This window comes from Panthera onca, chromosome D1, assembly GCF_046562875.1.
Source record: "Panthera onca isolate mPanOnc1 chromosome D1, mPanOnc1 haplotype 2, whole genome shotgun sequence".
NCBI classification, from domain to species: domain Eukaryota; kingdom Metazoa; phylum Chordata; class Mammalia; order Carnivora; family Felidae; genus Panthera; species Panthera onca.
The window spans coordinates 27,375,300-27,447,115 of NC_138348.1; the positions used below are offsets into that span (position 1 = coordinate 27,375,300).

Consider the following 71,816-nt stretch of genomic DNA (forward strand, 5'->3'; position numbering starts at 1 on the left):
ATGCCAGAGTCAGTAACAAACGTCTGAATTGCTCGTGATCGTGGCTCGGGTGTGATACATTTGGCCAACAGGTTGTCACGTTGAATCGTAACACTATTCCATTGAAAGGAAACCTGAACCTGTCATTATTCCATCACTACCTAGAACTGCCTCTCTATCCCCTGGCCCCACACTGAGCCCTTTACTCAGGCTGGTTTTCTGCCAGGCACACGTGCTCTCCTCACAGGGTTGGTGAGGAGAACCAGCCTTGACTGGCTGTTAATCCCTACTCAGGCCTTAGTAGCCCTGTGACCTGGAACAAATTTCTTAGCCTTTCCGTGACTCAGTTTTCTCATCCATAAAGTTGTGATCACACTACTTACTTCATTAGGGTGCTCTAAGGGGAAAACAAAACCCACCCCCCGCCCTACGTAAAACTCATAGTGTAAACCTGACACAAAAGTATTCACTCAAGGGGCGACTAAATTTCCACTTTCCCCAAAAAGCCTTCCATACCTGTTCCCAATCTAATTTCTCTTTAATCCAATCTGATTGCATTTCTGGTCAACCCCTTGCTGTTAATCATGTATTGGTTCTCCATCATATAGGTATTATTCATTTTGATTTCCCAAATAAAACATAAAGGTCCATGAAGGAAGGGACTACATTTCCTACTGACTTGCTGGGTCATCTTGCCCTTAATTATTTTGGGATCTTTTTTTAATTTTCTTTTTTGTTTTTTAAAATTTACATCCAAATTAGTTAGCCTATAGTGCAACAATGATTTCAGGAGTAGATTCCTTAATGCCACTTACCCGTTTAGCCCATCCCCCCCGCCCGCAACCCGTCCAACAACCCTCAGTTTGTTCTCCATATTTATGAGTCTCTTCTGTTTTGTCCCCTCTCTGTTTTTATATTATTTTTGTTTCCCTTCCCTTGAGTTTCTTTCTCTGGGATGGCAAATACATGGCATGCATGTCAACCTTTCCATATCCCATAGCCTTGGGAGATACTAGGAGGCAATAATGATTCTCTTCCCCGGGAACCTGGCTCCAGACTTGGAATCCTTCTTAACATAATTCACTATTTATTATTATGTTATGTTAGTAGACATATTTATTTTGTCTACTAACTTATTCAATAAATATGGATTGGGTACTACCTCTCTTTAGTAGTTTGGAGATAAAGCTTGGAGGGAGGTACTACCCTCTCTTTAGTAGTTTGGAGATTAAACTTTGAGCACCTTGTCCCTGAACTTAAGGAACTTGTCACTCAGTGGAGAAAAAAGACAAGAAGCAAATACAGACGTAAGAAAATGTCAGGTAGTGATAAGTACAATGATGAAAGAAAAAAAAAATAGTGGTGTGTTAGTGCCTGGGGAGCAGTCTACTTTCGATTGGTGTCCAGAGAGATACTCTCTGAGGACCCTGGAGATTTTGATCTGGTAGGTGTGGTGTGGGCCTAAGGACAGGCGTGATTAACAAGCAAATGCAGGAAATTTGGGAAACACTGACATGGCGAGTAGAGCGAGGGTATGGAGTCAGAAGACGTAGGTTCAAATCCCATTTCCTACACTTACGTAGTTGTGTGACCCTGAGCAAGTTATCAAACTTCTCTGACCTTCTGTTTCCTTATCTATAAAATGGGATAATACTATTGACCTCAGAAGGTTGTTAATAGGGTTAAATAAGATAAAACGTATGAAGTGCCTGGCCCACAATACGTGCTCAAGGAGAGGTAGCTATCATTTGAACAATAGACCCATCTATCCCTAACTGTAATCTTTTGTCTGAATTACTCAAAAGACAAATCCCAGAAAGGCCACTTACTATGTACTTAATATGGCCACTGAGTAGATTTTTTTGCCTAATGAAACACTTCCTCTTGAAAAATAAATTCTCCAAAGACCTTCTCATGAGCAAGAATGCCAGAGTTCAATGAATAAGTGTCCTAGGGCTCTCTAGTTTAAGCAGGATTAAGATTTGGAAAGGCTTGGCCTCATTTCCTCCCCTATCAAATGGGAGCCTGGCTACTTGCCCTTTCTAAGTCGGGGGTGGGGGGAGGATTTCTGTGACCGAAAGTGATATGAGATTTTCAAAGTGTGAGACACAAGGGGAACACTTGCCATGTCAGACTTGAAAGGCCATGACAGGACAGCCTCGGCAAGGACAGCTCCTGATGCACCAGCCTCCCCCCACCCCCACCTCACCCCACACATTGGGAGAAGCTGGCCACTCCTTCCCATTTATAGGCTGAGCTGGTACATAACGGAGAAAAACAAAGTTGGGCAGGAAGCAGCCTTTTCAACCAGTGAAGAAACCGTTAAAATCCATCCCTTTGCCCCGATGCCAAAGTTCCGCCTGCCCCACCCAGCCACACTATCAAGGACACACAGCCATCAGAGGGCCCTAGGGGCATTTGTCCCTACTTTATCAAGGACCCATGGAAACATTTCTCTAACTGAAGATAAAGACCTCTCCCCCCCTCCCTCCCTCCATTCTGTTTCTAGCTACCTACCAGAGGGTTCCTGTCATTTTCTCTCAGTAACAACAGTTCTGAAAAGGAGGTATTTTTCAACCAGGACTTGAAGTAACTGGCAGAGAGGCAGGTAAGATGAGTTTCATTCGTTCATTTGCTCATGCATTCATTTTTTCAATAAATATTTATTGGATACTTACTACCTGCTAGATTCTAAGCTAGGCTCTTGGATTCGATTCTGAGCAAAAGGCGCTTGCAGTCTCTGGGGGAGCCAGACACGCTTTAACCATCACAAAACGTAGGACTACAAATTGTGATCCAGACTGGGAGTGACATTAGACAATGGTGGGTCCTGATCTAGTCACGGAGGGTGGGAGTGGGGATTCCTCGAAGAAGTAACACTTGAGCTGAGAGAGAGTGTGTATAATAATTTTCTAGATTTTGCTCTTGCCCTCCAAGTGGGTGTTTTCAGGGTTAAAAAGATACCTCTGGGCCCAAAAGACTTGCTGCCATTCTCTGCCAGTCCTGTTTCTGATACCAAGTCACGATTACTCGGCCCTTGTGAAGGTTAGGATGGAAATGACTTATTGGAATAATAGAGAAGCCAGCATAAACCTGCCAGGACCTCCTTCAAGATTCAGTTCACTTTGCAAAAGTTGCCAGATAAAAGATATTTCCAGATGGAGGGCCACGCAGGAAATACAAATGGAATATTTTTTAATAGCTCTTCCTTTGCAAGATATGACCCAAGGCGGCCTTCTGTAATATGATGGGAAGCACTGTAGCCTGAAAGTTTGAGAGGAGCTGAGCCGGCCCACAAGCAGCCCCCAGGGCCTTTGGAAAGGGGCTGTGGCCTGAAGGAACATTAAAGATGCTCTACTTACAGGAGACCCCCGTTCCTGCCACTGCCCCCCAAAGTGGAGCCTGTGACTGGTGCCTTCTAACTGACAGATTCTCAGAGGAGAGGGCAGATAGATATCTATGCAAGCGCTGAGTTCCTTTAAGGATGTGGCTTTACAAAATAACACACTGCACCCTTTTCCCCTTTCCTTGGAGCCGAGTGGCCTCTTGCAAAGAAAGTCATCTGGAAATTCAGGGCCCACCACCACGGACAGAGACCTAAGTGGGTAGGGATTGCCACAGGGGCACCTGAAGAATGTCTCAGGACGTACAGGACTAGCTTCCCCATAACTTTGGGGTTAAATGGGTCCACAGATGAATCTGAGAAGGTTGTGAGCTTCCTGAAACAGTAGGCAAAACCTTGCATGTTGGCCCAGATGTGCACCTAGATGGCCTTTAACTTTGACCAATGTTTCTGGTGGTCAGATATGCATAACATAAAATTTACCATTGTAACCATTCCCGAGAGCACACTTCGGTGGCATTAAGTACATCCACATTGCTGTACAGCCAGCACCACCATCCGCCTCCAGAACTATTTTTATCTCTCCAAACTGAAGCAATGTACCCATTGAAAAATAATTCTTTCTTCCCCTCAGTCCCTGGCAACCACTATTCTACCTTCTGTCTCTATGAATCTGACTACTCTAGGTACCTCATATGCGTGAGATCATGTAGTCTTTGACCTTTTGTGGCTGGTTTCCTTTATTTAGCATAGTGCCTTCAAGGTTCATTGATGTTGTGCATGGGTCAGAATTTTCTTTTTTGAGGTAGACTAATATTTCATGCACACACCGTTTTTTAAAAACCCATTCATCTGTTGATGGACACGTGGCTTTCTTCCATCTTTTGTCTATTGTGAAAAATGCTGCTATGAACACAGACATATAAATATCTGCTTGAGTTCCTGATTTCAATGGGGGGGGGGGGGTGTATATGCCCAAAAGTGGAATTGCTGAGTCATTTGGTAATTCTATTTTTAATTTTTGAGGAACCTACATATTGTATCCTATAGGAGCTGCACCAGTACCTATAGGAGCCTTCCCGCAAGCAGTGCCCAAGGGTTCCAGTTTCTCCACATCCTTACCAACACTTTCTGGGTTATTTTCTGGGTTTTGGTGAGAGCTATCCCAATGGATGTGAAGTGGTATCTCATTGTGGTTTCGATCTGTATTTCTCCAATGATTAGGGAGGTTGAACAGCTTTCCGTGTGCTTACTGGCCATTTGTAGATCTTCTTTGAAGAAACGTCTATTCAAATCCTTTGCCTATTTTTTAATTGGTTATTTGGGTAATTTTTTGTTGAACTATAGGAAATCTTTTTATATACTGAATATTAACCTCCCATCAGCTATATGGTTTGCAAATATTTTCTCCCATTCCATGGATTGCCTTTTTACTCTGTTGATAGTGTCTTTGAGGTACAAGTCTTTAGCTTTCACATAGCCCAACGTATCTGTTTTTAATTTAACATTAAATTAAATATAATTTAACAATTAAACTAAATGTAAATAAAATATGACACCTGTGCTTTTGGTTAAAAACTCACTGGCATATCCAATGTCATGTAGATTTCCCCCTAGGTTTTCTTCTAAGTTTTACAACTTTAGTTCCCAGAGGGGTTACCCCCCCCCCTTTTTTAAGCTTACTTTTATTTATTTTGATAGAGATATAGAGAGCAAGCAAGGGAGGGGTGGAGAGAGAGGGAGACAGAATCCCAAGCAGGCTCCGCACTATCAGCACAAAGCCCAATGCGGGGCTTGAACTCACCAATGTGAGATCATGACCTGAGTCAAAATCAAGTCAGACACTTAACCGACTGATCCACCTAGGTGCCCCAGTCCCCAGGTTTTTAAGAGGTCTGTGACTGATAATGCATGGGCCATCCTTAATATTGATTCTAGGGACACCTTTGTTTCCAATGTAAAGACCCTCAGGCCTTCCTGAATGTCGATGTGAATCCAGGAATTTGGGATATTGATAACATGGATGTGGTATTTAAAGCCTTTAATTCAAAAGGAATTATTGAGTATCTCCAAATTTATATCAGTACCCTGGAAGCTGGTGAAAATGAAAATCATGGCCTCTCTTCTCCCAGAACATAAGGCACTTCTGAGGTGGCAAGATTGGGCACACACATGAAATCACCGTACTGCCGGGCAGAGTCTAATGAGCACTTCACCAGGCCCTAGAGCTAAGAGCCGTGAGAACTCAGGGAGGGATCAGCTACCTTGAGCTTCCAGGGACAGAGAAAACTCCAGGGTGAAGATGTGACTTGAGCTGGGTCCAGGCTGATGGACAAAACTGGAGGAGGCAGAGAGGACTGGGGACTTAGTAATGATGCACTAATGATTGCCATTTACTGAACACTTACTCTGTGCCATGCACAGGGTTCTGTCTGCTGCACACATTATCTCAGTTACTTCTTCGAACCCTATATTTAGCATTGTCTCTGTTTTATCATTGCAAGCACTGAAGCTCAGAGATTTGCCTAAGATTAATTACCCAGATAGTAAGTTATGAAGCAGAGGCTGGAAACGAGGTTTATTTATCTCCAAAGCCTTTATTCTTAACCACTCTACTATTCAAGCACCAAAGTTTTGAAACACAGACAAAGCAGACATCCCAGAGAGAACAGGATAAGACAGTGCATAAAAATGGGCACAAACAGGGTGTTTGAGATCAAAGAGGAGAAGCCTGGCTGAGTAGGAAAGTTTAGGCACTAGGGTGTGGAATATAAAATTGAACCCATGGAGTGGGGAGGATCACAGAGCCTTAATGGAAGCATGGAAAGCTTGGTCCTGACCTGCTAGAGGGACAGAATTGCAGCTCAACCTTCTTCCTTCTATAAAAACAAGAGCACTGGGGTCCCCAAAGTTTAGGCCTTTTGCCAATGGTTACAGGCTATATAGGGAGCCATTGCAAATTCTTGAGCAGGGTGGTGGCAGTGAAGAAAACAGGATTCCAGATGGGTCAGCCTGAGGTTCCGGGGTTAGTCTGATGCATGTGGGACAGCTAAAGGGAGGCAGAGAAAACTGGCAGAAAAGAGCAAGCAGCTCTTTTCATACCTCCTTCAGCAATGGGTATTTCTAGAGAGCATTATCGACAAGACTCCTTTCAACCGAGGTCTGAAGCTTAGGAAAGCAAACATCATCAGGAAGTAGAATCGCCTCCCCCTGCCAGACTCAGTGTCCTTGGCTAGACTTGAGCGCCAGAAAACACAGCTGCCCCAGAAGCAGCCTAGCTCCTCCATCCAATGGAAATCCTGTCTAGATGCAGTGCCTCAAACCAGAGACCTCCAACTCTGAAGAGCCAGTGGCCAAGGCAGGTTCCTCATGCCATCTCTGTATGCTGTTTTCCTGCACATGAGGTTGAGCCAGGCGTCTGTAAGTCCAGCCCATCTGTCCCATGGGGGTTACCAGAGCAGGTAAGGAGGTAAGGCAAGAGTTCCCCAGGCAAGGAGGCTGCCTCCACCCTCCTGGACTGAGCCCTTACTGTAGCAGGATCCCGCCTGTGTTCAGCCATGAAAACCCTGCCCTGGTTGACTATCCTCCTCTGAGGTTCTCTCTGCTTAATTAATTCTAAGAATAGCTGCCATCCATTGAGCACTATGCTAAGCATTTGACATGTGTGATCTCATTTTATCCCTACAACCTCGTGATGAAGATATAATTATCCCCATTTTATACGTGACAGAACTGAGTCTCAGCGCTGTCAAATAATTTGCCTAAAACCATGTAGCTAAAAAAGCCAGGACTAAAAGGCAAGCCAGTCTATCTCCAAAGTCTGTGTCTTTGCTCATATCATTGGCTGCATTCTACACTGGTTCGCTGTAGCCACATCTCCTTGTGGGCAGCTGGGGGGGGGGGGGGGGGTGCGGGGGCTGCAGTAGAGAATCCAGCTTCAAAGCATTGGCCTTGCTTCCTGACACCACCCATATCTGAGTGTTCCCAGAAGCCAGGAGCCTGATCTCTTTCACAAACCAATTTTTGGGCCTGAATCTGAATGGCATCCGAGACCTTATCTTCTCCTAAAAGTGATGCTCAAGGAAGACAAGATTTTCAAGTTCCTTCTCAACATTTACCCAGAGACCACAGCGCACGCTTTGGCCAAGGGAAGCAGGGCTTCTATTTGTACTTTCATTCATTCAATGAATATTTATCGAGGGCCGCAGGAAAGAGTTTGGATTTCAAATGTGCTGAGTCCCAGGCACTGCCATGTGTCATTCAGGCGAGGCTGTCTCTTTGCAGTTAAAGAGAGGGGACAGCTTGTATGGACAAAGAACACAAGGATAGCTCAGTAAGTCAGCTCACCCAGCTCTCTAACTCCCCACTTGAACTCCGAGCAGCAAACAAGTTCAGGGTCCAGCACCCAAGGTGGGGAAGAGTTTGTTGATGGCTGTGGTGAAAGAAAGAGCTGTCGATTCTATGTCTCATTTGCCTTGCCCTTCAAAGGGTCTGAATTATCAATGGGTGTTCAAAGATTTTAAAGCTGGAATGTCTCTGTGTAAGGAGAATCTTCCTCGGAAACTTACTAGGTCCTTTCCAAGTACCTTATGTGTTTCATTTCACAGGGTTACTGTAACGGCCCCTTGAGACAGGAACTCTGACTATGCCCACTTCACAGATGCCAAAACCAAAGTCCAGAGAGGTCAGACAGTATGTCAAAGGTCAACAAGTATAGCACTGCTGCGGTTGGAACAGACACAGGTGAAGCCCCCTAGGGAGGTGCCTCAGAACCCCTTCTGCTTCAAAGAACAAGCCAAGAAGTCACATTTTTGAGGTTCCTTCCACTAGGACATGCTAGGAGCTTAATTCTGCTAAGACCCTGCTGTGGAACTGTGATATCTGGGAGCAATGATTGACCACCTGATCCCGCCTCTTGTCTTAGTTGTAAAAGTGGGTCTAGAAGTTGTTGGAAAGGGGAAAATCAGACAGCTAAAGTCAAGGATGTAGCTGAAGCAGACAACATAGTAGAGAAGCAATGAAGTGTCAGCAGCTTGCCCAGAACGTAAATGGGTACAATCCTGCATTTCTGGCTGACAAACGTGGGCCCCCCAAGCCTGGGGCTGGTTGATGTCTTACATACACTTCAGCTCTTCCTGTAGCTTTGACTAGCTGGGAGACTAGCTAGTTGTTTCCTGATACAGTGGTGATAACTTCTGAAAGATGAGGTAATAACAACAACTATCATTTATTATTTTTTTTTAATGTTTATTTATTTTTGAGATAATGCGAGAGATAGAGTGCAGGCAGCTGAGGGGCAGACAGAGGGAGACACAGAATCCAAAGCAGGCTCCAGGCTCTGAGCTGTCAGCCCAGAGCCCGACGCAGGGTTCGAACCCATGAACCTCGAAATCATGACCTGAGCCGAAGTCGAACACTTAACCAACTGAGCCACTCAGGTGCCCCAACAACTCTCATTTCTATGTATTTACTATGCACCATTAGTGTGCAAAGCATTTTCACACACATCATGCTAAAACTCTTAGCACATCCTCTTAAAACTCCTGTGAGGCGATCGCAGTGGCCTCACCCTAGTCCCAACCCTGCTAAGCATTACGACTGCCTCCATTTAAGATATAGAAACTGAGGTTCAGAGAGGTAAAGTAACTTCCTTCAAATCACACAGCTAGTAACCAGCCGAGTTGTGTCTGTCTAACATCTATGCTCATTCTCCTGAGCCTCAGTTGAAATGGATTTTTAAAGACTTTTTGGGGGTCTATTCAACTGTACAGGAAACCTGATTTATTTATTACTAAGATTACTAATAGGTCTAACATTCTGTGAAAACATATCCACCAACTGAAATGTCCTGGGATGAGTTTGGGAGCCAGATGCCTATGACAATTGAGTAGTTTAAAGAATTTTGCATGGGAACTGGAGCCATATTAAAACAAATCTTTATTTTTGTTTCTATACGTGAATGTCACAGCTCACAGGCATGTGATACAACTAAGCTTCTAACGATTGGGAAAAAAAATAAAAGAAGTAAATTTTCACTCTTGGCATTTTCCCAATGACATTTGCATTTTCATTTCTATTAGAAGTCCATTTTAGCAAAGAAATGCAGCCTTAGTCACTTGAAACCGCTCTTCCCTAGAAAACAATTGTAAATGTAATAAGCAAAAAGAATAGAAAATGCCAACAGGAAGAAAGCAATCACCTGAGGTCAGATTCATCATGCCGACTGATTCAGTCTTCCTCTGACATTCACATTCAATTTTAATTTAGAAGTTAAAATTTCTAAATTTTAAGGTGTTCAAGATTAGCAAGGAGAAGGGGCTGGGGTGGGGAAGAATTAAATTGCAATCCCACTGGGTAGGTATAAGTACAGATTTCCCCAACTCTCAAGAACTGTTTTGCATGTTTGAATTGCCTCATAGTTACTGAGTCCCTCTTCTGCATAAGGCATAAGGTTTGCTATAGAAAGATACAGTAAGGTCACAATTGCTTTAAAATTATTCATAATAAAAACACATTTTGAGACTTGATTCTAAATGTTAAGCTTAAATTTGAGCAATTTAATTGCCCGTTGAATAGAAATGAAATCCCACTGGTAGGCAGTTATTTCTTACAACCACTGTGTGTGAAATTGAAATCTTAAGATACCATTTCAAATATTCACTTTCTCTAAGGAAGTTCTCCCCAAAGACTTGTGAAAGATAAGAAACTGACCCAAAGTCATAGGCAGTAATCTCTCTTTCTTCACACACTGGGGTCAAAACAGAAGCCTATTATTAAGAGGGAACTTGATGCCCAAAAGTTGGTGGTTCAGAGGTTGCCTTGAGGATATATTTATTTTAACAGCTAACTTGAGCCTCCATACAAACCTGTAACAAGGAAGGTAGCAACTTAACTGATTTAATAGAAGCAAGCAGATGCAAACATATCATCTAGTCACCCAGACAGTGAACACTGAAATGGAAAATGCTTGTATGTTCAGGCAATAGGAAGCGAAGTGATGGGACTCTGCTCCGTTTGCTTTTTAAAAACAGGGAATCGTGGGGCGCCTGGGTGGCGCAGTCGGTTAAGCGTCCGACTTCAGCCAGGTCACGATCTTGCGGTCCGTGAGTTCGAGCCCCGCGTCAGGCTCTGGGCTGATGGCTCGGAGCCTGGAGCCTGTTTCCGATTCTGTGTCTCCCTCTCTCTCTGCCCCTCCCCCGTTCATGCTCTGTCTCTCTCTGTCCCAAAAATAAATAAAAAACGTTGAAAAAAAAAAATTTAAAAAAAAAATAAAAACAGGGAATCGTTTATAAATATGGTGAGAAATTCTTACTTTAAGCCCCCATTTCACCTTTAAATTTAATTCCAAGCTCTCCCTATTGATTTTTGAATTTTTAATTTATCTTTTATTGAGGTATAATTGACATACAACATTATATATGTTTCAGGTGTGCAATATAATGATCCAGTATTTGCATATATTGCAAAAGATCACCACAATAAGTCTAGTTAACATCCATCACCACGGTTACATAGGTTTTTTTCTTGTGATGAGAACTTTTAAGATTTGCTCTCTCAGCAACTTTCAAACATGCAACACAGTATTATTATTAATTAGAGTCACCATGCTGTACATTATATCCCCAGGAGCTATTTATTTTATAGCTGAAAGTTTGTACTTTTTGACCACCTATACCCATTTCACCTGCCCCTTTCCCTCACCTCTGGCAACCACCAATCTGTTCTGTATCTAAGAGCTTGTTTTCCTGTTTTTTAGATTCTGCCTATAAGTGAGTTCCTATGGAATTTGTCATTCTCTGATTTACTTCTCACTTAGCATAATGCCCTCAGGGCTCATCCATGTTGTTGCAAATGACAAGATTTCATTCTTTTTAATGGCTAGATAATATTCCATTATGTGTATATGTATACACACACACACACACATTTTCTTTATCCATTCATCCGTACAAGGACAGGTTGCTTCCATATCTTGGCTATTGTAAGACATAAGACTGCAATGAACGTGCAGATGCATATATCTTTTCAAGTTAGTTTTTTCATTTTCTTTGGATAAATACCCAGAGGAATTGCTGAATTCAAGCTCTTTTTAAACTCTCCCAATGATGTGTTTTGCTATAACATAGCAGCTGCCTTTTATGTGCACTTAATGTACATTGAGTGCTCTCCATGCATTTAATCTCCTGTCATCACCCCCACCCCATTATAAGCTCATGTGCCACATTTTGCATGCATTTACTCTTTTAATCGTCACAACAACTGATGCAATGGGTTCCAGCATCCCCATTTTACAGTTGAGGGTATTGGGAGTTTAAATTCTTGCTTTTAGCCCAGGTTCACACAGGTGGGAAACTGGGTTAGAATGTTGACAGTCTGACTCCAGAGCCACTATCCAATTCTTTCTCTTCAGATGAAGTAACTTTCCTAGGCCATGCTAGCTGATAAGGGCCTAAGTGAAACCCAGGTAGCTCTGGCATTTAACCACCACACTGCCTGGCTATAAGTAGGTAAACTGCTAACCACGAACTATAGGTTTATTTTCATTTCTGATTGTAGAGTGGTAAGTTACATATTTATCACATAATTTGGACTTGCCTAAAATGTCTAGAGAGTTTCTTTTTTCTTCTTTCTTTCTTTCTTTCTTTCTTTTTTTTTCTTTTCTTTTCTTTTCTTTTTTTCTTTTTTTTTTTTTTTGTTAAAAGCAAGGGTCTGATCAGGACAATATGTTTTTATATACTGAAGACCTTGACTGGGACCCAAAGCTGCTCTTCGGGCTTCTTTCATCACACACACACACACACACACACGCACACGCACGCGCGCGCGCGCGCACACACACACACACACACACACACACAGCACACAGTGTTAATTATACCCATTAGGGACCCCCACCTTGCACATGGAGACAAGAACATGACAAAACCATGCACACAATGGTAAATTCTGGTTTATACTCGTGCAAAGTCAGTGAGGATCGGCTCTGAACAGGGAAAATGAAGTAATCAGGAACTCAATTCTGACTTCAACCACCAACCTTTCAAGGTAATCTCATCCAAGTCCTTCAACGTCATCTTTAAAATGGGAATAAAATGTCTATGACCATGATCCAGACTGTTTATATAAAACTATGAGTTCTGAAAGTATTTGGTAATTTCCTCTTTACAAGACTGGTGACTGGGATCATGCACAAATAGACCTTTAATAATCATTTCTGAAAAATAATAATTTCTGAGTATAATAATTTGCAAAGAACTCTGATAAGGCCCAAAGTTTTTCCGTACAGAAGGACAAACTATTAGCCTCCTCCTCTTCCTAGACTTTGCCTTTGTGGTTGGAAGGGAAACCAGAACTCCAAAAGTCTGGCTTCTTTCTCTTTCCCTGATCCACGGCAAAATAGTACTGCTCCCAAGTACTGTGCTTGATCATTGGAAAGGCACTTTCTCTGTGCAGAGTATTACTGGCACTTTCCATGGGGGCACTTTCACCGCAGGAGTCAGATTTTTGAAAGATGCTGAGGGATGGAATTCTGCCGCCAGCAGATGGAGAGGAGACTCAGACCAGCGTGGTCCCTCCCAACCACCCACCCCCCCCTCCCCCACCTCCGGGATTAGCTGCCCCTGGCACTGCTCAGGCGTACCCAGCCCGTGCGGTCCCTGCTCGCACAGCACCAGGCTCCTCTCTGGAGCGCGGACGCAGTCACAAACCCGCAGCCAGCAAGCAGAGCCGCGCTGTCCGGGGCAGCCCCGCGCACGGTGTCTGAGGACCTGGGACCTCGAACCCCGGACGGGCGCGAAAGCCACTCGGGACGCTGGCATTTCTGTATGTGCTTATCTCACGTTCTTGTCTTTTCTTTCTTCCTTGAGCGGCCTGCTGGTTACTTTCAGTCTTAGTTAACCAAAAGGGAAACGCCGAAGGGGGGAAGCCCTGAAGAACGATTTAGAGGCAACCCAGCCTCCTCTCTAAGGAGAGGTGTTCACTGAGCGACTCTGCCTGTCCCCGACGCTGGCCCCTTTAAGAAGCAAGTCAGTCCTGATGCTGCTGCTGTTTGTATTGCTAATCCCCAGGAGCCCCGTTAAAAAAAAGGGGGGGGGGGGGGACCGGGCAGCTGTCTCTTTAAATGTGATTTCCTTCTATTGTATTTGAATCGTGATCAGGAAAAAGGAAATGAAACCAGAGACAGAGGGAAGCTGAGCGAAAATAGACCTTCCCGAGAGAGGAGGGAGCCCGGGGAGAGAGGCACGGTCCCCTCCCCGCCCCCAGGCCGCCGCCCCCTCCCTGCCCTCGGCGGCGAGCCGCGCGCCGCGACCCGGGCCATAGGTGCGAGGGACTCGGGGCGGCCGGGCGGGCGCGCACGATCCCCGCGGGCGGCGCGGAGCCGGCGACAGCGCGCAAGCCGAGCCGGACCTGGTGGTGGCGGTGGCGGTGGCGGTGGCGGCGGCGGCGGCGGCGGCGGTGGCGGTGGCAGCGGCGGGACCGGGATGGAAGGTTAAGTCCTGAGCAGCAGCAGCTGCAGCCGCTGAGGCCAGGCTGCGCGCCCCGGTCCCCGCCTCGGCCGCGGCGCGCCGGCAGCCCGGTGATTCGCTCTCTCTCTTTGGCGTTTGAAGGGAGCGCGGTGACTGTCCTTGAGCGCGGAGGGGCGAGCTCGCCGCCGGAGCGCCGGAGCAAGAGGAGGTGCAGGAGCGGCGGCGGCAGCGGCGGCGCCCGAGCACCCGAGGGGGTCCGAGCCCCGGCAGCCGGCCAGCCCCGCGCCACAAAGGGAGCGCCCCCGCCGCTTGGCACGCCACCTCCCTCCCCAATGTCCTCAGCCATCGAGAGGAAGAGCCTGGACCCGTCTGAGTAAGTGTGGCTCCCCTGCCCCTGCCACCCACGGTGACCACGGCCTCGCGCCCCAGGGCTGCAGGGTGGCGCGGGCGGCGGGCGAGAAGGTTTCAGGTGCGCGCCCGCAGCGTGCCCTTGGCTCCCTTCGCCTGGAGCAGGGCTCCCCCTTCCTCGCGGGTGGCTCGGGGGGCACTGGGAGAGGGGCTGGGCCACCAGCGGCAGGGAGAGGGGGTCGGCCTGGCACCTCTGCGGGCCCTTCTCGGCTACCCGGGACGCACCTCAAAGCCACAGCGGGCCAGAAAGTTTACACCGGAGCAGGCACAAGGGGAGATTGGAGGTGCGCAGGTGCAGTCCCGAGAGCGTGCTGGGCTTGGTTCTACTTCCTTCTCCCCCCTCGCTTTCTCGGTCCCCATTCTCTTTGTCCATTTGATCCTGGAAAGGGGGACATTCCAAGCGGAGGCCTCCCGAGTCCCCGACGGCCCCCTTTGCGGTGCGCAGGTGGGGCGGCTGCCAGTAGCGCCAGGGACCCGCGGGCGAGGAGGTCCGAACGTCCACCTAGCAGCTCTCTCCGGCCACCAGAGACTTTCGAGCCCCTAAATCCGGAGTTAATTGGAGTACATGTATTTCCCTCTCCCTTGGGGTCCACTGATGGGGCGGCCTGTGAACCTCAAAAGTTAGTGCACCATTTTGTGTATAGGTGAACTCTGGGGAGCGGTGTCTCATAGCATTTTTCACGGGCTCCAAAGGGTTTGGGGTCAGGGAGCCAGAGCTCCAATGAGCATTTGCCACATTTGTTTTCAGAGCCTCGTCCTGGTTTGGAACGTTCCCCTATTCCCAACCTATACCTCCAAACCATTATTAAGCGTTAACAAGGGGAGAAAGGGTTGTTTGAGATATCATTTTCCCGTCAGCGCAAATGCCCTTTTAAGATTCATTAGCTGTCTGGTATTGAGAATTTTTATTCCTTTGAAGTCCCCATCTAATCCTTTGAAGGGATTTGTTACACAGACCAAAGGAGCTGGTTAATGACTTGTCCATTTGTGCTTTTAAGACGCATTTGTCTTCTCTTTTCTTTTCTTTTCCTGCTTTAAAGGAACTGTGCTTTCCTGATTGAAGTTTCCCCCTCCCCCAGTTTCAGCCGGCTATGGTGTTTATGTACGTGGGTTTTATCCTCGTTACCAGCATAAACACTCAGCATGCTCTTATAAAATACAGGAAGTACCATGATCCAGTGAGAATATAAACATCACTGTTGAGTCTTGAAGGCTCTCACACCAGTTCTACAAGGGGCTAGGATGGTTTTAAGGAAAACACAGCTTCCATAAATAAGTTCTTGGGAGAAAAATAACATTCATTTTTAAAAGAACCTATCTATGCAGATGCAGGGTTTACAGGGTGGTCTGTACCACCCCCCCCCCTTTTTTTAATCAATCTGGAATGACAACTTAGCCCTGAGTTTTCAGAGTCTGAGCAAGACCACAGTAATACAATAAGAGTGAATGGGATGAATTGGTGCCTAATGCCTTTTCGATCAACAGAATTTAGCCACTAATCCTTTTATTGGAAGATAAATCTGGAAGTTTCATTTCCCTGAAGGTTTGCCCTTTTCAAAGTTTGTGCTTTTTCACTGTGATTACTTACTCAAAGCCAACGTGGGCCTTGACTATCAGCATCTCCAATTTACAGATAGAAGCTTGCCTAGGCATTTGCAAATGAAACATTTAGACAGAAAGCCAGCCAGGATTCACCAATGGATAGATTTCCTCTACCAGGCATTGGGTGGCCCCTACCGCTTACCTGTGAGTAACAACAGCAGATCATTTTAATTCCAGGCAACTTTGCACCAGAAAGGTGAAAGTTCTCCTCTTTCACAGTTGGTTGGCAGCATCAGCATCAGGGCATCCAGCGTGGTCGAGGTTCCACGAGTGTTTCTGGAAGCCCGAGTAAGACCATGGGCGGTGGGAAGAGAGGACATGTGCTTCTGAGCTGACACATGTGAAATGCTGGGGATATTATCTTTCAGAAGGGAGAATGGCAGTCCTTATGTATAACCTGTGGAAACAAAGAAAAGCAAGTCAAGCTTCAGTGAATTTTTACAACTCTTTAAAGTCTTGAGTTTAAGAAAAAAACTGACTTGGGTTTCACATTTTCTTATTCTAAGAAGGGATCATCTTATGAAGGACCCTTACACTTGGTCTATAAGGCATGGACTTGGTTTCAGTATTCCTAAATATTCACAGGGAGGTGACCACTTTAAAGAGGCACCTGCGGGTTGTCAGCGTGCGGGCGTTACAACACTGATCACCTGAGTCTCATCGTCCCTAAGTATAATTGGTGCTGAGCTCTATGGGCACAGACCAATCAGGGCACAAGGTTACCTGGCAAATTAGTGTCAGCTAGAAATAGGGGAAAGATTTATACCCTCAAGGTATGGAGGAGGAAACTCCCTTTGGGAATTGCACAATCGGAAGCCAGTCCATTTTTTAAAGCATAATAGATTAAAAAAAAAAAAAAAAAAGATTTGCATTTGAGTAAGGTTCAAAAGAGCGCTTGTTAATTGTTACAAATCAACAGGTATTAGGTTTTTCCTGTATCCCATTCGGTGCTGGAAATGTTTCTTTCCACTCTTATTTTCTTTTGGCAAATAAAATTATTTATTTTAAAATGTAAAACTGGAGTATTCAGATTCCAGGGAAGCAAAGTGAACTGGAGACACTGTCTCACCTTTTAAGGAGGGAACACGTATCACAGGCTCACTGTTAGCAAGCCTGGATGGAGATTTCAGAATCTGTTTAATTGCCGTCTACTCCTGAAAATAATCATTGCCCCTTCCTCATTTTCTTTCCTAAATCAGCTTTATCCAAATCAGTTTTGCTGTTGTAAAAATTTTCACATGCAGAAAGGTCTATTTAATGGCCTTTATAAGTCTAACAATGGCCTTAATACCTGGGATTTTTCTCCAAGGGTTCATTCAGTAATAAAGATGAGATGTGGAATTTCTGTAAAATATGTATATACATATATGTATATATATATTTTAATGATAATGAGAATTCCTATTATATCCTGATGGCATTTTTATTTGGGAAACAAAACAACCTAAGATAATTTTTTTATCACTTTCTTTTTTCTTCCTCACTTCTGCTCTTTGTGCGGTTGGGAAGGGCTTGGGTTAGGATGGCAGGTCCATTCGACAGGGAATTTGTAAAGCTTTGGCCCTCTGGGTAGTGGGCTGTCCCTGAAGCAAGTAACTCTTTTAGCCTGGAGTGCCTCCCCTGAGGTTTGGCAGTGCCCTTGAGTCTAGGCATGGGAGGAGGAAAAGAAGGAGAAATGCCAAGATACAGGGGAGAGTAGGAGGGGAGAGTGGAAAGAAGAAAAAGATGGCAGAGAGGCCCAGAAAGTGCTGGGCGGCAGGCAGGGGCCACAACCCGGCCCCCCCTCCCCCGCGGGGTGTACCTCTTGGTGCCCTGCATTTACTTCTATAGCATGGAGGGAGAGAGACCTAGCTCCCTCCAGGCCTGACTCAGGCTAACGGGGCCTCTCGGCAGTTCAGCCCCAGGATGTGGAGCCCCGTCCTTTCTCCTGATGTCACCAACAGGCACCTAACTGTCCAGTTCAGCCCATAGCGGTTCCTGAACCCCGGTGCTTGGCATGTGGTTGTCCCTAATGCTTGGTCTTCTCTCCAGGGAGCCAGTGGATGAAGTGCTGCAGATCCCCCCGTCCCTGCTGACATGCGGCGGCTGCCAGCAGAACATTGGGGACCGCTACTTCCTGAAGGCCATCGACCAGTACTGGCACGAGGACTGTCTGAGCTGCGACCTCTGCGGATGCCGGCTGGGCGAGGTGGGGAGGCGCCTCTACTACAAGCTGGGCCGGAAGCTCTGCCGGAGGGACTATCTCAGGTACGCTATGTCCACGCCTGGGGCCCTGAGCAGGGAGGGGACAGTCCACAGACCATCTGAGTGTAGGTCCACCTCTTCCACTCAGGCCAGAGGCTGAGCCTAGCTGCCCTGTGCAGAGAAGTAGTTGGCATCTCCTCCTGCTGGAGGAGCATATTCTCAGGGACGCATTCCTCTGTGCTAAAATACTAGTTTTTTAAAGGTGAGAGAATGATAAACATGAAATGCTGAATAGAAGTCCCCTGGGGGGGCATGGTGGGGCACAAGGACTGGTGAGGGGTACGCATGTCGGGCCGGAGGATCCAGGAGTGCTGGAGTTGACCAGTTTGAGGGTAGGTTCTTAGGTGCTCATTGAATGCTTCAAAACATATATCTAGGTTGTAAATAATTTTTTGTAGGACCCCAATATTATATGATGAGACATTTCAAAGCTCCAAGCTTTTTTTTTTTTTTTTAAGTTTATTTATTTTGAGAGAAAGAGAGGGAGACAGAGAATCCCAAGCAGGCTCTACACTGTCAGCACAGAGCCCCACGTGGGGCTCCAACCCACCAACCGTGAGATCATGACCTGAGCTGAAATTAAAGAGTCGGACGCTTAACTGAGCCACCCAGGTGCCCGGGAAAGCTCCAAGCTTTTGACTGTGACAGGGCAAAAGCTCTGAAGTCAGCTGTAGGTGTGAGTCCCAACAACACAGCGTTCTAGCTGTGTGAACTCGGGCAAGCTACTTACCCTTCCCCAGCCTTGATCTCCTCATCTACAGAAATGGGGATAATAGCCACACCTACTTCCAAGGACGCGGCGAGGATTAGATGGGGTCATACGTGTAAAGTTCTTGGCCTGGTGCGTGAACGTCAAACAGATGTTAGCTGCTCTTGCAACCAACCCTCATGACAGGATCATCGAGTCTTTTCCTACCTAATGAACAAGAGATGGGAGAACGGAAGGAAAAATAGGAACTCTAGGACACCCACTGAGACAGGAGCTAAGGACACCTCTGATGCTCCGGGTCACGCTGTTGGCCATGTGAGTTTCCCAGCACTCAACGAGTGCCTTGGTTCGGAATGTTCTAGCATTTCCAGTTTCATATTAGCTGCCGTGCAGGTAACTCTGTGCCCTCTACTGTCAGATCTGTTCAACTGTATAGCTGTCAGTTTTTTGCCATCTTCCTGGGGCACAGGGTCTGTGGAGCATGCAGCCGCAATACATTAGGACCACCCAACCCAGGGAAGCTTGTTTAGACTCCAGTGCCCTTGGCGCCAGGCTACCTCTGCCTCCCAAACCTGCCCTCAGAGCATTTTTACATTAAAAAAAAAAAAATGCAGGCAATTCCACGGTGAAGGAAGCTTATCTGTTTACCCAGACTGATAGAGTAAGTGCCTTTTTCCCCCCTAAATTCTCCAATAAAGTCCTTGCAAACTTGGTGGTTCAGAGAAAATAAGTAGAGTTTTCAATGATCCTGATTATAATTGTGGTCCATTTTTTATTAAGTTACAAGAAAATGGAACTAGGATAAACAGAGACCTGATTTTGCTGGCTACCAGTTTGCCAAAAGTCAGTGCAGAAAGCAGACGGGTAAATGATCCCCATTGGGCCCCCTGACTACATCCCTGTCAAATCATTTGAATCTTATTAAATAGTGCAGATAGAGTAAGGTCAAAAGAGCCCCAGCTTCTCCCTATCTCTGTGGTTTTATATAACATTCAAGAATAAACCCAGTGCTGCCTGGGCTTGTTAATCTTTTGCATTTTTAAAAAGAAGAGGGAAAAAAAATTGTCTGGGAGAACCCAATGTTAATTAACTTGTGTCTTGGTGACACGAAATAATTCTTCTCCCTGCTACATTCCTAGGCAACATGTTAATTAACTCTGTGTTAGTGCAGGCGGTTCCAGCCATCCTTTAATATTTATATTATTGTTATTAAAATGGGCAGGAGAAAGCTTAAGACATTGACACCTCTTGACAGAGGAGAAAAACCATCTTTGGCTTCAGGAATGGTCCTTTAGCCATGGACTTGCTTACTTGCACTCTTAACATATCTGGCAGTCTTTTAAAGAGGCAAGTTGGGGTGGGGTGACTCTCTGGGGGTTCCGTGATGGGGTTCAGTCTTCTTCCCGCCCCCCCACCCCGCCCAGGAGAACTGCTCCTCTTGAGGATTTCCCACAGCTGACTCGTCTGTTACAGTCCTTTTCAGACATTTAGCTTCAAATATTTATGAGATCTCCAGTGCCGACCTAAACCCTGATGCTGCTGTGTTATGTTGCTGGGAGGGAACCTAATCGTAGCTGTTAATGTCAGTGCCGGGCCCAGATTCCCTCGGATCCCTTTCTACCAACTTTTGTGTGCAGTGCACCCCACTCCACAGTGATTTCACTTGCAACAGCCAACAGTACCTCTGTTAGAGCCAGAAGTGTGCCCACTGCCCCCCAGACCCCCAGCGGACTTTGACGTTAACCAGTGACTGGCAGGAGCACCAGGTGCAGGAGCACCAAAGCCTTGCAGCCTTGCCTGGAGCCGGCAGACCTGGAGACATACCCCAGAGTCCCCGTGCCATTGGCCCAGAGCCCCCCCCCCGCCCCCCCCCCCGGGGCCTTTGCTGGAGATTACAACTTTGCTTGTCTGCCTCCCCTTCTATCTGGCTTCCCTTGCTGCCTTACCAGTTTCCCCTGAGAATACATCCTTAATAATTCCCCTCCTCGGGGTCTGCTTCAGGGATATCCAGCCTAAGGCACCAGTTCTTGAGGTGAATGCTCAAATTAGATGTCAAGTCCTGGTTTATTTTTCCTATTAGTGGAATCTCAGAATACCAGAGCTGGAAGGGGCTGCAGAAACCTTTTCTTCCAGTTCCCTTGCTTTTACAGCTTGAGACACAGAAGCCAGAAGAGAGGATGTCATTTGCTCCAGGGCACCTGGCTAGGTAGACCTGAGCTTGCCTCCCAAATATTAGTCCTTTGTCCTTCCCCTCATTAACTGCCTGATGTGTATTGTAATTTACCCCCAACTTCCCTTTAATAAATGCTCTCCTTCCTTAAGGGTCACACACCCCAGGCGTTGGCTTCATTCCACAGACACTGTTTTGTGAGTCGTCTATCTCTGCTCAGTCCCAAACTCAACTTACTGAATAGTCAGAAAACCAGAACTGTCTTTCCACTCTGTGACCTCCAAGGTGGCAGTTTCCTACAGCTCCGCCATCTGCTACGTTGGGATAAAATGTTCTTCCCCCTATAATGAGTTTGCTCCCACGTGGTGCCTTGAAAACACTTAGAGAACCTCAAATGCAAAGCAGGATTCAGGTGGAAACTAGCCGGGCCCTGGCTCTAACTCTCAGCCCTTTACCCACAGACCCGCGTCTTCTTGATTCCGTTAATTCTATCCAAATGTTTCAAAATTTGTCAATTGCTCCTGTCTCCCCCATAGCCTCTCAAAATGCACTAATTGATTCTCTGCTATTCTGAAGTTAATAAGAACTTCCAGTAAGAAGCATTTGCCTAAAACTGTCCAAAACGTTTTATGTGGAAAGGACCCGCTAACATGCCATGTTAGCAGGCACACGTGAAAATGACCTCCTGTAGCAGGACTGCGCCATTGGGAATACACCTGACGTGTTAAAACATAACCAATATTGGCTTAGCCTTTGATCGTTGGTGCTTTGACAATGCTCAGTTTGATCCTTCTCATAATGAGGTGGATGCTGTGGTCACTGCCATTTCAGAAGCTCAGGGAGTCTGAGGTCCCACTGAGGCCACTCAGTGCTCTGCACTGTAGTCTTGGACTGAATCTGGGTCTTCTGATTCCAGTACTTGCGCTGTCCCACTCTCACAGGCTGATTGCAAAACCTCAGCCTGCATCAGAATCACCTGGAAGTGCTCCGTAACCAGACTGCTAGGCCTCATCCCCAGAGTGTCTCAATCAGGAGGCTTGAGAATGTGCATTTGTAGCAAGTTCCCGTTTCTAGCAAATGCCGCTGGCCCCAGGACCACAGCTTAAGAACCACTGCACTGAGCTCCACCATGTTGCCTCTCCCACCTTGACATTGAATATTGCTCGAAATAAGTGATTGATTGAGACTTAGGGGAGTCTTGATTTCAGCGTCGGAAGAAAAGTTTCTCCACAGATTCACACCAATGGAGCAGCGAGGACCCTGAAGTAAGCTCTGCCATTCAATGTGGAAAGATGCTGCTTATCTCCCAGATTGTTGAGGCACGGTTAACTGTGCTGAGTGTCTTCTATCCAGCTCTCACTGTCTCCCAGAAGCCGGGGCCCCAACGAACAGTCATGCAGAGGTGGCCATTTTAGCTTATGGAGGAGTTTGAGACCAGCCCTCCCCATGGGTGGAATCAGTGGCTGTTGACATGAGAGAATCTGAGAGCCTCAGAAAGATGCCCATTTCATTGCATTCCTGGTCAGTTCCCTCTCAAAAGGTCCCCAGGGGTTTACTCCAGCTCTTCTTCTAAAATGAAAGTTCCCCTGGGAAGGGACACACAGTACTGCCTAACATCTTAACTTAAATCACTTCAGCTAGGCACTTCTCCACAGAAGAGGGGCCTGGGGCAGCCTGGACCGGTGGCCACAGAGAGGGAGAGCTCAGAGAAGGGGCAGGTTATGCCAAACACAAATGCCATGGGTTGCAGCCTCATGCCATAGTCCCTCCTTCCCTCTAGGAAAGGCTCTGTGAGCCTCCCTGGACCCACCTTGTCCCTTCTTCCTGACCTGTTGGAAATTGAGCCTCCTGTATGGAACCCATCCTCAAACCCTTTCTTCCAATATTGTCTCTGCCATCGTCTTAGCTTTTCTTTCTGTTTTTTCCCCTAGGCTTTTTGGCCAAGATGGTCTCTGTGCATCCTGTGACAAGCGGATCCGTGCCTATGAGATGACGATGCGAGTGAAAGACAAAGTGTATCACCTGGAATGTTTCAAATGCGCCGCCTGTCAGAAGCACTTCTGTGTGGGTGACAGATACCTCCTCATCAACTCCGACATAGTGTGTGAACAGGACATCTACGAATGGACTAAGATCAATGGAATGATCTAGGCTCGAGTCCCCCAGCATTTCTGAGGGGTGTTTCACTGAAGTCACTGTCTCCGTAGGGTCTTCACTCTTGGGCACTCTGGGGATTGGAGGGTGGGATGAGGCATTTCTTAGGGGATGGTGGACCCTCTCTGGGCACCAAGCCACAGCATCCAAGTGACATAATACAAGGGACAAGACTTAACTATGACAGGATGATCAGCCTTTAGGGAGAGCTTATGGACAGTGGCCACCGCCTATGCATAGTCACTGATAAGATTAGTAAAGGAAAGGAGTGTTGGGCAGGCAGGCGCGTGCCATCATCCTAGAACTTCACACTTACGGAGAGGGACGTGTGCAAAGGACCTTGACCCTTGACAATTAGAGATGTGCAATTGATTTCTTTTCTTCCTGGCTTTTATGACAGCCCTGCTCCAATCACTGTCCTCCACACAAGGGAAGGACAGAGAGGAGAGTGGCCATCCTTTCTTCTTGGCCACCTTCCCAAGGCCTTAAGCTTTGGACCCAAGGGAAACTGTGTGGAGACACATTTCAGTTGAGAATGGAAACTGCAACTTTTAACCAAACAATTATTTAAAGCAATGCTAATGAATCACCGTTTTTAGACACCCTGGTTTTGAGGTGAGGAGTTCCACAGATTGTTTCTATACGAATGTAAATCTAAAAACAAAAGTTGTTCAACTATTTTATTATCTTAGATTATATCAAAGTATTTGCTGTGTGTAGTTAAAAAAAAAACAACTCTGCAGACAATAAAAATGACAGACTAAAATGAAGTGTTGTTTACTTGATTATGACTTAGAATATGGGTTGGCAGGAAAATGACTTTTTATACTGTAAAGGAGAAGTAAATAAGCAATTTACTTTTAGGTCAGATAAAAACTTCCCATTTATTGCTAGGGTTTATATGAGGCAGGCACGTTTCTGTATTACTAGCAATTATATAACAGGTCATCATGTAGCTCAGAGGGATGTAGAATAATTAAATTGTTATTGTAAAATGAGCATTTCACTTCAGCATTGTATAGAATGAACGGAAGGCAAGATCATTGCCTTTGGGAAACTTGTAACCTAGAAAGGACACAAATACATAAAACAGATTCCCTTTGGGAGAGAAGGTAATTACCTAGCTTGAAATGTGGCAAAGATGCTGAGCTTGACACTTCGATTTTCCAAGACGTGTGTCTCAGGGTATTTTATGACAAGTGGTTAAGAGGACCCTTACTTTGAGGATTTAAAGCAGGCCATCTTGCCTTCTGCCTTTGCCTTCCACCCTCCGCAGGCCGCCACGAACTGACTCAGAGCGCCACCTGCTGGCCATCACCTCTCTGCTCGCTAGTTCAAATCCATCCTAGTGAGAGACAAACCTAGGTGGATATACTTCTCGGTTGTTTCATAAAAATATTGGCAAGCACCAAGAAGTCTTAATGTGTTTAATTATCAAGACATCAGAAATCTGCATCTAATGCTATAGTTAATTAACTGTGGCATTCCTGTTAAGGTTTGTTTGTTTTTTCTTGTAGAGGAGAAATAAGTAATGGCTCTTGGTATATAAAATGCTAAAGCAGTTGGGAAATTTGACTGCTTTAAGGTGGCCTATTTAAAGGAAGTCTAATTAGGGGCGTCTGGGTGGCCCAGTCGGTTAAGTAGCCAACTTTGGCTCAGGTCATGATCTCACAGTTTGGGGTTCGAGTCCCACATCAGGCTCTGTGCTGATAGCTCAGAGGCTGGAGCCTGCTTCTGTTTCCTGTGTCTCCCTCCCTCTCCGCCCCTTCCCTGCTCACACACTCTCTTTTTCTCTCAAAAATAAACATTAAAAAAATTTTTTTAATAAAAAAAGGAAGTCTGATTATATTGCATTGCAACTCAGGTGGGGATAACTTGCTGCCAGTGAAGGGAATGTTTGTTCTAAATCAATAGAAGGAACGTGGTTCTTGAATTGTGGTCCCTGAACCAGCAGTATCAGCATCGCTTGAAATGAAGTGATTTACTAAAAAATTTTTTAATTAAAAGATTAAACTTCACTAAAAGTTATTTATTAAAAATGGAGGTTCATGGGTTCTACCCCAGACAGAGTGAATCAGAAACTCGAAATGGGATTAAGCAATCTATGCTTTAACAAGCCCTGAAGATGATTTTGACTCACGCTCAGGTTTGAAATGACTGTTCTCAAACATTCCAGAGTTAGGCAGCTCATGTGCTCTTAGGTTGTTAATAGTTAATATTTGACATAAAGGTTAAACAGTAGCTTTCCCACATGTGGACAAGCACTGTCTACTCATGGCCCCTAACCTGAAAAGCTATGCATAATTTTGTCACTAGGCTAACAGTTGTGATCTACCAGATCAATCGCAATGCAATCTACCATTTTTAACCATATCAACATTAATTATAATGATTTTATATATATAATATATATATTAGCTATGTAACTATCTTGTGGGTGGCATTAGGGCAAAGTAAAAATGATTCTTGCTTTGAAGTATAAGCTTTCAAGTACAAGTTTCAAAAACTCAGCCAATAGCTTTGCCATCCTCAATAAAACAATAATGAATATTTTCCATGTGTCAATGGTTCCATCTTGCACAATGGTGAATGCACAGGTAGAGTCTTTGTGGCAAGTTACCCCAAGGGCCCAAATGTCTAACCCACAATGGACTTAAGAGAAAAAAAACACATAAAGGGACTTCATGAGGGACCAGCTTCTAACTTGCCTGAGTGTGTCACCTGTGTGCCCTAGACCCAGACTTAGGAGAAACAGACACCTGCTCCCTTCCCTGGTCTATGACTTAATTCGGCAGTTTGCTGGAACATTTTGCTTCCTTTTATCTCATTAATGTCTTGTGTCCTGAACCAGCTTCATTTTATTGTTGTCTCTAATAGAACCACTGCTTCTCAGGAGTATTGGATTCCTGCAAAGTTAAAATAGAGCCGTGGCTAGGAACTTTAGCATAGGAAGACTTGGATTTGAATTGCAGTGACATGACTTTATTTACCTAACAAACACTTACATACCACTTACCATGTGCCAGGCACTATTCTAGGTGCTTTACAAATATTAACTCTTAATCCACATAACAGCCCTATGTGGCAGTTTCTATTTATTATCATCCACATTTTACTGCCAGGGAAACTGAAGCACAGACAAGTGTAGTAACTTGCCTACAGTCCTACCGGTAATAAATGACACAAGTAAGCTGTCACTGAGGACTTTCGCCCTGTGTTCCGCTGCCTCTTTCTCAGGCTCACCTCTCTGAACCTCAAGTTTCTCATCTGCAAAATAAGGAAAATTAATACCTTTCTCCCCAGGCTATTCAAAAATATTTGAATTCGGTCTAGCCAGAAATGTAACCAAAGCATAATAGCACAAGATTAGCACCATAATAAAGATATGTAAAAAGTGCTATGGAAACATAGATAAGGAAACAATTAAATTGGCCCAGAGGTGGCTACCTGGAGTAAAGAGGAAATCACATTTGAAATGACCTTGGACCAGGAAGGGGGTGACAAGGGAAGAGCAAAGACTCAGAAACCTTGACCTTGCAGAGCAAGTAGTCAGGTAAGCCCAGAGTTTTCATGGTGGTGGTGGGGTTTGGGCTGGAGAGGAGCTGAAGCTGGTGAGGAAATAAATAGAGCAGATAAGTTTTCTGCAATTTGGGGACCAAATGGCAAATCAAAATCAAAACCAAGGAATCTGAGGGTGGGGGGGGGAGGGAGGGAGCAAGATGGGCTTGGAATATCTCATTAGGCCAGTAAGGAAGGAAGTACTAAAAGGGGGGGTGGGTAGAGGGGGATATAGGAATGTCACAAGAACAAAGAAGCCAGCTTGAAAGGGCTATCAATGGCCAAATCTGGGACAATTTGACTAACAAAATAATTAAGTACAGTAATGAGTTGTAAACCATTGGGGGGGGGGGATAAGAGTCTGTGAGTTCACAGGACTAATAAGTAAATGGAGAAAAGGGGAGACTCTTGCTCACAGCAGAATCTTGAGTATCAGCTGGCAAATGTGAAGACAATAGGGGAGTTGGAAGACCAATTCCAACTATCACAGTAAGATGACTGAATCAAACGAGAATCATCAATAGTTGCTAAATTTCAACAGAAAAGAGCAGGATATTTGGATGGTCTTAAAGTGCCTTCCCATATATTGCTTATTAGTTGCAAGGAGAGAAACTAGTAATTACACCGTGGAGAAATTGGATAACCCCTTGACCAGGTGATCAATGAGGGGAGGACGGACGCGGTGTGCCTCCAGATGTGATACTCTGTAAGGGACACAACATCATTCATTTTAGTATTCTGGCCAAGAAGGTATAACCTCAATTTAGTTATAAGACAAATTTTCAGAAACCTCAAAATGACGAACATTGTATTTTTTAAAAAGACAGGGAAGATGGACTCTATCCTCAAAAGTGCCAATGTCATACGAGAAAGGGTGGGGAAATGTCCCAGATGAAAGAAGTCTAAGGAAACTTGACAACTAAATCCAATACATGGCCCTTCACTGAATCCAATCCTGGAGGAGAAAAAAATACTATGAAGGACATCATTAGCTCAATTGATAAAACCGGAATATGAAAGGGTAGATTAGTTCAAAGTATTACACAAATACTAAATTTACTGAGGTGACAACTATACTACGGTTATATAAAAGAATATCCCTATTATTAGGAAATATACACTGAGATGTTTGGGAGTAGAGGGTCATGATATATGTAACTTAATCCCAAATGATTGAGAAAAATAGGTGTGTGTGTATGGTGGGGTGTGAATAAATGGTAAAGCAAAGGGGATAAAATGTTAACAGGCAAATCTAGATAAAAGATATACAAGTATAGTATTTTTATTCTTGCAACTTTTATATAAGTTTGATACTATTTACAAATAGTGTTTTTAAAACTCAGGAATTGAACCTTTATTTGTTTTGGACTTTGGGTTCAACTAGGAGACAAATAGGAGAGAGAAAAAATATAGGTTAAAAGTCAGTGATACACTACTATCCATTTGTCACAATTTTAATGTACTTTTGATCTTAGAAACAAAGGTCATGTGTCTCAAGCAAGCAATCCCCCCCCCACACACACACACACACACATCATGTGAATGATGTGCTTAGGAGGATTCACTTAGTGCCACTTTTTGAAGCAGGTTATTTCTTAACCTTATAAAATGAGCTGACTGCAAATTCTGCATTTCCTTTGTAATTAGGATCAAGATTTAATCATCTGGCTCTGAAATGTGTGTATTATAGGACCAGGAATCTGAGCTATAATGTTTTGTACATAGATCTAAGCAAGGAGTTAAAACAAGTTTCAAAGCAGTAAGGTCACTTCCGTTCTCTACCAGTGGCTACGCGTTAATTCTCCCATAAAATCATCATTTCTCTGAGTTAATAGAATCTTTGAAGCTAAATCAAGTCAATTTCCATTGTCACATTGTGAAGCTTTTGAACTGCACTCACTGAATTATCCCATTTGATGGCTACCTTGAAGATGGCTTTGTGGTGATCCTAAGAAAACCCCCAGCAGCAGCTTCTGTGTGCCCAGCCTTTCCGCCCCACCCCATTTATTCTCATTACTTAATGGCAACTTAAGGCAAATGCCCACCTCCTTAGATATACGGTAGGTAAAATAGATACCGAGGCAACGTAATGTGATAGAAAGCACACTGGAATGGAAATTAAGAGTCTGATTTTGCCTCAAAGTAAGGGTACATCTTTAAGTAGACCTCAGTTTCCTCATCTGCACACAGAGGAACTTATTGTAGACGATCTCCAGGAAGTTGCTCCTCTAAATGTGATTTACAGACTGTTAAGGATGGACATCGGGATTAAGGATTTGTAATAGCCAGTCTCCAAAATGCCCCCAAATGATTCTTGCATTTGTAATCTCTTTCCATATCAAGTAGGGCTAAACTGCGTAGCCAATAGGATATTGCAGAAGTGACAGTGTGACTTCTGAGGTTAGGTCACAAAACACTTTGTGGCTTCCACCATGCAGTCTCTTGGATCACTTGCTGTGGAGAAAACCAGCTGCCATGACATGAAGATGTTCCAACAGCTGCATAGGAAGGTCCGTGTGGTAAAAGACTGAATATTTTCAATTTACATTTGGGAACAAGTCAAGGATGTCCTACTATCAAACTTCTATTCAACACTGTACTGGAGCTTTTAACCAATGATATAAGGTAAGAGAAAAGAAATAGAAGGCATATGCATCAGAAAAGAAGCAAAACTGTCTTTCATACACAAAATGGTTATGTAGGAAATCTGAAGGAGTCTCCAGAAAAAAAGAAAAAGAAGAAAAGGAAGAAGGAGAAGGAGAAGAGGAAGAAAAAACCAACTAGAACTAGTAAGTTTAGCAAGGTACATAATATAAAATTTAGTTGTATTTACATATACTAGCAAAGAGCAATGAGAAATTGAAAAAAAAATTAAATGCCATTTAAAATAGTGTAATAATATTAAATACTTAGGGATTGATTTAACAAAATGACAAAAACCTATACTCTGAAAACTGCAAAACACTGCTGAGAATAAGTAAGGGAGACATTAGAAAAATGTAGAGCAGGGGCGCCTGGGTGGCTCAGTCAGTTAAGTGGCTGACTTTAGCTCAGATCATGATCTCACAGTTTGTGAGTTTGAGCCCTGCGTCAGGCTCTGTGCTGACAACTCAGAACCTAGAGCCTGCTTCGGATTTGGTGTCTCCTTCCCTCCCTGCTCGCACTCTGTCTCTCTCTCTCTCTCTTTTAAAAATAAATAAACATTAAAAAAAAAAATGAAGAGCAAAACCATGTTCATGGATCTGAAGATTTAATACTGTTAAGATGTCAATTCTCCCCAAATTGATCTATACATTCAACACAATCTACAGGAAGCTTTTTAGAGGATAGAAATTCCAAAGTAATTCTAAAATTTGCATAAAATGCAAAGAGGCTAAATGGAAAAACAATTCTGAAAAAAAAAAAAAAAAACTTGGGGACTCACCTACTACCGAATCAAGACAGTGTGATATTGGTGTAAGGATAGACAATGGAATAAAGTAGATAGTCCAGAAATAAACACACATATATGGTCAATTGATTTTTGACAAAATGCTAAGGTGATTCAATAGGGTAATTTTAACGGTGTTGTAATAATTGGAAATCTATACACAGAGAGAGAGAGAGATGTCTTGATCCTTCATGCTATACAAACTCAAAATCAATCATAGACCAAATGTAACCCATAAAAACATACAACTTCTAAAGACAATATAAGAGAAAATGTTGCAATCTTGGGGTAGGCAACAATTTCTTAGGTATAAAATGAACAGCATAAATTGTAAAATAAAAAATTGATAAGGGGCACCTGGATGGTTCAGTCGATTAAGTGTCTGACTCTTCATTTCAGTCCAGGTCATGATCTCACAGTTTGTGGGTTCAAGACCTGCAGTGTAGGGCTCTGTGCTGTCAGAGCCCTTGGGATCCTCTGTCTCCCTCTCTCTCTGCTCCTCCCCCACGAGCTCTCTCTGTCTCTCAAAAATAAATTTTTTTTTAGATTTTTTTTAAATTTATTTTTGACAGAGAGAGAGAGAGACAGAGCATGAGAGGGGGAGGGGCAGAGAGAGAGGGAGACACAGAATCCAAAGCAGGATCCAGGCTCTGAGCTGTAAGCACAGAGCCTGACACGGGGCTTGAACTCACAGACCGTGAGATCATGACCTGAGCAGGAGTCCGACGCTCAACCGACTGAGCCACCCAGGCGCCCCTCAAAAATATTTTTTTAATTGATAAAATGAACTTTGTAAACATTTTAGCATTTTGTTTTTCAAAAATACCATTAAAAGAATGAAAAGGTGGGGCGCCAGGGTAGCTCAGTCGGTTAAGCATCCAACTTCGGCTGAGGTCATGATCTCCCAGATGGTTCAAGCCCCACATCAGGCTCTATGCTGACAGCTCAGAGCCTGGAACTAGCTTCATATTCTATGTCTCCCTCTCTCTCTCTCTCTGCCCCTTCCTGGTTCGTGCTCTCTCTCTCTCTCTCTCTCTCTCTCTCTCTCTCTCTCAAAAATAAATAAACATTAAAAAATAAAACGAAGGGGCACCTGAGTGCCTCAGTCGGTTGAGCGTCCGACTTCGGCTCAGGTCATGATCTCACAGTTCGTGGGTTCGAGCCCCGTGTCGGGCTCCGTGCTGACAGCTCAGAGCCTGGAGCCTGTTTCAGACTCTGTGTCTCCCTCTCTCTCTCTCTGCCCCTCTCCCATTCGTGCTCTGTCTCTCTCCCTCTCTCTGTCAATAATAAATAAACACTAAAAAAAAATGTTTTTAATAAATAAATAAATAAATAAAATGAAAAGGCAAGGTACAAACTGGGAGAAAATACTTACAAAACATGTATCTGATAAAGGACTTGTATCCTGAATATATAAAGAATTCTTACCACTCAAAAATACAGGACAACTCAACTAAAATGGGAAAAAGATTTGAATAGACACTAGCTAAAGAAGATATATAATGGGAGACAACTCAGCAATAAGTAGTTACTGATATATGCAGTGTAAATGGATCTCAAAAGCATTGCTTTATTTATTTTTTCAAAAGCATTGCTTTAAGTGAGAGAAGCCAAACACAACATATTGATAAATTTTTATCCATTCATTATTCCTTTCTGACTGTCTGATGTACTTCTATAGCAGAAACAAGATATATTTAAAATTATTTCTTACAATTATAAAATTGGAATAATTCCCACGTACCTACATCACAGGATTTGTTGTAAAAATAAAACAGAACAGTACCTGTCACATAGTAAATGCTATGTAAATGGTCACAATTATTATTTACATGTTCATATTCTAAGAACTAATTATTGGATTAACAAAAAGTCAAAATGTTCAATTTGCCAAATTTATCTTAAAGGAGTGTGATTTTTGTTTGTTTTAAAAAAAAATTTTTTTTTAATGTTTATTTTTGAGAGAGAGAGAGAGAGCACAAGCAAAGGAGGGGCAGAGAGAGAGGGAGACACAGAATCCAAAGCAGGCTGTTAGCACAGAGTCCAATGCAGGACTCTAACTCACAAGCCATGAGATCATGAGCCGAGCGGAAGTCAGAGGCTCAACCCACGGAGCCAGCCAGGCACCCCTTAAAGGAGTGTGATTTTTGTAGCAAATGTGGAGTCAAGATATCTGGGAACTGTCAATCCTACTATTAGTAATAAGTAGTCAAATGAGATAGCAGAATCAGGGAACTGGGGACATGGAAAGAAAGACTTTTCTAGATGGATGAAAGGAAATCCAGAGAAAGAAAGCCACAATGGCAAACCAGAAATCATGACCCATAGCTCACAGTCCCTGTCCGGGGTTCTTTTCCAGAATGCTATGCCATGGATAAAAAGGCTTTTTTTTTTTTTTTTTTTAAGTGCTTCAGAAAAGCCAAACACTTTACACACAAGAGGTAGTGTGAGCACTATATTTGGGCAAATAAAGTCCAAAACTGCTTATCATTTCCCCTGATGGAAATGACAACTGGCAAAAGCCAGATGCCTTGTGATCTGAAAGGTAATGGGACCCGGCTCACTAGATCTCCTGTTATTTCTGACGGAATCCTCCCAGCTATTACACCTTGGAAAAATATTAACGTGCTCAGCCAACAAAGACAAATTCAGAAGAAGCGGCAGCAAGTTCTGCTATACGTTGTACTGCCACCTGATATTCAAATGCGCTCTTCTGAGCTGTGTCTAATGTCAGCATCATTTTTTTAAAGAGACATATCAATTTCAGTGAAGGTTTTTATTTCACGTTCCCCATTCTTCACTGCCTGGACTAGGGAAAGGAAAAAAAAAAAAAGGATTACCAGCTACATTACTTTTTAATTTAATGCCCTTGAGTCAGGGCAATAGCAACAGCAACGAGGCATGATAGAGATTTCAGGGAGGACGGCAAATGGAGAACAGTTGTTAGTACAGCATCTTCCATGAATATTGGTCGCAGCGGCTGTCTCGGCCATCATTCTCTCAAGGTAATGCCTTGCTTCCCATTGTCATTGTATCTCAGAATCAAATTATTTGAATTCCAGACACATCGACAGCACACTGAAGGGCCCCTGCCAATTTTTGCAGCTCGCTTGGAAAAGAGCATCATGAAGCATTACTCATTTATACGACTCCCAGGCTCCTGTTGTAAATTCCGTGCGCAGGACTGCCTCCAGGTGCGGCCCTTCAGCTTAGCTCTCTAATCCTGTAACCCTTTACCACCAACTCCCTCCCATAAACGTGTGCGAAAAAATCCCCAGGCCAGGTCTTCTCCCTCTTTGATCTTCTGTTCCTGCAGATGGGAGTCCGGGCTGCCAGGGCTGGCCTGGACACAGAAGCCAGCTCTGTCACCTCAGTCAGGCCTGGGGGTGAGAGCCCCAAATCACAGCACACTGAACCGTCCCCCACAGCCACCTTGCCTACATTTTCATACAGAGAAAGTCTGGCTAAAATTAACAACTGTCCTACAATGGTGAAGCAGCCGATGACGGCTCATCTCTTGTTGGAAGATGAGGAAGCCATTAGCAAGGGTGTTTTTGAAGATCTTCTTGTGTGTGTGACTTAGGAAAAATCTTACACCACAAATTTAAAGGAATTTAATGTGTATCATTCTAAATCTTGTACATGTTTCATATATGCATGTAGGTATGCATATATACATGCATATTTAACTCGAAGAAAATACACCAAAATTAAGTGATCATTTTAATTTTTTTCTTCTCCATATTTTCCTAAATTTTCTAAAACAAACAGGTATTGCTTTTATGTTCAGGAAAACAAATGGTGTTTATAGAGGAAATTTTGATCAAGGATGTTTTCTTAAACAAAAGGACTATTTCCAAAAGGTTCACTACCCAGTCCGCCCGTAAGCCTCCTACATAGGAGAGCGGCCACAAGGGGGCTCTCTAAGCACAAATCTGGGGTTCTAGTTAAGCTGTGCCGCAGGACCAACAGTGGCCATATTAGTCCAGTCAGATTCTCTCCCCGAATTGACCCATACAGGAAAAAATAGCAAAAGCAGAAGAGAAAGAGGAAGGAGAGAGGGAAAGGATGAGTTACTTGCCTAGCGGAAGTGTGGTCTGCTGAAAAGGCAATCAAGAACTTGGTAGGTGGAGCTGCCTTAGGCCCTGGGCTAGTTTTGCATTCCCGCCTTCTGCCTTGGAGGCTCACAATTTCTGTTTTCCCATGAGATCTTGGTCGTCAGTCTTCCTGGGTATCTGGGAGACAGGCTCATGGTCAAGAATCCTGTTTTCCTAAGTACCTTGGGTTATCCTTATAACAATCTATGTGGGAGCCAGATTATATTTTGATTCTTTTAATCTCACAAAACAGGAATCTCAGGCTACCAAAACCGTGACACCAGGCAAATGTGTCTCACAGGTCATTTTATTCCTTATCAAGTACACTCTCCAAAGCAGGGCCACCACCAGCTCATACAGCATTTTACACAAATTTGAAAAAGCTACCCCTTCTTCAAGTAAAGAAAAGTTATATTAAAGGGCGCCTGATTGGCTTAGTCAGTAGAGCATGTGACTCTTGCAACTCTTTTTTTTTTTAAGTTTATTTATTTATTTTTGTGTGTGAGAGAGAGAGAGAGAGAGAGAGTGAGAGAGAGAATCCGAGCAGGTTCCACACTGTCATTGAGGAGCCTGATGCAAGGCTCTATCTCAAGAACAGTGAGATCATGACCTGAGCCAAAACGAAGAGTTGGCCGTTTAACCAACTGAGCCACCTGGGCACCCCAAGCAAGTGACTCTTGATCTCAGGGTTGTGAGTTCGAGTCCCATGTTGGGGGTAGAGTTTACTTTTTCTTTTAAAAAAAAAAATTTTTTTAATGTTTATTTTATTTTTGACAGAGAGAGACAGAGCATGAGCAGGGGAGGGGCAGAGAGAGAGGGGGACACAGAATCTGAAGCAGGCTCCAGGCTCTGAGCTGTCAGCACAGAGCCCCACGTGGGGCTCGAACTCACAGACCGCAAGATCATGACCTGAGCCAATGTCGGACACAACCGACTGAGCCACCCAGGCGCCCCTAGAGTTTACTTTTTCTAAAAAAGTTATATATTAATTGCTTCTCAACAATAACAATTACTAAAGAAAAAGTTATTCTATATAAATTATACAAGTAAATGATTCACCTTAAAATAATAGAAAATTCAAATGTTTATAATATTAGAAGCGTAAAGTCATTTGGGTCCAATAATTTGTCATAAAATAGACATCTCTCCTTGGTAGAAATAATTGTTCTTGACAGTTTCAATGATTACTTTTTGTATAGCTCATATTTTATAGAAATGATCGTCAGATTGGTAGTTTTTCGTACTGCATTGTGAACTTTACGTTGGTTCTAACATACTTAATTTTGAGATGCCACATTATTCACCGATATTGATATTTGGCAAAATTAATTGTACCTTGAAAATTTCACTTATTTGGAAATGGATCAAGTAAGTTATTGCCACAAAAACACTGCAATATTTTACTGGGAGATAGTAGTTTTTTTTCAATGTGTATTTATTTATTTTGAGAGAGAGAGCACGAGCGGGCAGGGGCAGAGAGAGAAGAGAGAGAGAATCCTAGGCAGATTCCACGCTCAGTACAGAGCCTATAGCAGGGCTTGATCTCATGACCCTGAGATCATGACCTGAGCCAAAATAAAGAGTCGGACACTCAACTGACTGAGCCACCCAGAAGCCCCAAAGAGATTGTGTTAAAAGCACAATTTTATTTTATTTATTTTCTTTTTTCTTTTTTTTATTAAAAAATTTTAATTTAAATCCAAGTTTAGTTAACATACAGTGTAATAATGCTTTCAGGAATAGAATCTAGTGATTCATCTCTTACATATAACACCCAGTGCTCATCCCAACAAGTGTCCTCCTTACTGCCCATCACCCATTTAGCCCATCCCCCCACCGAACCCCCTGCCAGCAACCCTCAGTTTGTTTTCTGTATTTAAGAGTCTCTTATGGTTTGTCTCTCTCTCTGTTTTTATCTTATTTTTGCTTCCCTTCCCCTGTGTTGATCTGTTTTGTTTCTTATGAGTAAAACCATATGATATTTGTCTTTCTCTAACTGACTTATTTTGTTTAGCCTAATACACTCTAGTTTCATCCACGTTGTTGAAAATGGCAAGATGTCATTCTTTTTGATCGCCGAGTAATACTCCATTGTGTATATATACCACATCTTCTTTATCCATTCATCAGTCAATGGACATTTGGGCTCTTTCCATACTTTGGCTATTGTCAGTAGTGCTTCTATAAACGTTGGAGTGCATGTGCCCCTTTGAATCAGCATTTTTGTATCCTTTGGATAAATACCTAGTAGTACAATTGCTGAGTCATAGGGCAGTTCTATTTTTAATTTTTTGAGGAACCTCCACACTGTTTTCTAGAGTGACTGCACCAGTTTGCATTCTAGAAGGACAGTTTTAGGTTGTTAGTTCTTTATACGTTGATGAGGAATGTCTAAAATTCCTTAATATGTTCATCAGTCAATTTCAGTTGTACATGTTCACCCAGCTTTGGTACTTCATATTGTAGTAATTCTTCAAATCATATACGATATATAGAACCTTGCTGCTCTAAACACCCAAGATCAGGGCATCAGGAGCTTGTCGGAAATGCAGAATCTCAGGTCTTACCCCAAAATTACTGAATCAGAATTTGTATGTTCATAAGATCCCCGGATGCTCTGTATGCACATAAAAATTTGAGAAGTACTTATCTAGCATCCTGAAAAAAAATGACATTCTTCAGCAGTATACGCCTTTCTTTTTAATGTTATTGTTACCAATATAGGAAACAAAAGAGGGGCACCTGGGTGGCTCAGTCAGTTAAGCGTCCAACTTTGGGTCAGGTCATTATCTCACGGTTTGTGGGTTCGAGCCCCACGTCAGGCTCGGTGCTGACAACTCAGAGCCTGGAGCCTGCTTCGGATTCGGTGTCTCCTTCTCTCTCTGCCCCTCCCCCGCTCACGTTCTGTCTCTCCCTCTCTCTCAAAAATAAGTAAACATAAAAAAATTAAAAAGAAAAAAAAAGAAACAGATTTTGGACTATAGGTGGATTGATTATAGAAATAACATTTGAAATGAATCTTCCTCCCTTCTCTGATATTTTTACATTGGAGAAGCTGGGGTCATTGTGAAGAAACTGCCATCTATTTAACATCAATATCTTTCTGTAGGTATCATAAATTAACTTTTCTTGAATGTCCTCTTAGCTTATTATCTGCTTTCAAGGGATTGATATTCATTGACTTTGGGTTCCTGGCTAATTTTGCTTATGTAATAAGTAGTTTCCATTATCCCCAAGGGGATGTGTTCCAAGACCTTCCAGTGGATGCCTGAAGCCACAATACTGAACCCTGTATACACTATGTTTTTTCCTTACATACATACTTAAAATAAAGTTTAATTTATTAATTAGGCACAATTAAGAGATTAATAACTAACAATAAAATAGAACGATTGTAACGATATTCTATACTAAAAGTTATGTGACTGGTCTCTCTCTCTCTCAATATCTTACTGAATTAACTGTTCTTACCCTTCCTTTTGTGATAATATGAGGTGATAAATGCCTAGTGATGAGATGAAGTGAGGTGAATGACGTAGGCGTTGTGATGCAGCATGAAGCTACCGTTGACTTCATGATGAGTTGGAAGGAGGGTCATATGCTTCCAGGTCACAGCTGACTGTAGGGAACTGAAACACAGAAAGTAAAACCAAGGATAAGGAGGGATTACTGTAACATTAATTTGATCTTCACTCTAAATTAGTCCTGAGTAATGCATCTTAAAGAGGATATTTTCAAAAGTACATTTCTGATTTGTATTTTTAGAATCTACGCTTTTATGCATATCATCAATACACACTGCATACTCCCCCTAATTAAGTTTTAGTAGCAAGATGGCATCTACTCAATTTCCCCATCTCCTTTTCAACAATGATTTTAAGTTTTATGTTCCATAAATGCATTTTCAATATACGCCAACATTTGGTTGAAGCGGAAAGAGTAATTATATGATATCTTGGATGATATAAAAAAATCCAGTGCTGTCAAAATAAATTTTTCCTGCATCATTCAATACTAAATGTAAAGAAGATGCAGAACAAACAATATACAATGCCCTAGAAAATACTGAGGATCTTCTGTAGGAGCCATTATGTTCTCTCTGCATACTTGCAGCATTGCTATATCCAATTTCTCTTTGGAATCAGGCTTTATAAATAGTCTTTGGAAAATACATATATGCTTTCTTTTGTTTTGTCATCTACTGGATAACCCCTTTGTCCAAATATTCATATATTTACTTTTTGGAAATCCACAAATCTAGCAATATTATCTGTTCTACATGGCTTTTACCAGTTGTACCTAAAATAATCAAGTAATATTTGCATTTCATACCTTTTTCAAAAGTAACATATTCATTGCATCTACAATAATTTTAATAGTTTGGTTTTATGTTTCCTGCCCTAAAAAACGTGTAACATTATTTGCTTTTTTTTTTTTTTATTTTTTTAACGTTTATTTATTTTTGAGACAGAGAGAGACAGAGCATGAACGGGGGAGGGTCAGAGAGAGGGAGACACAGAATCTGAAACAGGCTCCAGGCTCTGAGAGGTCAGCACAGAGCCCGACGCGGGGCTCGAACTCACGGACCGCGAGATCATGACCTGAGCCAAAGTCGGCCGCTTAACCGACTGAGCCACCCAGGCGCCCCCATTATTTGCTTTTTAAAAAATGTTTATTTATTTTTGAGAGAGAGTGCAAGCAGGGGAAGGGCAGAGAGAGAGGGGGAGGCAGAGAATCCCAAGCAGGCTCCGCGCCGACAGTGCAGAGCCTGACCTGGGGCTCGCACACATGAACCATGTGATCATGACCTGAGCTGAAATCAAGAATCAGACACTTAACCAACTGAGCCACACAGGCGCCCCACATTATTTGTTAATCAATGTGCCATTGTGTTATAAAATTTTGTATCATTTCTGCCAAAGAAAGACAATTCTCATCAAAGTACTTGTAGTTTCCTGGATGATCTCTCTAGATGTTGCCTTACCAAAAGTATGTGCTCCCAGTATGGCTTCTCATTTGAATAGTATCTTTGCCTGCATCTCTCTCAATATACTATCCCTCAAACCATATTTCAACTTTGAATTCTTAACACTATTGTTGAAATGCATTTTATCTTCCGTTTATTAGTTATATGTGATATGTACCTGCCAATCCTTGTGCACACTTTCATTACTCAGTTGATATTTTTTTCCATCTCTGAAGAATTTGTAATATAAATAAAACACGGAAATCACTGAGATAGAATAATATGGAGTTTTTGATCATTAGTTAGAATTTATAAGTACATAATTTCCGAAAACTTCCTACCAGTGCTAATTTGTTAAATTTGACAAAATCTGATGAAAACTTGATGAAATTTAATGAAAATAAATTTAATGAAAAATTAAATTCCTTATGTAAGATAGACAAATTGTAACTACATTATTGTTAATATTCAAAGTTTTAAAATACTCAAATTACATAGCCATGTACCTGGATAGGCAATATCCAGTTTAATGTTTTCTTTTTCGCTTCCATTTTTCTTCAAAACTAACCAGTTAAGCTTGGCATAAATACTGATAGTAAATTCACATCCTAACCCACCAGTCTTTGTCCCCCCTCCCCCAGTCCATCTTTTCCAAAAATGTATTCAATGATCTAAACTATTCTTTGTGATTTTCTTCTGTTTTCTGATTCTGAAATTAATTTTTAAAACTCTTTCATAGTATCTGAGCAAAAAATCAATAGTGAGTTTTATTTTAGAACTTACATGTGTATAACATACAAAATACACAGCTATCAAGCTGCTAAATACTATCAAGTGAATATTCTTACTAACAGGATATCTATAACAATAAGCAATTGCTATTATGTAATTACCAGATCGTTAAATAGTAATCTCTATCTTATGTGTATATCATTTATTTTGTAGATTATTTGAGCATGTGTAGCTTGATGGTGATTCATATAGTTGTGAAAGTCCTCGTAGATTTACGTTGGGAACTCAGCAATGCCTTTTGAGTACAGCAAATAAAACAGCAGATGATGTGATACAAGGTGAAACATTAAATTCGCTGGTGCACTAATATCAATGGGATTTGTCTTTAAATACTCACCTATCAGCCTATCAATTAGAAAAGCAGTTTCTTGTTTAGAAGCAGAAATATTTTTAGATGACATTAGATCTGTTGTTGGTTTTGATTACTGACTCATTTTTCCTTTGTGCATGGAAGCTGAACAAAATACATTAACCCTCTTCAAACAAGACACTTGACTGCCATCTGCCGGCAAATTGTAATAAACATACAAGTCACCCATCTTTGCGATAAGCAATATTAATAAACGCACTAAATTTTGCAGAATAATAAAGATATCTGATGTGAATGGAGCCCTGTGGACGAGGAGTGTGGTGCCCAACCGTAATAATCCTAGGTGGCTACTCCGAACCCAACTCTACCTAGATTTTGTTCTCTTTGCTTTCAAACTTCTGCCAAAGGAGGAAAATTCCAATTGTAAAAACATTCTTGGGGCCCAATCTGGTGTTGCTCATTCATATTGCTGGTGGAAAAACACGGGAGGGGGATACAACCTACAATTCAACTTCTACAGAAAGGCCCCTCACTCCAGCAAGTCAGACAAGGAGTTCAGGATTTTCATCACTAATCCCAGGACACAGGGCAGAGTTGTACTTGGTCTCCTCACGACTAAGACCACTGGCGCTACAGGGGGGTAAAGGGCGGGGGTGGGAATGAGGGAGGGGCTGGGCCCAGGCAAAACATCAAAGGGGAAAGCCTCTCCCTAAAATTAGGGATGGGCCAGCAGATTCCGTGAAAAAAAGAACTTTAAGTGGGGGTTGAGGATGGTGAGGGAGCTTTACAAGTCTTCAGTGCAGTTAAAAGCATCTTGCTAGAAAAGGGTAACAGGACCTCTGGTGTGCTTTGCTTAGAAACAATGGTCATAAATCCATTAATATTTTCTATTCACAGAAGAAGACAAATTGTTAAATGACAAGGTGGAAAGAAACTCCCATTACACAATCCTATGTTCCTAAAGTAAAATACTGAGTGAGTCTATGTTCTTTGCTGCTCAAACAGAAAAACTAAATATTACCAATAACAAATATAGGGCAGAAAGTAGCCCCAGTACTTGGCTCATAATGAGCATTTATTTGTTGAATGAGAAAAGTTCTACTCCAAAGTTACTCCCAAACAAGTCAAGTAAGTGCAGAGCATGCAGAATTGGGGAAAGTGGGGAAGGATTTCAGGAGGAGGTGTTAACTGAGTTAGGTCTTAACAAGGAGGCAGAACGTTAGCTTAGTGGGCAGAGAAGGAAAGAAAGGACATTCCAGGTAGAGATAAGAGTCACGGCAAGACCCACCAAGCAGAGGAGAAGCAGGAACATCCAGGAGGGAATGTCAGGAGAGCACGGTGACAGTGTCTAGTGAAGAAGCAGGGTCTGGCAGGGACCACTGGACCTGGTGACCTTTGGGGGTGGGCATGAAAGCCAGATTGCAAGGGAGGATAATGAGTGAGTAGGAGAGGAGGGAGGGGAGGGAATAGAGGAGGAAGTTAATTAGGCTACCCTCTCTCTTTTGTTAACTTTTTACTGTACAAATATATATATATATGTACAATTAATATATATATACAATAAATATATATACTATATATATATTTATTTTGTGTGTGTGTGTGTGTGTGTGTATATATATATTATATATATATATACATATATATATATTATATATATATATACATAATATATATATATTATATATATATATATATATATATATATATAATATATATAATCCCCCCAGCATTTAGGGGGACCTCGGCCTCCAGGGCTTCCCTGCAGTTTTGCACTCACTAGCGGGTGCCACTGGAGGGCGAAGACTGCAGAACTCAGTTGGTCCAAAGATAGAACCTACCATCCACATTGAGATAACAAGAGCAGAACATGGCCAGCCGACATATGTTGCCAAACCTCCTTTCCAAGACCCACACTGACTTCTTCTTCCAGGGATCCATGTTTCCCCACAGAGATAGGATTCAGTAAGGATATATTTGACTTCATTAAATAGTCCCTGAACTCTGACCTCCTGTTGGCCCTCATCTGGCCTGAGAACCTCTCTCCTGGGTGTTCTATGGCTAGGACCGACTCATAGATAAGGTTGGGCACACCTGGGGCTCCAATCCACAAAGAGAGAGAAAACACTGGATAGAAAGTGAATATAAGGAGCCATCTGCAACAAAATCAAAGCCAGGCTCTCGACAGTGGGAACTGCAGGACAAACCTGGAGAGGGAAGCCAGATTGGGAGTGGACCCTGGTGGCCACAGATTCACCTTTTCTTTGGGTCCCAACCACTCACTGGTTTTCCTGCCACTGACATTCTGACTGCACAAGGGCACTGCCCAGCCTTCCTATTCTCTTAATTCCTTGGAAAGCATCTGAGACAAGACTGGAAAGTTCAAATAGGGGCTTCACAAATGCTAGAGTAAAATAAAAACTCGAAGCAACATGGGTTAGAAATAAGACCGCGAAGTTACAGAGACCACAGAATCCAGAGGGGAAGTGAAACTCACTTCAAGATCACTAGAATCCACATGAAGTTTCTGATGCCTTAGATCCAAAAGTGAAAAAAGAAACCCAGCAGAGAAACAGCAGGATGCCGTGGTTAAGGGACCAGACCAAGGAGCCAGATGGCCTGGGTTCATGCTCCAGCTCTAACAGTTGTGTGTGACCTTTGGCAAAGATCTAATCCCTGGCAGCCTCAGTTTCCCCGTCTTAAAAACAAAGGTGATACCAGTGCTTACAGCATAGAGTTTGTATGGGGATTAATTAATCTACGTAAAGCATTTATGACAGTCTTTGTCTCACAGCAGGTGTTAAGTAAGCTTGGAATTTTGTTAGGGTGATTTTGGACATGCTCAATGTGACTAAGGGAAGAGAAGAAATGGAGCCCACCAGGGAGATAGGCAAGGAGGCAGGCATGAGATGGGGAGGCAGAAATGAGACACAGGAGACGGCAGCTACCAGGAAGGATGGAGGAATGAGAGAAAAACGAAATATAGGGTGGGATGGGGGTGGGGCAGAGGAAACATTCAGGTAAGAAAGACTTGAGATGGGAAACCCAGCAAGAGACCCACACTTTCCAGAGCCTGGCTGTCCACTAGACTCCCCATCCTTCCCACTGGGTAAGAAATCCTGGGACTAAGGGATGTGCTCCCCCACCCTGTGTCTCCCCACCCCACCCCACTTTGGCCGCTTAAGACCCTGGAATTCCCTGTCCAAACTGCAGGAGCCCCACTGCCAGGCTCTGGGCTCTTCTAGCCACAGCGACCCCGGCCCTCCATACAGACTGCCCCCAGGTAAGCACACCCCTAGGCTCACAGGTGGCTAAGGGGCAGCTATTTACAAGAGGGTGTGGACAGAGAGCTCTAACGCTGGGGCTGAGGTGACCGTAGGTATGCTTGGGGGGGGGGGGGGGCCCTCACGGTGCCCGATGGGACTGGGGGCGGGGCGTCCCTGAGGAAGGGAGGGGTCTCCCATTACCGAGAGAATGTCCCTTCCCCTTCCTTTGAGGTCTGATAACCTTCGTGCTGACGAAGAGATGATGCTCCTTCCCCGTCAGTGTTCAAGTCAGACCCGTCCTGAATCTCCCCAGTTAACCCAGTGGCGCCCCAAAACAGGGCCGGGGTCTGTGGTAGACTCGGGAAGCTAAGGGAAACGACAGCGGGGAAACCAGAATCCAGGTAACCTGCTTTCCAGGGCGCAGTTTCCCGCTGGGGCTCGGGTTTGCGCGCAGGTGTCCGCGGGCCGGGGCGTCAAGGCCGCCCCGGGTGGAGGCGCCGGGCCCCCGCTGCGGCACCCACCCCACCCCCGGCGCACAAGGCCAGGCTGCCCCCTCCCACCTCATAAAACTCCCGGCTTCGGCCTTTCAGGCGGTGAGCCGAGCCTTTCTGCGAGGACGCCGCGGAGGTAACGCAGCCCGGCTGTTACACCGATGGGCGACTTTAAGCGCCCGGCTCTTGGGGGGTCGGGGTGGGGGGAGCTCCTGGCCGCGGCCCTGGCGCTGCAGGCTCCCGCCAGCGTGGCGCCGCAGGGGTCCGGGAGGCGCCGGCGCCCGGCGTCCAGGACCGCGGTTCCCCGGGCGGCACTGGGCGGACCGCAGCGCCGGGACGAGCCGAGACGGCGCTGGGTCTCCGAGCGCCGCCAGCGCCACCTGCTGGCCGGCGCCAATCCCTTGGTCCGGGAGAAGTGGGGAAACAGACCGGGACCGGAGGGCGCAGGGCTTTCAGCGACGCGGGAGCCTAGCTTGACATCTGAAAGGGCCCCAGCAGAGGGGTGATGGTATCAAACAGTGCCTGGGAGCGGGGACTCAAGCCCGGGGAGAAGCTCATCCAATTTCCCTCTCTTTGCCGCCCGGAGGTTGGCGGGCGGGCGGCTCTCGTACTGCTTTTTAGGCACCTCTCCGGGACCTGGCGGGATCTCAGGGGCGGGGTTGGCCTGGCGGTTGTTTGGGGATCCTCCAACCACAGGGGAGCGCGCCAGATCCAGCGAGCCCCACTGCGCTGCAGGGTAATTGCGCTTCCAGATCCAACTCGGAGAGGGAGTAGTTCTCTGCAACAGGCAGCGTTTGGGGACCCGCTAAACCCCACCCCCTGCTCCAACCTGAGCCGGAGAACCTAGAAAGAGGCTTTCGGAGCTCTAGGTGCTGCAGGGTGCCCAGGAGAAGGTATCCACTGAGGGGGGGCGGGGGGGCCTCACCCCCTCTTTCTGCCAGAGAGGGGCCTCAGTGTTGAGCTTGTAGCTGGTCTCTGAGCAATAGTTATTAATACTGTTATACAGCAGCTCCACTTTACTGAGCACTTACTGTTAGCAAAGCTCAGTGTTAAGCCCTTACCAAACACGGACACTAATTTTCTCACTGAACCCTTGAAATATCCCTGTAAGATTTATTCTGGGACGTTGAGTGTTTTTTATTATATATATAATATTTATATATAATATTACTTATTATATGTATATATAATATATATTATATATGTGTATATATACTATATATATACCATATATATGTATATTTCATTTGTATTTCATAATGTGTGTGGAAACCCCCTGCTTAGAGTTCAGCTTCCCATTGTCCCACTCCGGGAGGCAGCAGGCAGCAGGGTAGAGCCAAGAGAACTTTGGAGCAAAGAGACCTAGTTAGTCCCTGTGAGACCGAGTTTCAACACCTATCAAATGTGGTGAGTGTGGCTCCAATCTGAATTGGGGAGCTATTTTTTTTTTAAGTTTATTTCTTTATTTTGAGGGAGAGAGAGAGAGAGCACGCACAAGCAGGGGAGGGGCAAAGAGAGAGGGGGGGAGAGAGAGAGAATCTCAACCAGGCTCCTCACTGTCAACGCAGAGCCTGATGCGGTGCTGGAACTCAAGAACTGTGAGATCATGAACTGAAATCAAGAGTCCATTGCTGAACTGACTGAGCCACCCAGGCTCCCCAGGGAGCTTTTTTTTTTTTTTTTTTAATTTCCTTAAGAGTTTGGGTCCTGATGCCAAGAGCGCTCTGGTTAGTGTTTCCTGTCCTTCGTCCTCTCGGCCGGACATGGGTACAGCCTCTGTCATCTTGCACGTCCTACTTACTAACCATAGGGCTAACCTACATCCCCTTCTTCCTTTGGCCTTTCCCCCAAATGAAATTATATCAGTTTGGGACCAATCAGGAGAAAGAAGCCACACGGTAATCTGAACAGAGGATGTTTAATATAAAGAATCACATAGGGGCGCCTGGGTGGCTCAGTCGGTTAAGCGTCCGACTTCGGCTCAGGTCATGATCTCGCGGTCCGTGAGTTCGAGCCCCAGGTCAGGCTCTGTGCTGACTGCTCAGAGCTTGGAGCCTGTTTCAGATTCTGTATCTCCCTCTCTCTCTGACCCTCCCCCATTCATCCTCTGTCTCTCTCTGTCTCAAAAATAAATAAACGTTAAAAAAAATTTTTTAAAAAAAAAGAATCACTGACTATTACAGGGGATTAGAGTAACAGAAGATTGGCTAGTAAGAAGTAAAGGGAACTCTGAAATGAAAAAATGCAGAGCAGATAGAGGGAGGAGCCACCACCTCTGGGGTTGAGATAGAATGCCCAAGGGCATCCCCTCTCCCCCACTCCGCCACTGTCCAGGCATGGCGGTGGCTCACTGGATGGCAGAGAAATTGCTGGGGCGCCAGGAGAAGCTGTTCATGGGGAGGTGTCTCGCTGGAAGCACTCTTCTATTGAACTGCGTTAAGTGGGTGCCAAGGGAAGCTGCAGGCCATTCTGCACTTCAGGAGCTTGGAATTAGAGATCCTCCGAGTGCCAGCGTAGGAGGCTCCTGCTGGAGAAACCATGCACACCCCAGGAGCCAGGCACCAGAAGAATATATATATATTCTATGGCAGGCTAATAGAGCTGGAATATTTGGAGTCGGCTGGGGAAGCGGAAGTCGTCTCAGGAGAAAAGTGACTGGGAAACAGGATGCTGCAGCAGAAGCTGCCTCCCTTTTGGGAGCGGAAGCCCCGGAGCTGCCTACTGGCCTCTTAGTTACAGACTGGTCTCTTGGCTTAGTCCCGGATGAGACATACCCAGGGACCGGTGGTGTTTGAAGTGTTCAGGAAGATTGGAAGCTGGGAGGAAGAAGATGCTTATATTTATCTTATCTTTTCTTACCTGTGCCTGCAAACCTCTAAGTGTGTGAGCAGCAGCCTCAGGTGACCATCCCCAAATGAGGGGCTATTGCAAGCTATTTTCATGATTTTTTTTTCTCCTGCAAGCATCAGAATAAACCTAGGAGGGGCGCGGTGTTATACAGCGGGGGAACCAAAGCATTAGTTGAAAGTACCTTGCCCAAGGTCGCCCAGCCTTCTGAGGTACAGCTGGCAAGTGATCCTGGCCTCGGGCTCCCACTCTGGCTGTGCACGGGGACCAGCTGGCTCTGAGTTCCAGCTGCACCCAGCCCAGCTGCACCCCTTCTCGTGCACAGGGCACACGCTGCCTCACTTCCCCTGCCCTGACAAGGACAGCGACGAGGGGAAACATTAGCTGGCCATGGCAGAGACTGCAACAAATTATCATTTCTCTCCCCCCCCCCTTTTTTTAATGCTTATTTATTTTTGAGAGAGAGAGAGAGGGCGCACACCAGCAGATGCACGTGGGCAGGGCAGAGAGAGAGGGAGACTGAGGATCTGAAGCCAGCTCCACACTGACAGCAGAGAGCCCATGTGGGGCTCGAACTCAGGAACCATGAGATCAAAGTCAGACCTGAGCTAAAGTCCGAGGCTTAACGGACTGAGCTACCCAGGCACCCTGGTAGGTAACTTCTCTATTGTAGTTGTTTAAAAATAGTTTTCTTTAAATGATGACTTATATCAAATAGAGAACAAACAAATAAAAAGTTGGATTTAACAAATGTTGACATTTTGAAATACTGGTGTCAGAATTCTTTCTCTCATAAATAAAGCATTGCAGAGACAGCTACAGCTATGTCTATTCTTAAGAACTATATCTGCTCTTAAGAGGAAACCACTTTAATGGAGTTGGTGACTGACTCCCATGTACTTTTCTATAGACATGTGAAGCCAAGAGAAATATATCACATGGCTTTCTGTGTTTTGATTTTCACAAGGGACATCATACTGTACATATCCCCTTCAGAGGTTCTTTTAAGTTTATTTATTTTTTGAAAGAGAGAAAATGAGCAGGGGAGGGGCGCAGAGAGAGAGAGAGAGGGAGGGAGAGAGAATCCCAGGAAGGCTCCGCTCTATTAGTGCAGAGCCCAAAGGAGGGTCTCGAACTCATGAACCACAAAATCATGATCTGAGCCAAAATCAAGAGTTGGACACATAACCAACTGAACCGCCCAGATGCCCCTTCAGATTTCTTCTTAATGAGCCCTAGAGTCCTTTACTTGTCTGGATACCTATTCCCAAAGTTTTGCAAAGACGGGCATGAGGGAAGGGTACGCTAAATGACAGAGTTGGTGACTTAATGCAGCGAAAAAAAAAAATCTTTTTCCATGATTTTTGCCCCCAAGTGCATTTTTTTGGTGTGTATGAAATTGTTCTTTTTTATATAAATTTTATTTAAATCCAAGTGAGTTAACATATAGTATAATAGTGGTTTCGGGAGTAGAATTTAGTGATGCATCACTTGCGTGTAACACCCAGTGCTCATCCCAACAAGAGCCTCCTTAGTGCCCATCACCCATTTAGCCCATCCCCCACTCAACACCTCTCCAGCAGCCCTCAGTTTGTGCTCTGTATTTAAGAGTCTCTTATGGTTTGCCTCCCCAACTGCATTTTGAATGGCAGACACCTAGGATCAAACTCTCATTGTCCGTGTCTTTTGTCCACAGTCCAGGTGGATTTTGTGGGCTATGCTGTGCAACTGAGAACAGCCTAGAAGGAACAATCTCATTCTTTTATCAAGAAGGAGCATGCCCCAAGAAGAGAATTTTCTTGCTCAAAGTCACAGACCAGTCAATGGAAAAAGAGGAACCCTCATCCAATCACTTATTAATTAATTTGACAAATATTTAGAGTGTCAACTGTGTGCCAGGAACACAGCTACCTGGAAAACCCCAGGGAATCAAAAGAAGGACATTCCTATCTTTTCGCACCTCTATTCTAGTGGACAGGAACATATAATAGACTAAAAGTATAAATCACTTAATATTAGAAGGGGTAGGTGTGAAGGAAAAAAGAAAAAGCAGTCCTGGACGTGGAGGGAACAGGTTGCAGAATTCAATAATATGCTCAAGGTAGGCCTTGCTGAGATGATGAAATCTGAACAAAGACTAAAAGAAGTGAGGGAGAGAGTAGAATATTCCAGGCAGAAGGGGCTCCAGAGCAAAGGCCCTAAGACAGGAGTTTGCTGTCAAGTTGTAGGGACAGCAAAGAAACCATTGTGGCTGGAATGGAATACCTGAGGGACTGGGGGGATAAGGGACCAAAATGTCAACGAGGGGCCAGAGTGTGTAGACCCTTGTAGGCCATGATGAACACTTCAGGTTTTTTTATTTTGTCTTGTCTTGTAGGCTCCATACCCAGCATTGGAGCCCAACGTGGGGTTTGAACCCATTACCCTGAGATCAAGACCTGAGCTAAGATCAAGAGTTGGACGCTTAATCAACAAAGCCACCCAGGTACCTTGTAAATTTCAGTTTTTATTCTGAATGAAATGAAGAATCCTTATAGAGTTTAAATAGAGCAGTGACTTGTTCTCACTTAGGCTTTATGGCAGGTTTGTTGAGAAGAGACCACAGTAGGGTAAAGCACAAGTTGGAGGTACTTGAGAGGCTGATGTAGCAATTTAGGCCAGACATGAGGTAGCCTGTCCTGAGGATGAGTAAAGGAATGGTAAGAAGTGAGTGGGTACTGAGCCATCATATCTACTGTTCCCTTTGACTTGTGTACTTTTCCCTGTATATCTGTTTTCTCATCTTCCTAAGGTCTCTGCTCAGAGAGCACTTGTTTAGAGAGGACTCCTTTGACCAACCTGTATAAGATATCAATATCCTGCCTATATATACCCTTCATTCCATCCTTACACTGGTTTTTCTCCATAGTGTTTATCACATTGGGCGTATCTCTCTTCCCCCTTGCTATCTCCCTCCCCTGACCAGAGTAAAAGCTCTGTGATAGTAAAGACTTTGTCTACTTTGTTCACTGTTGTATTCCCAGTACTCAGAATAGTACCTGACCTGTAGTAGCAGCTCAGAAGTAATATGTTAAATGATGAAGTGAATGAATGGATCTCATTTCCTGTATTAGTTATCTACTGCTGTGTAACAAATGGCCCCCAGACCCAGGAGCTTACAATAACATTGATTATCTCACACAGTTTCTGAGAGCCAAAAGCTGAGAGCAGCCTAGGGAGTCATTCTGGCTCAGAGCGCCTCATGAGGCTGCAGTCAAGCAGTGCTGCAGTCATCTGGAGGCTTGACTGGGGCTGGAGGATTTGCTTCCAAGATGGATCGCTCACAGAATGGATCACTCACAGAATGTGGCTTTTGGCAGAAGGCCTCATTTCCTAGCCTCATGGGTTGTCTGAGTGTCCTTACTTCGTCCAGAGCAAGTTATGAGATGAGATGAGGGAGCGAGCAAGAAGAGAGAGAAGGAGCCCCAATGGCTTTTGTAACCCAACTTCGAAAGTGACATACCATCACTTCTGCCATATTCTCCAGTCACACAGACCAACCTTGAGACAGTGTGGAAGGAAACTACACAGAGGCATAGATACCAGAAGGCGGTGATTGTGGGGGCCATCTTGGAGGCTAACCTAACACTCCTTTTTATCAAGACCTTTCTCCTCCCACCTCCAGCCAATCACCTGTAGCCCGCTGGTAGTAAACTGGTGACCCACAGCTATATCCAGGGCACGTGTGTTTTTTTGTTTGTTTGTTTTTAAAACCATTACCATGTTTTAGGTTATTAGAGGCAACATTAAAAAAAAGGGAAGGGCAGGGGCACCATGGTAAAGGCAGGGTGGTGAAGGCCTGTTGCTGGATGACAGTTGGGCGGTTGGAATGAGAAGGCCATGGAGAATCTGAGACAGTTGGAAGGCAGTCCTGACCAGGGCAGAGGGATGTGGGAGACAGAGGCAAGGGAAAAATTTCAGAGGTGGGAAGAAAGAATAAAGAATAGTTCCCTGCAGAGAGAGAGGGAAATCAGGGTAGGATATGATCTGAGAGAGAGTTTCATCTGCCTTCACTGTACTTGAGGCAGAGAGAGGCACCATGAGGACAGGGTTCTGCCTTCTGGGAGCTCACGGCCCCATGAAGGAGGCAGGCACACTCACAAGAAACTAGGCTGCAAGGCTGAGTGAAAGGAATTTGCCAATAAAGCTGCAAAATCAGGTCACTGGATGCCAGAGGAGGGGGTTGAAAGTAAGTCTGGGACTCTCTGATCCTGAGATGAAGGCGGGCCATCCAGAGGAGGTGTCCCGCAAGCTCAGAGGTGGGGGGTAGGATGAGACTGAGATGCAAAGCTTTGTGAGTAAATGAATCAGGGAAAGGGGGCATTGATCAAGGAGGAATGAGACATCCAGGACCCAGCCGAGACCACCCGGAGAACTGGACACAGAACGGCAGAGGGGTTTAAGCAAGGGGTCTGGAGCCAGACAGCTTGGATTTGAATACTTATTCTGCCCCTGGTTGGTTGTGTCTTCTTGGGTCTCTGTTGTCTTCTCTTTGCTTTAACACCTCCATCTGTTAAATGGGTACCTACGGTGAAAGCTACGTGTACTGGTGAAGTTACATAGTAAGGGTTCAGTCGATGGTAGGCAGCCCTAAGGTGGTGCAAAATCACTGAAGTTCTGGGGGTAGAAGGCTTTAAGGAGAATTGGGTCAGGACCCCAACAAGGAACATCTATTGAGCACCTGCGTGTGTTATTGCATTAATTTTCATGCAGCAACATATGAGGAACCATTAATCAGCTCAAGTTTACAGATGAGGAAGTAGGCTCATAGATAGGAAGTGAGTGGCACAGGGTCACAGAGCAAGACAGATGTGGAGATGAGATGTGAAAGCATGTCTATGCAGCCCTACAGTCCACGTGCCCACAATGCCCTTCAGGAGCCCCCAGGAGAGCAAGGAGATTGAAGATGTTGGAGGAGCTGCTGAGCATGAGGGGAGGGAGCAAGGTGTGTGGGGCTGTAGCCTGGTAGCATGAGAGGGTCATGTAGCACTGAGCAGGGACATAGGACTTGTCTTCAGGTTAGGAGGTACAGAAGAGGCTATGGGGTGTCACTGATGGAGAAAGGCCCCTCAGGGTGTGGGAAGGGCTGAAATCAGGGTCACAGCTGACGGAGCTTAGTTTTGGAAAAAGGAAGAGAGGGAGTTGATTGACCAGAAGAGTCAAAGGTGGTGCTGTGCTTGCTCTGTGGGGGGGACAGGCAGATCAGCCCTGAGACATTGGTGAGCTGGTAGGACACACCCAACTGGAACCCTCAGCGTTTAGGCAAGGGCTCAGCAGGGCGGGGAGCGGGGAGGCCTGTGGGGAGAGAAAGCCAGCTGGGTGTCAGACCAGCCTGCAGTCTGTCCATCTACATCCCCATCTGCGTAGGCTTTTTACAGATTGTTAGAATTTACTGGAAGGTCAAGATTTAACAAAACAACACATTCTGTCTTCACCCAGGCAGCTCATCTGTCAGGGGGGCCGACGGGGGGATGATGCTGTAATTGGTGAAGTGCAGGGTACTGTGGGCACCTCGGCAGAGGCGGCAGTGCTGACATGAGTTCTCAGTTAAGAGCCTAAGGAAAGGCGTGGGGAGGGGTGACGTAGGTGAGAGGCTGTAGACTGGGGCATCAGCTTCAGCAAATGTTGGAGGAGAAGACAACACATCGCAGAAACCGAAGTTCACAGCCGCTGGAGTATGTGGGTGTGGGGAGAAGCTTAAGGGCCCGGCAGCACCTTGCACTTTCTTTTAATGAGGTTAATGGGGCCGTTAATGTCTTGAGCAGGGACAGCCATGATGGAATTTATCTTGAAAGCTGCCTCTACTTCCTCTGTGGGATGTGAATTGAGCGCACGCATGACTGAAGGCAGGAAACCAGGAGACTGTGGTGGTCTTGCAGGGGACAGATGACCCGGCCGTGTCAGGAAGCAGAGCGGCACGCTGAAGCAGTCATCCAGGGAAGGACCCAGGAGTCTCGGCAATTGTGAGGACCATGTCTTACACTTCAGTGTGAGGGTCGTGTTGCGGGGAGGGATGGGGTTTGTGCGAGGGGCAGGGGTAGGGGGGAGAGTTCAGTTTTGAAGCTGGGTTTTGATGCACATGTGGGACATCTGTGTGGTCATGTCCAGCAGGAGCCACAGTTGGGGAGCGGTGCTTTACAAGGGCTCTGGAAAGGAGGTGATGGCTGGGGAGCTGTCAGCACTAAAATGAAACCCCAAGTCTGGGTACAGTGTGTGGGAATAGGAAGACGGCTCAGCCTGGGAGAAATGAGGTCAAGGTTTGGCTTTGTTTTTGAAGATGGACGAGATGTGAGCTAATTTAGACCCGGGTGGGAAGGAGCCAGTTGAGCAGGGGTGGTGGATCCCCAAAGAAGGGAGGGAACAGGAATGGACAGGTGTTGCTGAGAAGTTCAGAGTAGAGTGTCGAGTGCCAGGATCCACCCTGGGCAGGAGAGGGCAAGGGGCAGGGGCCGAAGGTCTGAGGGAAAGGGAGACAGGTTGATACGGCTGTTCTAAAGGCCAGGAGCGAGAATTGAGCAGAGACACTTGAGAGGAAGCCCCAGTCGGCACCGAGGGCTGCGCTGGGGTTGGAGACCAACACTCCACCTGGGCAGGAGAGGATGATCTTTGACCGATTTTGTCCACAGGACCCTGCGGCTTAGGCGCAGAGGAGGAAATGGACAGGAAACTGAGGTTTGGCTGGCCCCACACAAAGGACAGGCCACAGCCTCCACCCCGAATTCCAAAGGCATGGACGAGAGGTATATGCTGCAGAAATGATAGTGCAGCCAGCAGACGTCTGCACCTGGGGCTGAGAGGTTTGAGCAGCCCTTGCGTGGGGGTGTAAGGAGTCTCCTGGGAGAGACTTCTTTCCCCCTGAGGGACAACAAAGCCAGGTTCTGACCACTGGTCCTTCAACTAGAAGAGCGGGAAGCTACCTAGAGGATCCCCACAGGACAGCAGCCAAGCTCAGCAAGAGAGGGGTTGTTTGTGAGGACATCTGAGATGCTCATGTCCAGGAGGAGGAGATGCTCATGTCCAGGTGCTTGGCTCAGCTTTCGCACCCCAGCCGGTGCTGCCTGGGGGCTGCTCGGTCAATACCTGTGACCACAAACCGCCCTTCACACACCAGTCATACCCCTGAGCAATACCCACCCCATCCAGGGCTCCTTCCAGATGGGGAACACTTGCCCACAGAGCACATCACTTCATGCACACAACCTCGTGGAAGGGGTGCTTTGATACCGGTTTTGTGAACGAGAAAAGAGCAGATCGGAGAAGTTGAGTGATTTTTTTTTTCCCCTAAGATCGCCCAGCTTGCGTGTGATGGAATCCGATCACAACACATCCTTTTGTCTTTTGACATCCAGCTGATGTTGCATGGTTGTGCCCTTCCCTGGGCCTATCTGGCAAGTGGCAACCCGCCCCCTGGTCAAGGTCACCTCCTAGCTGACTCCTGCCTACTGGAACATAGCTGGGGGCAGCTGAGGAAAGCCTCCCCACCCTGATGATGGAGCTTATGATCTTTAACCTCAAGTAGGCATGGCTGGGGGTGCTGTCTAGCCCACTCTTCTGAATGACTATTTCATACCTTCTTCTCTGACCTCACACCTTCTGGGAGCAGCCAAGGCCTTGGCATGCTCCCTGGTTGACGGTGGGAGACGGAGGCAGGGGCTGTGCTCCAGAACTGTGGCTCCCTCCCACCCTGAGTAAGCGAAGGGCTGGGCCTTTACCTGCATTGCCCCCTCCTCTGCCCTGTCCAGAGATCCACAAAACAAGCAGATTCCCCACGGTTTGACAATAGCTACTATTGACCCCAATTAACATATTTAATATGCTCTCGGGAGAGAAGGTGTTTTTGAATAGAGGTTCCGTTAATACTGCATTTTTCTCCGAATGTTCAGGGATGTGGGAACCATGACGGAACCAGTCTGTCTGTGTCCTCACAGGGGAGAAAATCTGGAACTGTATAGGCAGGCTCTTGCCTGGCTGCGTCTCACCTGGGAGGGCTGAGCTGACACGTGGGGAGATTCACTGAAACTCCAGCATCTCCCAGAACACACTGGGCCTCACGTACCACCTCTGCCTGAAGAGCACCAGGAACCAAGGAGAAATGTGTCTTTGGGGCAAGATAACCTCTCAGAGCCTCAGGGCTCTGGCCCAACTCTGTCACGGATCACAGAGCAGAGAGAGTCTGACTAGGCTCTAGTCTGCCCCTGCCCCAGAGCCACAGTGTCTTTGGTTCACAAGCCTCTTTGAGCCAGTAATTACTTAGGGAGCTTTAAGAAACATATTGGAAAAAATTATTTAAAAGCATTCCATTTCTAATCATAATTCTAGCTTTGTAACTGTCTAAATGGCTGCTGGAAACAGGCATTTCCTTCTTGGGCTGGAAGTTGAGGTGACCTTCTTTAGTGGCCAATACTGTCTTTTAAAACCACAAATCTCAGAGTTGACTCTGGCAGGTTGCGTGTCTACAGACACCTGGCCATGCAGATGATATGACTCCCAAAGAGGAGTCCCTTATGGGTAAGACACAACAGCAATCACAACTGAAGAAGTGGCAGAAGTCCATAAAGTCCCCTCAGTGGAGGAGTCAGTTCAAATGGCTGGAGTTGGCATTCTTCTAACAGGGAGACTAGGCTGGGGGTTTTGCTGGAAGTGGACCTGTCAGATTTCCTGGCTCCCCATAGGCTCGGTGGCCCTAGGCCACACAGGTGGGTCGGCAGGAAGGTTCTAGTGCAGGAGCTGGTAGGCCTGGGTGGGTGTGGGTAGAGAAGCAGAGATGTGCAGAAGGACTATGCCCTGAATTGTGTTTCTGAGAGCTAGGAAATAGTACCCAGGTTAGAGTGGGCCCCCTCTGCAGAGTCATTGTTGAAGGTGCCAGGAAGAAAGGCCTAGAAGGAGCAGGGGGAGAGCCACGCCTCGGCACCAAGACTTCCCTGTTAGGTCCCAGGCCCTGGCAGCTTGACCTCCTGTCCTGTTCCTGTGAGCCTGATTTCCTGCCTCTTAGTTTCGGTCTCTTAGTTCTAGTCTTGGGGGGATCCTTGCACTTGCCCGTGGCCACTCCTCATCACTCTGTTCCCGGAAGCCTCTCTCTTGGGCTTCCCCAGCACCACCCCTAGGCTGCTTTCCCAGAGCCCCAGAGCTCTCTGGATGCTGTGAGCACTGTGCAGGAGCAGGGGGTGCGGGGAGCACCCCCTGCAGACTCCCGGCCCCCTCCCACAATGCGTCACTCTGGCCGCCTGGCCTGGAGTTTCCATAATGATGGTAACGAATTTAAGATTCCAAGCAGAAATTCCACTCTTTCAAGTGGTTCAAATACGACAATGATGGGGAAGAGGAATGTGGGAACGGAGTCTCAAGGTGAATGGGGTGGGCGTGGGGGTGGCAGGCAGGCCTGAGGTCCATTTTCTCTCTGAAATTTCTTCTATACCCTTTCGTTGCTCCCCATACCTCCAATGCCCCACCTTCCCTCCCTCTCAGCTGCTACACTGCTTCCCATTTAAGCCAGAAAACAGAGAACTACCCCAATTTTATCAGTAGCCAGCAATTCCACTTAAACACTGGACCCTACCCTACTTCCTAGTCAAGGACATCCCTCCTGCAATTGACCTCCATCCACCTACACCTCTGTGGGGGATCATTTTCAAGCACATAAAATCATGCTGGGAGAGTCAACATTTAAAAATCTACTCTATTGAGGTATTATAATTTGGAGATAAAATTCACCCACTGTTAAGTGTGAAGTTAGGTGAATTTTGACAAATATATATACCCGTGTAACCACTGCCACCACCGTCAAGTTCTAGAAGATTGCTATCAGCACGCCCCAAAAAGTATCCCCTTGCTGAGCACTATTCCCTTGTATGGACACAGTACAATTTGTTAACGTGTTCGCCTGTTGATGTGCAATTGGGCTGTTTCCACTTTTTGGCTATTATGAATAAAAAGTGCAGTGAACATTCACGTGTAAGTCTTTGCATGGAAACATGTTGTCACTTCTCTTGAGTAAATATCAAGTGAAATAGCCTGGCCATATGATAATGTATATTTAGTTTCATTAGAAACTTCCAAACTGTTTTCTGCAATGGTTGTACCATATGACATTCCCAAAGCAGTCCATGAAAGTTCCAGATGCTACACTTAGTACTGCCGGGGAGGAGGGCGGGGGTTCCCCAAAATTTAGCCACTCGTGTGTTTGTGTGTGTGTGTGTGTGTGTGTGTGTGTGTAGAGGTATGTCCATTTTGTTTGCAATGTGCTTTTCTCTGACAATTACTGATGTGGACCACCTTTTCATGTAACTGCTGGCTATTCACACATCTTTTGTGAAGGGTATGCTCACTTGCCTACTGTATTAGTCTTCTACATATCACCACAAATATGTCAGATAAGACTAGAAAAATAAAGCACATTTATTGTCTCACAGTTTCCGTGGGTCAGGTACAGCTGAGCTGAGTCTTCTGTTCTGGTCCTACGGGCTGCAGGGAAGGTGTTGGGCAGTGCTGGGGTCCCACCTGGGGCCCAGGTCTCCTTCCAAGCACACGTGTTTGTTGGCAGAATTCATTTCCCTGCAGCTATAGAACTCATGGTGCTTTGCTTCAAGGCCAGCAGGAAAAATTTGCTGCTGCCTCTCGAACCTCACTTAAAAATTCACCTGATTAGCTCAGACCCACCCAGGATAATCTATCTCCCTTTTTAAATTTTAAATTTTTATTTTTGAAAGACGGAGAAGAGAGAGAGGAATGAATGGGGGAGGGGCAGAGAATCTCTCCTTTGATTAGCTTTAATTACATCTGTCAAAATGCCTTCATATAATATAACTTAATCATGGGAGTGACATCCATAATATTCACAGATCCCACTCATACTCAAGGAGAGATAATTATACAAGGGCATGGGTCAGTCATTGGGGTCATCATAGAATCCTTACCACACCCATTTTTAATTGGTTTGTCTCCTTTTTGAGTTACGTGAGTACTTTATAAATTTGGGGTATGATTCTTATGTAGATATGTATATTGTAAGTATTTTCTCCTAGCCCCTAAGTTTGCCTTCTCATTTTCTTAGTGGTTTTGGTAGAACAGGAATTTTTAATTTTGATGAAGTCCAACTGTCAACTTTTACAGTTCATGCTTTTTATCCCTCCACAAGGAATCTTTGCTTTCCCAAAAGTTGCAGTATTTTCTCCTATGTTTTAGAACCTTGATGGCTTTAACCCTTACATTTAGTTCTGTGACTCCTCATGAGTCAACTTTTGTGTATGATGTGAGTTAAGAGTTGAGATTCACTTACTTTTCCAAGAAGATACACCATTTTGCCAGCAGTATCTGCTGAAAACACCATTTCCCCCATTAAATTACTTTAATTTTATTTTAATGGTATTTTAACTGAAAATCAATTTTGTGTGTGTATTACATGTATGATATGTATGTATTATATATACAATATAATTCTAGATGATTCTATTGATTTCTCTTTCTATACTTAAATGTACAGTAATCTCTTTGACTACTATGTATTTACAGTAAGTCCTAAAATTGGGCAGATTATGTCCCTCAGCTTTGTTCTTTTCCACAATTTTTTTGGCTATTCTATGACCTTTGAATTTGTAAGTTTCAGCTTGTCAACTTCTAAAAAACAAAACAAAACAAAATAAAACTAAGCCTGCTAGGATTTTGATAGGGATTGTATCAAATGTGTGACTCAACTTGGGGAGAAATGCCATCTAACAATATTGAGCCTCCCATCCATAAACCTGGTATTTATCTCCATTTATATTCTTTCCGCATTTTTAGAGTTTTCCATGTACATGTTTTCCATATAATCAATTAAAGATTTCCCTGAGTATATATCATATTGTAGGTGCTGTTATAAATGGTATTTTTACATGTTCATTGCTAGTGTATAGAAGTTGAATTGATTTTTGTATATTGACCCTGTATGTTTTGACTTAGCTAAATTCACTTAATAATGTAGCTGATTTTTTATGTTTCCTTAGGATTCTCTATATACATGATCATCTGCAAAAAAAGTTTTGGTCCTTCCTCTCCAGTCTGTATGCCTCTTTGCACTAGCTGAGCTCTCTAGCACAATGTTAGATAAAGTTGGAGACGCCAGACGTCTTCACCTTGTTTCCATTACTATGGAGGAGAGCCAGCCTTTCCTGAGGATTATTCAACAGTTGCCAAGTCTCAGCCATAAGTTCTTTATCATTTCCCCTCAGTGAGGCATGCACATGCATATAAAATTTTGTATAAGTTTAATTGGGTTGACCCCCCACCCTGGGAGGCCATATGTGTATTTATTTGATTCCACAGACCCATTTAATAAATCTTATACTAAGAGGAAGATAAAAGATTTTTGGCTGTTTGCAAGAGAAATGGAAAAGGAAGGAGATCCCTCAACAGCTGAAACTCTTTTTTTTTATTTCATTTAAATCCAAGTTCGTTAACATATGGTGTAGTAATGATTTCAGGAATAGAATTTAGTGACTCATCACAACACCCGGTGCTCATCCCAACAAGTACCCTTCTTAATGCCATCGCCTATTTAACCCATCCCCCACCCCAATACCCCTCCAGCAACTCTCAGTTTGTTCTCTGTATTTAAGAGTCTCTTATGGTTTGTCTCCCTTTCTGTTTTTTTCTTTTTTAATGTTTATTTATTTTTGAGAGAGAGCATGAGCAGGGGAGGGAGACACAGAAACTGAAGTAGGGTCCAGGCTCTGAGCTGTCAGCACAGAGCCCAATGAGGGGCTCAAGCCCACAAACCATGAGATCATGACCCCAACTGAAGTCTGGCGCTTAACCGACTGAGCCACCCAGGTGCCCCAACTCCCTCTCTGATTTTATATTATTTTTTCTTCCCTTATCATCTGTTCATCTGTTTTGTTTCTTACATTCCACATATGAGTGAAATCATATATTTGTCTTTCTCTCACTGATTTCATTTAGCATGATACACTCTAGTTCCATCCACATCATTGCAAATGGCAAGATTTCGTTCTTTTTGATCACTGAGTAATGTTCCCTTGTATGTAAATAATGGGGTGTGTGTGTGTGTGTGTGTGTGTATGTATATATATATGTGTGTGTATATATATGTGTGTGTGTATATACATATATATATCATACATATATACATACATATATCACCTCTTTTAAACATTTTTTTAATGTTTTTATTTTATTTTCTTTTTTGGGAGAGAGAGAGAGACAGTGCGAGCAGGGAAGGGGCAAAGAGAGAGGGAGACAAAGAATCTGAAAGAGGCTCCAGGCTCTGAAGTGTTGGCACAGAGCCTGACACGGGGTTCGAACTCACGGATGGTGAGATCATGACCTGAACCGAAGTTGGATGCTTAACCGACTGAGCCACCCAGGCGCCCCTATACCACATCTTCTTTATCCATTCATCAGTCAATAGACCTTTGGGCTCTTTCCAAACTTTGGCTATTGTCGATAATGTTACTATAAACATTGGGGTGCATGTGCCCCTTCGAAACAGCATACCTGTATCCTTTGGATAAATACCTATTAGTGCAATTTGGGGGTTGTAGGGTAGTTCTATCTTTAATTCTTTGGGGAACCTCCATACTGTTTACCAGAGTGGCTGCACCAGCTTGCATTCCCACCAACAATGCAAAAGAGATCCTCTTTCTCCACATCCTCGCCAACATCTGTTGTTGCCTGAGTTGTTAATTTTATCCATTCTGACAGGTGTGAGGTGGTATCTCACTGTGGTTTTGATTTGCATTTTCCTGATGGTGAGTGATGTTGAGCATTTTTTCATGTGTCTGTTAGCCATCTGGATGTCTTCTTTGGCAAGGTCAACCACTGAGACTTCTCGCCAAACCCCTCGACTGCCGGCTAGCGCAGGCAGATGCCCATACCCATTTCTATGAAGATGGCAGCAATGGGCCCCAAGCCAAGTGGAAGACACGTGTAATTTGGAAGACCAGGGGACCAAATCTTCCTTAAGGAAGGAGTAAGCAATGATGCCATCTTGAGAAGGTGATTTTTTCAACAGCTGCCAAATCTCCCTAATTAATAGAACAGTAGACAGCAAAGGGAAATAATCTGGAATCTATGAATGCACAACTGATTGTTTACAGCATTCCAGAGTTTCCAAAGATGTCGGCATCAGTAAAGCCTTAAACCTATATAATTATTAAAACCCTTATTGGAATAAGGAATATTTAATAGTTTAAATTATTAATTAATATTTAATTAATTATTTAATATTATATTATAATATTATATTTTAATTATTTAATATTATTACTATTTAATACTATTAATATTATTTAATAGTATTAAATTAATATTTAATATTTAATAGTTTTGGTGTTCCTGTCTCATACTGCTGTCCAGGTCACAACATGAGGAAACAGCTTACCCTCTGGGCACTTCTTTAGAAAAAGGGACACCCTGCACTGGATTGGCTGAACAGTGCAGATGGGGTCATCCTGGGTAGCAGTTTCCTTAGGAAATGCTTTACTTTGGAAGGCTCCGGTGAACAGTGAAAGGGATGATGCCCTGAAAGGTTTGTATTGCTTTGCAAATAGAAGATAGTATTATTTGATTCCTCTTCTTCCCCCTCCCCACCACCTCCAACCCCATATAAAAACATGGATGGCTGAGAAGCAAAATAGTACCCACCTATCCCTAAGGAGGCCAAATTGAACAAGGTCTCTTCCCAAAACACCCAGCATCAGGAAAGATGGAGTGTGTACCTATGTGGTGACCAGATGTCATGGAAGAAGGACAAGGGGGCATATCACCAGTGCCATAGGGTATAAATACAAAATAGGGTTTACTGGCGAGAAATCTGACAAGCAGAGAAGTGCAATGTACATGATTCCTGAACAACCCAGAATCCCCAAGAGAGGTAGGCCAGGCTGGGCAGAACTGGGCTGGATACATCATGGAATACCATGGTAAAAAGGGGCCCTCCTATCATAAAGCTCTAAAGATGTATGAGGATGGGGTGGAAGGTTAATGCTGGACTTCTACAGATTTCTCAAGGTGGAGTTTTTGGGGATCCCCAAGAATATCCTGACTAGAAGAGAAAGAGTAGGGGAGACACCCCTCACCCTGAACACCACTATCCTACTCCCCTGGGGTGATGGAAGTTCTGACACTGCCATAACTGTCTGAAAAGCCCCTAGACATGAACCCCTGCTACTCTCCAAATGACTCTCTGTTTACTCTGTATCTTCTCTGCCATCCCTGTTCTCGGCCACAACCCATCGCTGAGGGCATTCTTCTATTTATATTCTATTCAGCAAATACTGCCAGAACATCTTCCAAAAGTCCCATCTTGTCTAAGTTCTGAGGGCCTGGAAAAGGATGATACTAAGGGAACCCCTGCGTCCATCTTAAAGCCTCTATCCATCCAGCCCCCAGTGGCATCTTTCTGAGGCTCAGCTCACCTGTGACCCTCTTGGGCTCAAACAGTTTCATCCATGTTTCTAGATTGAAATCTAGAACATTTCATGAAAAGCCTTGGTTCCTTGGTTCCTCTATCTGGACGTTGCTGTCTCTGTGAGCTGTGCCTCCATCCTGTTTTATAGCGTCAACTCCCACTGGTCTGCAGGCCTCACCTTTGCCTCACTCATACTGGGCTCATTTGGCCCCAGCAATGCCCATCATTTGTCCTGGACCTCTGGTTTGAAGTGTGGCCCCTACCATCCATGGGTCACTGACATCCAGCCAGTCCTCTACTCGTGCCTCACGTGCAGAAAGTCCTCCTTGACGGTGGCTGCCCTCACTCCCTCTCTCTCAATCCCCTGGTTTCTGGGATCACGTAAGCTTTGAACCTCAGCCCACACAGAGTTGGGGTTACTCTCCAGTTGATTTCTATAGCTCTGTCCTGAATGCTTCCATCAACAGGAGCTCCTTGAACCAGGGACCACACAGCCCTGAGATCACAAAGGAGGGAAAGAGCGTTCCTTGGTGCACCCCGCCCCCCTGCCATGCCCATGCCTCACCAAAACATGGAGGACTATGTGCTGCAGAGGAAACAACAGGCAGAATGTCAGAACACTGGGTTCTGTCCTCCAATGAGCCTTAAGGCTATCGTTTCTATCTTTGGGCTTCAGTTTCTACAGCTGTGAAATGGAACTGTGGGGCTGGGCTAAGTGATTCCTAAAAGCCTTTGCAGTTTTCAGGATTCAGTGTTCTCCATTCCTGGGTGTCAACTCTCTTTGCATATCAGAATCACTGGAGAAACTCAAAGTCTATCAACACCTGTGCCCCTCTCCCAGGGATATAAGACGCAACTGGCTTGAGATGGAGCCCAGGCCCCCAGGATTTTATAAAAGTTCATCAGATGATTCTCATGTGCAGACATGATTGGGAACCCGAGATCCTGAGTTTGGCTGGGGAGCCAGCTGATTAGAAGGACATGGTTAATCCTCGGACAAAGCTATGGTCTCGTGCTGCCCCCTGGTGTCCAGATTTCTCACTACAGACAGATTTCCACAGCATCTAAGTTTTTGAACCTGGGGCAGGAAAAATGTGACTCAGGAGGAGAACAGTAAGAGGAGAGGAGAAAAAGACCTAGAGGTCTCCATGACCCAGAGGTACACAGATTCACAGGCATTTCCCTCCCCGCTTTTCCCTACAACAAAGTGCCCCCAGAGACTGAGTCCTGGAGACAGTCATATCTGCATTAGTGTGAAACCTGTCCCTCTAGGTCCAGGGGCTGGGTGTAAGGGGATTCAGAAGGAGAAAGGTTCAAGGAGTTCCTGAGACAGCAATGCCAAGCAGGAGACTTGAGATGATAAGAGATTATATGTAGGAGGCAGGCTCGATGTTAGCTCTATCGTTATTTACTGGTAACTGTAACTTCACGCAAGCCTTGGTGATGACTACCCACCTCACAGCACTATTCTGAACACCAACGTGCTCACGGACAAAGTATTCTGTCAAGATCCCTGGAATTTTAATAGACTCCAGACTGTCCAAAGTCCAGGCCCATTTGATGTGAGGTAGGGCTTCCCAAACCTGGTTTGTGAGTCTGAAAAAACTGGGTAAGTGTTCTTTCTTTTGTTCTTTCTTTCTTTCTACCTATTTTGAGAGAGAGAGAGAGAAAACAAGCCAGGGAGGGGCAGAGAGATAGGAAGAGAAAGAGAATCCTAAGCAGGCTCCAAGCTGTCAGCACAGAGCCCAACGTGGAGTTCAAACTCACAAACTACGAGATCATGACCTGAGCTGAAACCAAGAGTTTGACCCTTAACCGACTGAGCCACCCAGGCACCCAAGTTTTCTTTTCTTTTCTTTTCTTTTCTTTTTTCTTTCTTTTTTTTTTTTTACCATAAAATAAAAGCATTTGCAAGTATTACTTTATCATCACAATGCAATCTACATTTTATTTACAAGACCAAGAAGTTTTAAAATCTGGTAGTCTTGAAGCCTACAGGTTAATAAGGCTCAGGGGAAGTGGAAGCAAAGGGGTGGGCTGAACAACTCCCCATTTTGTGGCAGCCCACGGGACCACACAGGGGTGGGTATGTTGCTATGGATGAGACTAGGCTGGGCATGTATATGAAAGCCCTGGGGGTCTTCTCATCAGCAGCAGGCCCCAGATGGGTGGGAGGCTACGCATCAACACGTGGATGACCTCACATGTGGGCCAAGCTCCTTCTCTCCTCTGGTGCCTTCCAGCACCAACCCCTGCACCTAGTACATTCCAATCCATGCTTCAGCTCTCACCTCAAACCTCATCTTCTTAGGGCAGACTTCCTTCACACCCCCAAGTCAAATGCCCCAGTTTTCAGTGTTCTCAAAGCATGCTTTATTTGTCCTTCAAGGATCACAATTTTAGTTCATTTTAAGATGAGCTGTTTGGGGCGCCTGGGTGGCGCAGTCGGTTAAGCGTCCGACTTCAGCCAGGTCATGATCTCGCGGTCTGTGAGTTCGAGCCCCGCGTCAGGCTCTGGGCTGATGGCTCGGAGCCTGGAGCCTGTTTCAGATTCTGTGTCTCCCTCTCTCTCTGCCCCTCCCCCGTTCATGCTCTGTCTCTCTCTGTCCCAAAAATAAATAAAAAACGTTGAAAAAAAAAAAAATTTTAAGATGAGCTGTTTGGGGTCAGTATGTCCCCAATGAGAGTGAAATTTTCACAGAGGGACTGAGAACCCAGCACAGCACCTGGCCCATCACAAGGAGCTCAGTACGTTATTGAATGAACGAATGAATCCCATCCTGAAAACCAACACTCTTTTCTCATTGTCATCCCCAATTTTCCTCTCATTAATTCAGGTCAAGGGAATTCATTTCAACGTGGTCAGCATAGCCACTTTTTACTTATTTTAAAAAGAAATCATTGGGGCACCTGGGTGGTTCAGTCGGTTAAGCGTCCGACTTCGGCTCAGGTCATGATCTCGTGGTCCGTGAGTTCGAGCCCCGCGTCGGGCTCTGTGCTGACAGCTCAGAGCCTGGAGCCTGTTTCAGATTCTGTGTCTCCCTCTCTCTGACCCACCCCCATTCATGCTCTGTCTCTGTCTCAAAAATAAATAAACGTTAAAAAAATTTAAAAAAAGAAATCATTGATTTATTAGGCTAAATTAATAACAGATTATTCATACATTAGATATAGTAACAAAATTAATGCCTCAGCATGCCGTTGATCTCCACCTTTTTCTAGAAACACTTGAGTCTAACATCCTTCTTGCTGCCCATGTGCCCATTTGCTGTTCAGCTTTGTTTCTAAGAGAAAATAGAGGCACTTGGGTGGCTCAGTCGGTCAAGGGTCAGACTCTTGATTTCAGCTCAAGTCACGATCCCACGGTTCATGGGATCGAGCCCTGCAGTGGGCTCTGTGCTGACAGCTCAGGAGCCTGTTTCGGATTCTCTGTCTCCTTCTCTCTCTGCTCCTCCCTGACTCACACACGCATGCTCTCTCTCTCTCTCAAAATAAAAAATAAAATAAACAACAAAAAAGAGAAAATATATGCATATACCCCACCACTTCAATTACAGTGCCAAAGTAGCACTACAAAATGATCTCTAGTCAATGTAGAGGCCAAGGGCAGCAATTAACCTCATACCATCCAATGCCTGGCAATAGGCATTCCTGGTCAGGATCGCAGGTAAGAATTGTGCTCATCTGCTTTCCACAGGTGGGGTAACTATCAGGACCATGCTGCTCAAAATATGGTCCCAAGACCAGCAATACTGGCATCACCTCAGAGCTTGTCAGAAATGCAGAGTCTCAGGGGCGCCTGGGTGGCTCAGTTGGTTAAGCATCTGACTTCGGCTCAGGTCATGATCTCGCGGTTCACCAGTTCAAGCCCGCGTGGGGCTCTGTGCTGATAGCTCAGAGCCTGGAGCCTGCTTCGGATTCTGTGTCTCCCTTTCACTGCCCCTCCTCTGCTCATATACTCTGTCTCTCTCTCTCTCTCTCTCTCTCTCAAAAATAAACATTAAAAAAAAATTTTTTTTTAAAGAAATGCAGAATCTGTTTTCTCCCCAAACCAAAGAATAGAATATGTGTTTTAATAAGCTACCCTGATAATACACTCACATAAAAGTTTGAGAACTGCTCTTGTTGGCTGCAGGATTACCAAACTTCAAAGTTCATGGATCCTCTGAATAACACTGATTACTCGCAGATCTGGGTGTCGAAACCCTTTCTCCCACAATTCTTCAAGAAATTAAATCTTAACTAAATCTGAAGAGGCTAAAAAAATTTGTCAATAATTTTCCAAGCTATTATGACCAACAAAAGCGTACTGCTTACAAATCTTGCATTGGCCTTATTCTTCTGATGATACTCACTTCGCTTTATCTGCTTCGTGTTTACATCGCCTCGGCAAAGAGACACTGGGTCGGTCAGTGTCCCTGAGCTGTGGCCATGTTTAGAGGCTCATTCCTAGAAAAATCAATTAACTATCTATTGAAATTTAACTTTCACAGCAAAAAATACCTTTAAGCCTTGATGTGTCTGGCTAACACATGACATGAAGCCGTGGGAAACTAGATAGAGGATAAGGATGGGTAAGCACAAACGTACTCTCCAGGTCCACGAAAATGAGTATTCATTCCTTACATGGCCAGTCAGCTCACAAGAGATTCTCATGTGATGAGAGCTGCTGGCTGAAATCAGCCCACTTTTGACGTTCTGATTCCTTCCTCCACAAGAAGCCATGTGAATTTTTTTAAAACATTTTTATTATTTTTTTAATGTTTATTTATTTTTGAGAGAGAGAGAAGGAGGGAGACAGAGGATCCAAAGTGGGCTCTGCTCAGACAGCAGAGAGCCCGATGTAGGGCTCGAACTCATGAACCATGAGATCATAACCGGAGCAGAAGTTGGACACTTAACAGACTAAGACACCCAGGCACCACACCTGCCCCCCTCTCCCCACCCCCCGCCCCCTGCCCCGGCCATGTGAATTTTTTACGGTTGTTGTTAATGGTTTCTTCTTCTAGAGAAAAAGATAAATAACTAAACTGGGTTTCTTTTAACTAACAGTTTCAGGAGCACCTGGCTGGCTCAGCTGGTAGAGCATGCAACTCTTGATCTCAGGGTTGTAGGTTCAAGCCCCATGTTGGGTGTAGAGATTTCTTAAAAAAAAAGAAAATATTTTAAAAACAAACAACCACCACCACAAAACATTTTCAGATGAGCTTAGGTGTCAAAAGCCAGGTTTCTGAAGATCTGACCACTACTAAAGAAGGTGAAAAAGACTTTGTAGACAGATCCTGGAACGTAGACTTATAGGCAGAACATGAAGGCTACCCTTTCATACCCAGTCAAGCTAATTGTCCTCTGAACACCAAACAAGGCTCTACAGTTGGCAGAACTCTTTAAAGTATAAAAATCGAGTTTGACTATCATATTCGTTCAGATGATACTAAGACATTTGAATGACTTCTCTGAGATCACGGGAACATCTTGTTCCTAGCAAAGCAACAATTAGCATCTGGGTCTTCCGATTTGGAATCGAGTGCTATTACCATCTATACCAGCCTGCTTGTGAAACATAATGCCTCTCTTTATGGCACAAGAAGAGCAATGACAACAAAACAGAAAACTAAAACCACCTAAGGGCAGGGACTGTCTGCTTATCGCTTTACCCAGTATCTCATAACATCACGTATTCACTAGTACTCAGTATTTGTTGAACGATTTGCAACAGATTATAATGTAATAAATATTTCTGAGTGACCTACAATTAACTAGGCAGCATAGAGGCAAATTTACATCATTCCCTTCATCTTGCAGTACTCTTACTGCCACCATTAGTGTTATTATTAGAGTTGTATACAGTTAATACATAAGGTAAAGACATAAATATGGAGGATCACCATTTTCTCTCACTTGGAAGAGAAGAAAAGAAGGGTGTCATGGATGCTTGGGTGGCTTAGTTGATTAAGTGACCGACTTCAGCTCGGGGGTCATGATCTCCGGGGTTGTGAGTTTGAGTCCTGAGCTCTATGCTGACAGCTCAGAGTCTGGAGCCTGCCTCAGATTCTTGGCTCCCTCTCTCTTTGCCCCTCCCCCGTTTGCACTCTATCTCTCTCTCTCTCTCTCAAAAATAAATAAACATTTAAAAACTTAAAAAAAAAAAAAAAGAAAGAAAGGTGGCAGAAATGGGTGAATAGTATTTCTTGGAACCTGTAGAAAGAAGGGTTACCTTAGACATAACTTGAAAATTGGCAACGTCTAGAATTTATACATAATTGTCTTTTTTCACCAAACATATTTTCAGAGGGAATGCTCTCCTTGAATTTTGCCCCAGTTTATGCAATTCCCAGAGAAATGTCACCATCACAGGCAAAAAGCAAAGGGACACAGTCCATGAATACTTTGATGGCTAGCTTTTCAGTCTTCGCCAGGAGCTCGTGCTTTGTAGTTCCTTTTCTCCCCCCTCCCTCTTTGCATTGGACAATGTAGAAATATGTAAACATAGGAATCAATGATTTAGAAGACATAAAAAAAGAATAGCAATTATGTCTAAGGATCTGTGCTAAAGCTACCTGATCAACATCCTTCAAAAATAGCCTCTTTGGGAGAGGATGGTCTTTCATTGTAGCTCAGGCCTGTCCTAGGGAAGAAATCTAGAAAAAACTCCTACCATGTAAATTGCTTGATTTCTCGTGATATTTCATTTTTACCATCGAAGCCTTCTACCTGCCAAAACCCTAAGTGAAAGAGTGTGTAATACAGAGTGAGACAGAACTCCAGGGCAATTGTGGCCCCGCCCCCTACTGCTGGTTCAGTGGCCCCTGGCAGGTGGCCAACGGTACCTAAAGGCCAGCAATTATCATCATCACTGCTATTATCTCCACGTTACCATTGTGGTTGGTGTTCCAAGCCTCCTGCTCCATTTCTGAGGATTTTCCCAGTATCCACGTGGGTCCTCATGGATCTACCATACCAACTGCTTCTCCTGAGGTGCGGAAAAAGTCACTTCTGAGCTTCTGCCCTCCAGCACTGAACTTTATCTAGATGATAAAGTAGCTGCTTGGTCTTCTCGCTTCTAGGCAGATTACCAAGAATGATTTTCAAATTTTTCTCCTGAAAAAAAAAATCAATACAAATACAACGCTAATAAATACTACAACTAACAATACAATAATACAATATTAATAAATCAACATGGATGTTGGAGGTAAGGGCAAGAGACAGACATGGAGGGAGACAATGAGTGTTCCCAAGTGTGGGATACCGAATAGGGCTGCACTGATATTGACTCCAGTAGGGACCTAAAAGCGAGCCAAACTGGCGCCTGAGTGGCTCAGTCAGTTGAGCGTCCAACTTTGGCTCAGGTCATGCTCTCGCAGTTTGTGGGTTCGATCCCCGCACCGGCCTCTGTGCTGACAGCTGGGAGTCTGGAGCCTGCTTTGGATTCTGTGTCTCCCTCTCTCTCTGCTCCTCCCCTGCTCGCATTCTGTCCCTCTTTGTCGCTTAAAATAATAAAATAAAACGTTAAAAAAATGTTTTTTAACCAGCAAAACCAACCTTTTCAGAGGAACATTCCTCACTGAGTCTTTTTTTTTTTTTTTTAGTGTATTTACTTATTTTGAGAGAGAAAGGGAGAGCACGAGCAGGGGTGGGGCAGAGAGAGAAGGAGGGAGAGAGAATCCCAAGAAGGCTCTGAGCTATCTGCACAGACCGGACCAACCCAAGATCATGACCTGAGCAGAAGTGAAGAGTCAGACGCTTAACCGATTGAGCCACCCAGGCACTCCCCTCCACCCTTTTTTAAAAAAGTTTATTTACTTATTTGGAGAGAAAGAGAGAGACTCAGTTACTGAGTCTAAGCTTGTGGACCATTTTGAGGTAATCTTTGAAAGTTATTGACCCTCTCCACAGAGAAACATTCACAGAGACACTACATTTTGAATGAATACTAGTGCTTGACGCATAAGGGTGATAACTGGACCTTCTTTGATTCCCTGAGCCTCATTTTAAGAAAGCCTAGTCTAAGATTAGCCCCTACCTTTGAAAATAAGAAGACAAAAGTGGGCATTCAGTCTCCTGGGATGGAAGAGGAAAACAAGAGGATCCCTGCGCTATCAAGAGATAAGAGCAAACCCTGCACTGAGGTACGGACAGTTGTAATACAAAAATTAAGGGGCCAGATCTTCCCGGGGAAAGGAAGAAATTATAATGCCCCTAAGAGAAGATGGTGTTGCCATGCACTGCAGAACTTTCCTAATACAGGATTCCTACAAATTGAGGGGTTTTTTTTCCTTTAATAAGATGGGAAAAAATTAATGATTCATCCTAGCCAAGTTTTAGGAATACAGATCATTCTTGGTGGTACCCTTGGCTCACTTCTTTTAGAAGTCACCTACAGTGGTCAACAAAAGAAAGCCAGAGTAGCCATACTTATATCAGACAATCTAGACTTTAAAATGAGGACTGTATCAAGAGATGCAGAAGGGCATTATATCATAATCAAGGGGTCTATCCACCAAGAAGACATGACAATTGTAAACATTTACGCACCAAATGTTGAAAGCACCCAAATATATAAATCAATTAATCACAAACATAAAGAAACTCATTAATAGTAATACCATAATAGGAGACTTCAACACCCCACTCACAGCAATGGACAGACCATCTAATCAAAAAATCAACAAGGCAATAATAGCTTTGAATGACACTCTGGACCAGATGGACTTAACACATATATTCAGAACATTTTATCCTAAAGCAGGGAATATACATTTTTCTCCAGTGCACATGGAACGTTCTCCAGAATAGACCACACACTAGGACACAAAACAGCCCTCAACAAGTACAAAAAGATCGAGATCATACCGTGCATATTTTCAGATCACAGAGCTATGAAACTCGAAATCAACCACAAGAAAAAATTTGGAAAGGTAACAAATACTTGGAGACTAAATAAAATCCTACTAAAGAATGAATGAGCTAACCAAGAAGTTAAAGAGGAAATTAAAAATTTCTTGGAAGCCAATGAAAATGATAACACCACAACCCAAAACCTCTGGGACACAGGAAAGGCAGTCATAAGAGGAAAGTATATAGCAATCCAGGCCTTCCTAAAGAAGGAAGAGAGATCTCAGATACACAACCTGACCTTACACCTTAAAGAGCTGGAAAGAGAACAGCAAATAAAACCCCAAAACAGCAGAAGACAGGAAATAATAAAGACTAGAGGAGAAATTAATGCTATGGAAACCAAAAAAAAGAAAGAAAGAAAAAAAAAAGAAACCAGTAGAACAGATCAATAAAACCAGAAGCCGGTTCTTTGAAAGAATTAACCAAATTGATAAACCACTAGCCAGTTTGATCAAAAAGAAAAAGGAAAGGACCCAAATAAATAAAATCAAGAATGAAAGAGGAGAGATCACAACCAATACAGAAGAAATAAAAACAATAATAAGAGAATATTATGAGCAATTATATGCCAATAAAATGGGCAATCTGGAAGAAATGGACAAATTCCTAGAAATATATACACTACCGAAACTAAAACA

General features: G+C 44.4%; 1 protein-coding gene and 2 long non-coding RNA genes across 5 annotated transcripts; 2 read left to right on the forward strand and 1 right to left on the reverse strand.

Annotated features, from left to right (window-relative positions):
* The first annotated feature begins 2,465 nt into the window (after positions 1–2,465).
* LMO2 (LIM domain only 2) lies at positions 2,466–23,845 on the forward strand. Of its 3 annotated transcripts, none has more exons than XM_060606316.2 (4): positions 2,466–2,587; positions 13,930–14,161; positions 17,830–18,045; positions 22,853–23,845. In XM_060606316.2, exons 2-4 carry the CDS (start codon positions 14,121–14,123, stop codon positions 23,070–23,072), a joined length of 477 nt encoding a protein of 158 aa, XP_060462299.1. In that variant the 5' UTR covers positions 2,466–2,587; positions 13,930–14,120; the 3' UTR covers positions 23,073–23,845. The 3 variants fall into 3 exon arrangements, with proteins under 3 accessions (XP_060462299.1, XP_060462298.1, XP_081646414.1); XM_060606315.3 differs by lacking the exon at positions 2,466–2,587 and adding an exon at positions 13,499–13,810; XM_081790288.1 differs by lacking the exon at positions 2,466–2,587 and adding an exon at positions 13,499–13,783.
* A 9,787-nt stretch (positions 23,846–33,632) lies between these two features.
* On the reverse strand, positions 33,633–44,709 carry LOC144613092 (uncharacterized). The gene is made up of 3 exons (XR_013550400.1): positions 44,055–44,709; positions 37,632–37,789; positions 33,633–34,298 (listed from the first exon to the last, which is right to left on the reverse strand). It is a non-coding gene; the product is annotated as an uncharacterized LOC144613092 (long non-coding RNA).
* A 5,611-nt stretch (positions 44,710–50,320) lies between these two features.
* Positions 50,321–58,527, forward strand: LOC132661615 (uncharacterized). The gene is made up of 3 exons (XR_009602312.3): positions 50,321–51,060; positions 52,637–52,860; positions 53,498–58,527. It is a non-coding gene; the product is annotated as an uncharacterized LOC132661615 (long non-coding RNA).
* The last annotated feature ends 13,289 nt before the right edge of the window (positions 58,528–71,816 follow it).

Coding starts and splice junctions, on each gene's coding strand:
- LMO2 (XM_060606315.3), top strand. Junction 14,162..17,829: donor AAGAGCCTGGACCCGTCTGA/GTAAGTGTGGCT, acceptor TCTTCTCTCCAG/GGAGCCAGTGGATGAAGTGC. Junction 18,046..22,852: donor TGCCGGAGGGACTATCTCAG/GTACGCTATGTC, acceptor TTTTTCCCCTAG/GCTTTTTGGCCAAGATGGTC.